Source organism: Notothenia rossii (assembly GCF_949606895.1).
Source record: "Notothenia rossii genome assembly, chromosome: 5".
Taxonomy (NCBI): domain Eukaryota; kingdom Metazoa; phylum Chordata; class Actinopteri; order Perciformes; family Nototheniidae; genus Notothenia; species Notothenia rossii.
In genome coordinates, this window is record NC_136903.1 from 23,409,799 (window position 1) to 23,481,887 (window position 72,089).

General features: G+C 41.7%; 3 protein-coding genes and 1 long non-coding RNA gene across 5 annotated transcripts; 1 reads left to right on the plus strand and 3 right to left on the minus strand.

Moving 5' to 3' along the window:
* Nucleotides 1–1,029: 1,029 nt before the first annotated feature.
* Nucleotides 1,030–9,072, minus strand: igf2b (insulin-like growth factor 2b). Its single transcript, XM_079684169.1, has 4 exons — nucleotides 8,867–9,072; nucleotides 7,817–7,971; nucleotides 6,034–6,211; nucleotides 1,030–4,587 (listed from the first exon to the last, which is right to left on the minus strand). The coding sequence occupies exons 1-4, from the start codon at nucleotides 8,939–8,941 to the stop codon at nucleotides 4,348–4,350; spliced, it is 648 nt and encodes a 215-aa protein (XP_079540295.1). The 5' UTR covers nucleotides 8,942–9,072; the 3' UTR covers nucleotides 1,030–4,347.
* Nucleotides 9,073–10,513: 1,441 nt separating this feature from the next.
* Nucleotides 10,514–18,770, minus strand: th (tyrosine hydroxylase). The gene is made up of 13 exons (XM_079683886.1): nucleotides 16,366–18,770; nucleotides 15,876–16,079; nucleotides 14,881–15,055; nucleotides 14,709–14,797; nucleotides 14,510–14,577; nucleotides 14,365–14,415; nucleotides 13,542–13,687; nucleotides 13,275–13,410; nucleotides 12,923–12,992; nucleotides 12,785–12,841; nucleotides 12,171–12,266; nucleotides 11,930–12,063; nucleotides 10,514–11,330 (listed from the first exon to the last, which is right to left on the minus strand). Exons 1-13 carry the CDS (start codon nucleotides 16,447–16,449, stop codon nucleotides 11,171–11,173), a joined length of 1,470 nt encoding a protein of 489 aa, XP_079540012.1. The 5' UTR covers nucleotides 16,450–18,770; the 3' UTR covers nucleotides 10,514–11,170.
* Nucleotides 18,771–23,165: 4,395 nt separating this feature from the next.
* On the minus strand, nucleotides 23,166–38,600 carry LOC307039254. 2 transcript variants are annotated; one of them, XR_013808187.1, is made up of 3 exons: nucleotides 38,299–38,600; nucleotides 24,906–30,973; nucleotides 23,166–24,761 (listed from the first exon to the last, which is right to left on the minus strand). It is a non-coding gene; the product is annotated as an uncharacterized lncRNA (long non-coding RNA). The 2 variants fall into 2 exon arrangements; XR_013808188.1 differs by lacking the exon at nucleotides 38,299–38,600 and adding an exon at nucleotides 37,199–37,945.
* On the plus strand, nucleotides 25,319–26,986 carry LOC307039253 (general transcription factor II-I repeat domain-containing protein 2A-like; the record flags this gene model as incomplete). The annotated part of the gene is made up of 2 exons (XM_079681132.1): nucleotides 25,319–26,512; nucleotides 26,682–26,986. One exon carries the CDS (start codon nucleotides 25,319–25,321, stop codon nucleotides 26,504–26,506), a length of 1,188 nt encoding a protein of 395 aa, XP_079537258.1. The 3' UTR covers nucleotides 26,507–26,512; nucleotides 26,682–26,986.
* Nucleotides 38,601–72,089: the final 33,489 nt, after the last annotated feature.

A 72,089-nucleotide genomic window follows, 5' to 3' on the forward strand; every position in this document is an offset into this window, starting at 1 on the left:
GTGCATGCATGATCAGTATGTCCATCAATTTGTGAGAACTTGTGCAGCCTCTAGCCATCCTTCAGAAATAAACAATTCCAACAGCATCCACTTCATGCTGAGTGTTTTCCCTCTTTTTGTAGGGGACCAACTTCTTGCACGGCCATAAGGTTTCATGAGACAGGCAAAGGTGACTTAATTGAGCTATTTATGAACACAAGCTCCTTTACTATGATAGCCGACCAGCTTTTCTACATTCCCAGAAGCAACACATGTGCATCTCATCATTGCAAATCAGAACGTTACACTAACTCCAGAGAAAAGGAGATTGCTGCTCTTTTGACGCCAACCTAAAACAGAACATAGAGCTACAGTTGCAACTCGGCTGCACCACGTTAAACCCAGTGCCTGAAAAACTGTTCCATTCTGGGAACAAAGCTCTTGCATCGTAAATCTGCCCGGTAACAGACATCACATGAGTGGCTATGCGCATGGATGTCAACAATGAAAGGTAGTTCCATTTTCAGAATATGCATGGGATAATTTGAGACATGTCGGTTACTAAACTTAGCCACTGAAGTGGATTTTGCTCCATTAGTTAGCAAGCCGCTGGAGGATGGTGGGATGGATGTACGGATGGGTGTGTCTGAGGCAGTGAGAACAGGTCAGGTTAAGTGTGGCATGCAGCAGAGGAAGGACTGAGGAGTTGTGGTGTGCCTGTTTGCCACTCGGTGAATGCTGATTTACCACTTTGGCACACTTTGCCCTATCACAGAGCAGGAGCAGACACACAGACGTGGACTCAGGCAGAGATGGAGAGAAAAAAAGATGGGAAAGAGGGAGGGTGGGAGAGAGTAAAGAGAGGGTGCTAAAAGCAGCTGGAGGTTCTCCGCAAGGCCTTAAGATCTAATCAATCATTTACAGGGTACATGTGGTTTAATTGATATAAAAATACTTCAGAAATCGCTCTCAAGCTCAACAAACGAGAAGTGTAAAGAATATGTCAAAGACCAGCAAGTAAACCAAACAAAGCAGTAACTATTTTAGACATTGTATGTTTGATAAAATGTTTTTTTATTGATATTAAAAATGAAAGTACATGAATTGTGCATTTCGGACATTCTAGCGTGCAGAGGTTAAATCAATAAAATACACACAGGCTGAGTGAGCTACTGACACAGAAAAGGTTGCCATCGCTCGGCAAGGTATCTCTTCATATTCAGCTAAAAGAAGTGGTTGTCTTCACGCCATTGAAAAGAACACTAGAGTAGCCTGTTTGAACATTACAATAGTGAATGGATGCAGTCCTAGCAGGAAAATATGAAATAAAATAGAAAATATAATAATTTTATCAATAATAATAACAATTTAATAATAATAATAATAATTGCACTACCTGCTTTGTTGCACAACTGAAGTAGAATATAATTAGAGACAGGACGCAGCCTTGATAGTTCAGATCTCTCGGACAGAAAGAAGATTTAAAGTATTGGCTTGACTCTTCACCATGATGCATGACACAATGGCGGAGGAAAACTATATTGTGCCACAGAGTGACTTTGTTTCTGACATGGGCTTCAGTGGTTTTTTCACAAAGAGTTAAATTATTGTGGCCGGGTAAGGGAAACAACCTCAGCTGCCCTTCCACAACACGATTATCACTGACACTCGGAAACTACTGCACTTCTCCCTCGGAGAACATAGACTGTTTAGTTTTTTTTCCTGAGTGCTTCAGAAATGGTTCAGTGTGATAGCCCTTCATCAAATGCATAATGGATGGGTTATTGGATGATTGTGGAGGGGTAAGTGGCAGGCTAACAACCCTGCTCCCCTCGCCATGCAATACATACTGTTGATGCGTACGATCAGGGGCATTGTCTTTTACAAACACAGAAGAAAGAAGACAGACAGACAGACAGTGAGGTTTAGAGCGGTGATATGCTCTCTCCTTAATAGACAATGACCTTTTGGTGACCTTTGATGACTACTAGCATCATAGCAACATCATTACCTCCAATTAAGGCATCAACACAATGACTCGTGTAAGTCACGTGTAAGCTAACCACTAAAATCTACAACTGACCGGACAGTTACAGCCTCGTGACCCAAACCAACACGCGAAAACATCAGTGGCACTGGCACGTAGGCAAGATGCTCTTTAGAAGATCATAAGACACCATGTACAATTACAAAGACATGATTTAATGAAGGACTGATCATTCTCACGCCATCAATACTAAAGTGGCTTCAAAACATAGTGGGTTTGAGTACAATCAATGTTGAACAGTTATTTTTCCAATAATAAAGTCATTCATTTATGCTTTCTTTTTCACAGATAAACCCTGACAGGCTTCTGGAAATCCATGCAGATCAATGTATTCAGAGTATGTGCCTATTCCTGTGACATAACACGCCTAAGCAATCCAGGCTATGCTGCTGTTAAAATATTAATTTAAAAGTAACTATGGCAAACGGAAAAGGAAAAAAAGACATTATTTTTGGTACAAAGCATCTACAAAAAAGCCTTACAACTCCAATTGGAAAACAGAGATCATACAAAATAAATCCGTCAGTTGAGCATCAGTGCTACGTATATTATTTGGACCAATTTTCAAATATATTTTATAACAAAATAAATAATGCCTTTATACAGTGCCCTTATTTGTATTTCAACAAACAAACAAAAAAGCTTGGCGGCTCATTACGCAAGATACAGCTCAGACTAAAGGAAAATAACACAACGTCCCTGGAAACTAATTATATATCTATATATCTATCTATATATATATGTATGTATATATATATAAATATATATAAATAAATATATATAGATATATAGATGTATATATACACATATAGATATATATGTTCAAGTATTTGTTTTCAGGCAAAAGCATGTGAATACTACTGATATACAATAAAAATAAAATGTTAGTTGACATTATTGCTGTTTTTTTCCCTTTGAATTGAAATGTTGTGCCTTTCTTTAGAACTGTAAAATAAAATTATAACATAACCATGGAAACAAAAGAAAAGCCTAACTTGGAAAAACAGGAATGTCACGGTACCAGAAACTGACGGGGTTTTCCTTTTTTTGTTCATTGAAACATTGATATGAAAAGAAAACAGATAAAAGACACAATCAAATATAATCATCATTATCCCACTTGTTCTTTGTCCATTCCAAGTTACTTCCTGTGAGAGCAGTCTGCAAAACCATGGCAAACAGGAAGTTCTGTCCTAGAACTGTAGTACTGTCCAAATCCAGGCGGTCCACGGTGTCCCATATGTCCCCCACTGCTCCCTGTGACAGGAGGAACAGGGACTGGGATAAGGCCCCCCTTGCCGCTTACGCTGGCGAGCTAGTGATGAGCAGCCGCGAGCACTCGCTGTGAGCCTAGATGCCGATACAGCCCATTTATTTTCTCAGTGACACTTCCCCCTTGACATTGCCACTGCCAGGAGCTCCACCATATCCTTTATCTTCCTTTTTTCAAAAGTCACACTTTCCTTAAAACGGAAAGTTTTAATATTCATTCAAAGAAAAAAAACGTGCTTTTCAACCTCTTCTTTGAGTCCATTCCCAAAGTTAGCACCATGTCATTTTTTTAAGCTACACGTTCATTGTTCATAAAAAAATAGTGCCATTTTTTTCTTTACTTTGACGTAATCCGTGGCAATGTGCAATTTTGCAGACTCTTTTCTGCTTTTTGTTTGTGATCAAAAGGTGCTGGAACAGGAATCTAATTTTACAAAATAATTCCTTACAGTGTGGAAGTCCCTTTATAGGTAGAGGTGCAAACTAATAAGAAAAAGAACTAACAGAGATTTTCTTTTTGCCTCAGGAAAAATGATGTGGAATGGATTCTTTCATGCAAGCTGCTCTTCACTTTCAGTTGTCTTCCACAAAGACAAAAAAACATTCCGCTGGGTGTCCTCTTGACACTTGCAAACCACAGATCTCTTTCATCTTCAGTTCTCCCTTCCCTTTTCTCTCTTGCTTAAGGATCCACCTGAATTGCATTCAGCCGAATTGTTAACTTTTTGTTCATCGTTTTTTGTTTGTGTCTTTTGTGTCAGTGACTGAAAGAGAGAGGGAGCGAAAGAGTTCAGACAGGAAGAATGTGAAGGCATGTTTGTGTGCCGGAGGAGGGTGGGTGGTTGGGGTTGAGGGGGGGGGTGCATTTGAAAAGGGTCAGGGGGTCAAGAAGTAGTGGATGAGAGCAGGGGGAGGGATTGGTGGGCTCGGACAGGGCAGGGGAGGTCAAAGAGGACTGCCACAGAAATGACGTCAGAGACAAAGCTATAATCCCCTAGTCTTTTTTTCTCCCTTGAAACTCTTGTCTGTGCAAAGGGCTGGCAGCGGGCTCATTTGTGGTTGACATAGTTCTCCGTGGTGAGCAAGACAGGCGGCAGTTTGCTGGGCAGGCTGATCAGGGACCTGTGGAAGACTGCCTGCTCCTCGGCCTTGATCTTCTCAGCCTGCCTCCGAGACTTTTTGGCCTTCAGGATGGCGGGGACGCCCCTCCGGAGCCGCTGGGCCGCCTTCCTCTGCCACACCTCGAATTTGGAATACCTGATGGTCCCATGCTGCTTCCTTGGGACTTCCTATTGTGGCGTGCAGGCGAAAAAAGGGAAAAGAGGGAGTTCATTAGTTGTGATAAGATACACTGCAAGTGCTTATTACAATGGAGGAAAGCCTTGTTTGTTTTGCAAAAACATTCAGTCATTGTTGGGCCAGTGAAATGGAAATCAAATGTCATTCTTATATTGCCCAGCGTCACAACAGACTCGCCTTGCCTCCGACTTGCCCTTGTTTTGGTTTCCTTGACTGAGAGAAGCTGTCAACAAGTGTTAGCTCAGCCTCTTTAACATACTGTCAAAGGAAGGGCGGTCACTCGCCTCATATACATATGAGGAGCACAGTGTCGTTCACACAACGACCCGCTGAACTGACTAACCCTGTTACGTGAAAAGCTATATAAACGCACCGTCATTCCACAACCTCTATTCAAACCCAGCAAACTCTTTTAAACAGCTCTAGGTGTTTTGCTGAGCACCCTAGATTGAGACAGAGTGGGAGTGGTAGCAGCAGGCCTAGAATTTATGCGCAAGTAGCCAGTGCTCTGTCTGAATGGCTTGTTTTGGTCCTGCCACTTGAGGAGTGTTTATCCCCCTTCATTCATTCCAAGCCTGCACAATAGCCTAAGAACAGCTGGCTCTCAGAGCAGGCTGTATCCATCAACTCTCCCTGCTCACACAAACTACGGACATGTCCCAACTAATTCCCTTGCAGTCTCTTTTTATTGTATTTTAGGCCGAGGATATTTTCCTCTGGTCATTCGCAGAAGTTCATTTTGGGTTTGTTTACATCACTAACAATCTCCAACCACTGATGCAGATTTTCAAACAAGTCAAAGCAGAAACCCTATACACATCTTTCCAGCCTTGTCTAAAAGGAGGGTGGAAAGGATTTGAAGAGTCCTGGAAAGCAGCCACAGCTCGGTCTTGTGATCACAAAGACCTGAAATGCTTTGATGCATGTTTGTGACAGATTCCGGAGAAGCTCTGCTGGCCAGGTCAGGTGTTTTTGACCGCACAGATCATAACGCATGCCAGTTTCGGCAGCTTGCTGTTCCGTGACCACACACACACACACACACACACACACACACACACACACACACACACACACACACACACACACACACACACACACACACACACACACACACACACACACACACACACACACACACACACACACACACACACACACACACACACACACACACACACACACACACACACACACACACACACACACACACACTTTTCCATGAGGCTCAGCACTTTACATGGAAGCTAACTGCTTACCAATGTCCATTTTAACCAGATAAACCTGTCTTTGTGTGGGTTTCAGTCTGTTCTTGGTGTCAGATATAGGGGTGAGGCTCAGAGGTGAATGGAGGCACAGGAGATGGATGGACAGATAAAACCAAGCTTTAGAACAGTTTCCCATACTGGCGTGTTGTTGTTGTTGTTAAGACATACCTGTTTTAGTGCGGGCATCACTGGTATGACCTGCAGAGAGGAGGCCGACACGTCCCTTTCGGACTTGGCGGGTTTGGCACAGTACTGCTCCAGCAGGTTGAGGTCACAGCTACGGAAACAACACTCCTCTACAATCCCACGGTTCTGGTTGCGCCGGTTGTTCCCCCTGCTGGTTGGCCTACCTGAAGATAAACACAACAAGGGATGAGTACAGAGCGTGAGGAGGGTGAGGTTAAGGCCTGGGAACACAACACTGGCATCAGTAAAGAATCTAGGTTGTTTTCGTAGGATTACTTCAACAATCATAGCAGTCCATGGAGCAAAGAGGATAAAAGGAAATCTATGAACAACTGCAACAAATCTTTTTGTTTGCAGAGGATAATCTGATTAGGGCTATCTGGAAGTCCCTTAATGAGTGAATACACAAGTAAACACCCTGTGCTGTAGACACCAAAAGAGACTGATGGAGACAGACAGTTAAGCTCTCAGACAGACCTTTGGGTGAGCAAATACATAAAATGGAAACTCTGCTGTGACCTTGTCCTTTGTCAAGTCAGCAAAGATAAAGAGGATGAGGAGGGGCGGAGAGGTAGAGAAAACAGGAGAAAAGGGATCAGTGAGGGAGAGAGGTTGTGTGACGTCGAAACAGAGGGAAAGAATGTGAAACAAAAGAGGAAGAGAGTAAAGACACAGGAGAGAAAGGTATAGAACAATAAGATGAGGGGGGTAAAGGGTGAGCATGTTGCAAAAGGGAACACTATCCTCGACCAATAAAGGCCTTGTTTGAAGTCCTGCTCCCAAATCTCATGAGAGGGACAGCGAGATGTGATTGCAGGAAGAGGAACATGAGAGCAAAAGAGAGGGTGATCCAGTGGGGGGGAAGGAGAAAAGGAGGAAGCACATCTATGTCAGCCTAAATTGGATAATGATCTTTCCGATTTTTGAGAAGCTTCTGTGGCGGGCAGCACAAAAATAAACTGTCAAAGGTGAAAAGCAGAGGGTGGGACTATATCTTAATGAAATGAAAAGAAAATGCAGATATACTGAATGAAGGGGAACTCATGTATGTCACAAACACTGCAGGCAGTGCAAACAGAAGCTTATCCTTGTGAGGATTAACAACCACCACAATACATTCTCATAATGCTTTACAGCTATACCCATCATCACTACAATGGAAGCAATAATCAGAATTGATGTTAATGATCCTTCCTCTTAACCTGACATCAAACCCCCCCCCTGAGGTGACTGGTATGCCTATTTGGGTGCAATTACTTTACTGGTAAACAAGCGGCCCATTGTGTCGCTCTGTGTCGTGTGTGCCTTCACAGCTCGCCGGCCTTTCATATGCAATGAGAGGTATGGGCTGTAGGCAGAATGCGCACACTCAGCCGAGCAGCCTGGACGAGGTCTTGAGACACACAGCTGGCTATAATCTCCTTCTCACTGTTTTCTGTCTGTCACTCAGTGTGTGTGTGTGTGTGTGTGTGTGTGTGTGTGTGTGTGTGTGTGTGTGTGTGTGTGTGTGTGTGTGTGTGTGTGTGTGTGTGTGTGTGTGTGTGTGTGTGTGTGTGTGTGTGTGTGTGTGTGTGTGTGTGTGTGTGTGTGTGTGTGTGTGTGTGTGTGTGTGTGTGTGTGAGAAAGAAAAATACCACACAGCCACAGACAGAGCGATAGCCTCAGCTATCCAAACAGATGTGTGCGAATGAAGAACAGAGGGACATAAAAAAGCTAAACGGCGTTGTGCAGCGCATTGTGCAAAACTTGTGCTGGGATTGAAAACCTACTGAAATAGAAGCCTCTGTCTTCACAGACAAACTGCAGCGCATCCACCAGCTCTCCCCCACACAGCGTCTCCGCCGAGGCTATTTCCACAGCGTAGAGCGCGAGGGCCAGTGCAAACAGCAGCACGCGACTGGACGAAGACATCTTCTTGACCTGCAGGCAACAGAAAAAAACACATTTTCACCGTGAAGCAACGGGTCATCAAATGCGAGCACACAATACAGAAGTCATCAACATATAATTCTCATATGACAGCCAGATGTTGCCTATACGTTTTGGTAAAAGAGGAGCCACTCTAAAAGAGGAGCCCCTCTTTTACATTGGCATGCTTGAACAAGACGTATAATTCCAGTGTATACCTTTTCTATATATTGACCTTCTAACTTAGAAAGAAGCCAATTGCGTGCAATCAAATGATGTCAAATGCACGTCCACCCCCCTTCAACTGTTATCACCCGCTGTCATTGTGTTGCACCTGAGAGAAGTGCTTATTCTTAGGGAAAAAGTAGACGGTATCTCTGCCGTTCACACTCTTACACAACTCCCCAGAAGTTGCAAGACCGGCTGCTCGATAGTTAACTATCTGAAAAGCCAGACTCAGCATATATTTTCCCCTTGCTCACCCTGTGGTGAGCTCACTGACCCTCAGACCTACCGCCCCCTATCTGCCGAATCAAAGACCAGCTGTTTGCTCCGAATCCAGTAAGCGGCGCACCGTCCAGATGGGAGAAGAATAAAAAATACTTCTCAACCCGTTTCTCGTTTTCTATCATATCAGGCAACCTGTTGCACAAATGCTTCAAAGCTTCAAGCACACTCCATGTCATTTGTGTATCTTGAACTTTCTCTTTTGCAGCATGCAAAATTAAAACATATGTCCAGTTCCCATATTGCACAAAAGAAAATGATGCGATCAATGCATCTGCTCAGCCCGAGGCGGTGTCCCACTTACAGAGCCAATCAAACATGGTTAAAACCCTGCCAGAGATCTATGAATACACGCACAGCACAACCGGAGAGTGTAAAACTATTTGTTCCCTCTGGTTACCTTCATTCTGCTGCTCTCCGTTCTCTGGCAGGTGTGGCAAATTGATTGGTGTCCGTGTCTTTGCTGGGTCTCCATGTCAGTTGGCAGTAGTCAAAATGTAGGGGTTATTTGGTTGGAAAGGTTGCAGGTGAGTTAGTTTCCCAGTTGGTGAAGCTAATGAGATGATGTGTGAGACGCTGTCCCAAAGACCAGGCGACAGGCAAAACTTCACTGTGAAAACTATTATATACCAAACACGCCCCTTACACCCACACCACACCCCTCGCTCCTCCTCTTCACTGCTGGTTTTAAAAAAAATGGTCCATGGACGTTTTATGGAAAAGTGCTTAAATGGGAGAAAAGGCAAAGAGAGAGTGAGAGTTACAAAATATGGAACAATTCCATAGGCATTTTCCACGTTTACGCACTGTAACCTACAATCACAATGTTTACACACAGGACGCAGACTGAACAAGAATAGACGTAATTCCTCAGACTCCAAGAAAAATGTCAAAGTGTCCGCCCTGCTGTAATTAAGATTAACATTCAGAGTGGAAGAAGTGTGGCCATGGTCTGCGGCTCACTGACTCAGGTATGGATGCAGTCACCGGGTGAGTGAATGTTGATTAGTTACCTGAAGGCAACAGGATGATGCAGCAGCAGCAGCAATGAGTGGCTGTTGCAGAGTAGTCAACTGTAAATGCTGCATATTTGGAGGAAGTGAAAAACTAAATATTAATAATAATTTATATATTTAAAACGGTCAATGCATCACTCATACTGTGGATGACTGAAAATACCAGCAGGAAAAAAACTCTTCCAGATGTTGCACAGGTTGTACAATAGACACAACAATATCCTGCATGCATCAAGCTCCAAAATGTCATTTTACATAAAGGTAAGCTTTTTCTTTTTTTCCCCTAACACTGTTTGAGGGTTCCCTTATATAAGTGGGGCTTCTGCAGAAGGTAGGGATGCGGACATGTCTTCAGACTTAGACTGACACCTAGTGGTCCTGGGAGTGAACCGTTTGTTTGTCTCGCAGCGTTCAGCAGGTTGGTTGCTCATCAGAGAGTACTGAACAGCTGCCCACTGATACCTGAACACCAGGACAGGAGCTCTGTCTGGACAAATCCCCCAAGGTTGGTTCGTTAAAAGCGTGTATTCATTTATTCTCCAATGAATATTCATAGACAGTACTAATGTGGGTCCAATTGGTGATGATGAGCTTGCATTCTTGTGGTTGTTTGTTGTCATTTAGATGGCGGTGATGCAACATTTTAATATAATAGAAAAACAAGTATTGTATTTGTTAGAATATCTGTTTCTTAAGCTATTTCCCTTAACTTTACAGAGGTGTATTTTTGTAATACAGATGCATATTAGCTTGTTTTTAACATTTAATAATATTGCAAAATTGTTCATTTACGTTTAAGGCAGGCAGATAGCATAAAGGAAATGTATTAATTGAAAGGCTTAAATAGAATTTGCTGTGAATTTAAGACTAAGCATAAACACCCTGCTGGACTGCCCCCTCTTGTGGCAGACAGATGTCCTAGCCAAGTATTATACAATGTTGGTCTGTAGTGTTTTGCAATATATGGACACACACAACATAAATAAATAAGAGATGACAGAATTTTTTTAATTTGACATCTTTAATGTTTGATAGATACGTTTTTGAAGCAGTAGTCAACAGTTCATTACATGGAAAGTATGTTGTATTATTTATTTTATTATGCGATACACTGTACGACAGAAACGCCAGATAAATCAATACATTTAGAGACAATACTCAAATACTGAATTCACATATCTGCAAAATAAAGAATTTAACACATGAGAGATATTAATTTCTAAATAATATAACTGTGATTTAATATATGTTTCATAAATATGTTTTATTTGTTAGACACTTTAATATTTTCATTTGTTTCTTTGATTTTAAAATAATTGTACTATACTCATTTAGTTTTCTTCTTATACATTCATTACCACAATTCCCTTTATTTTGGTTCCGATTTTGACACATTTCTCAAACAACAAATGTTTTATTTAGAAGCATGAATGGCCCAGTCAGTAAAACCCAATAATTTCACCCAGCGAGGTGTTAAACATCTTTGGAAAGCCTGCGCTGTGACTTGAGGTTTTAATGGTTGCAACATTGTCGGCTTACCAGCAAGCAACAACTCTTCAGAAACAGCATCATACTGGAAGTACAGCACAGAAAGATGAACACATTGGTCTTGATCACAGGTCGGACGTCTCTGAGCGCAGCAGAGAGGAAGCAGACAACAGCAGGGCGGTCGCAGAACCGGGACATCATCATGACAAAACACTGAGGGCGTCTGTTAGCATCTTGAGCTCGTCCTTCACTCCATCCAGGCCTGCTTGGATCTTCAGTGGGTTGTCAAGCACCTCCACACTGCTGGTGAATGGATCAAACCTCACGGAAAAGGGACGCTTGATTCCCGCCACGTAACCCCTTTGTCAAATATACAAAACAGTTAGAACCCTCAAAGAAGTCAAAGATGAGTATATGAGCTCTTCATAAATGCAGAGAATTTAAACCAAATATTTATTGTGGCCAGTGAAAACTTAATTAATTAGAAAAAGGTTCCCCCAGTTGTAGTTTATCCTATGCATTTTGCACTTAATAAAGAATGGATTATCCTGCTTGTGTCAGTACACACAGGAAATATATTCACTATGTGCCTATACTTCGACAAACATTCCCGGGCAGATCATTTTCTCTGAGTGTGTCAAGGATACCACATTTTATATTCTAATACAAAACAAATGTTGTGAAAACATTCACTAAAGCTACTTGTTTTGCAGGCTAACATTTGATCTGTTTGCCAGATAAAACTACAGCATTTTGCCTTGGTAAGAAACACTACATTAGTAACAGCTGTCTTCTGGCAGCTATGGCTGAAGTGTGTGGCCTCAGGGGCCGGCTGGCTGTTCTATGACCTTGTCCTTGCATAACCCCCTCTTTTTGTTTTTCTCTACTTCTCTTTGTCTCTCTATGTTCTTGTGTATTTGTGCTTGGGTTTGAACAAAAATGCATGTATGATTCAGTACCTGAATTTTTCCTTGGCATCTGTAAAACTTTCAGAAATGAAGTAGACTGGCTGGTACGTCTGGTCTTGGTAGGGCTGCCTCGCTGCAGCCTCTGGTTCAAACTGCCTTGTCTCTGGTTCATCAGACAGCGAGTGCTGGATTTACATAAAAGAAAAAGATTGAGAGTTACCTGACAGCTCAGGTGGGGGAGAAAACGATCATATTTTAAAGCAGATAACAGAGAGAACATGCTTGAACGTACCACCAGTTCTCCGTAAGAGGAGAGCAGTCCAGCTCCGTAAGCCCTCACCTCACCATTCTGTTTACAGAGGCCGTACTCAACAGTGAACCAGTATAGCTGATGGGAAATAAAATAGATTTACTGAGAGAAAGAAGGATACTGGGGTGGACTATTAAATCATTTTTTCACACATCTTAGGTTAGGGACTGTACAAAAGGGACCAGAGCTGGTTGTGAGTCAAAAAAGGGGGGGTGAAGTTTTTTAAAGTTTTTTGAAGTCTTTGAAGCGGTTTCTACACGTTGATAACATTATAAATCAAAACAAAACCATGTGGTTACGTTGAGGAAAATATCAAAGTTTGTTGTTTTGGTTTAGTACGTGTGTTGCATAACTTTAGTAAGGCATGAAAGTTAAGAACATCACGTATGTGATGTATATGTAAATTAAGTTGTGGAAGTTAAAATGAGTTAATGTTGACCTTTGTTTGTTTGACCCTTACATGCAGTTCAGCCCCTCCCTAGTAGTCTCTTACGTCACCTCACTTATTTATTTTTCTCCTGTCATAATTGCTACAGCCACTGGAGGTCACCACTTAACAATGAACGTAAATATGTGTTGGAGGACTGAAGTCTTACTGAGGACAGTTTCTCAATATCTTCATCCGAAGCCCCAAGTGATGCCAGACCAAGGTTCTGAAGCACATAATAAAAAGGTTAGTAAAATAAATAACACAGCATGCATTATAAGACTGCTCAGGACCTCCACCCTCTTACCTGTGAAAACTGGGCAAAAGTGCGATCAGCCAGCATTGGGACGTGGCCCAGCAGTTCATGTACACAGTCACTAAAGGGAAAGAAAGAGAGATTCAACTGGCACCATATTATATCTAGATGGAAAAACCCTATACAGATATGTTTAACTATATACAGACTTTAAGGTACAAATTGTGTTAACAAGAGAAGTGAAGACAGAAGTGTGTTTTTCTTGCAGACTAAACAGGAATTTGAGAGATAACTTTAAGTTCCTTGTATATGTTTGCTTTACTATTATTTTAATGGCAATGGCCATATGTTGGATGAGGTTTAATGCAAAGAGCAAAGCAAGAGAAGTCACACTCATACTCACGGCTCTGGGGAGTGCATAGGGGACGAGGCGTGTCGGATATATTGGGTGCACTGGAACACCCTGAATGCCAAACTGGCCAAGAAATCTCTGGCGGAGAGCAGACCTGCCACTGGACGGAGCAGGAACCCTGTTCGCTCTGTTTGAGTGTGTGTTAGGAAAACAATAGATAAAGAGACAAAGAGAAAGAATATAGGTAAATGGAAAGTGTATTATATAGACAACATAGATAGATAAACACTTCGGCTTGGTTTCTTAACCTGTCTTTACCTTTGAGGAAGCATGACACATCTTCCAACTGGGGAATGTTGTCAGGACCGTACCCAGAATGCCTTTCCAGCAGATGGAGGGCATCGAGGTATTCACTGCAGGCATGTGTGATATACAATTCCCTCAGAGTTGAGTAGACTTCCCTCCTAATTCGGGATTAAATGACATTCAGGTTTTCTTCTTTAACAAAAGACTTTCAAGCATTGAGGTGTAACCATTGATAAGGATAACATTTGCTGTAAATATAATTAAAAACACTTTTGGGACTGTTTAGTTGTACCATTCTCTGCATTGCAATTTCCCAACATTTTCTATCTTATATTTCTATTTTAAACTACTGCTTGATCATTTATCTTAATAGCTTTTTAAGTACAATGCAAAACCATTCTTTTCAAATAACTGTCTAACTGGCACGTCATAGACTCAGACATCTTCTTTTGGCAAAACTGTGCACATTAAATCAATCATACAAGTATAAATTCACTTAATTGTAAACTATCCCATAAAATCCCGTTTCCATCTCCCTGATAAAATGATGTGCTGAAGCTGGCACACCTAGAATGCTTTGAAATTATTGAAGCCTTTGATCTGAAACGAATTCATCAAAAATACAAAACAAATGTTATCTGTCTTTAAAGACAATATAAAAAGGGACTCAGTGGGTTGTGAATTGACACATCAAAGCTCTCATAATCAAACGGCAAGAAAGTCAAACTGATCATAAGAAAAACAGGCAAGGAGTTGTTTTCAGCGTATATTTTGGTATCATGCTTTTTGGTGTAAGTGTTCATATCAACTGTATTTTAAATGAGCATGCCCTTACCATGTGGCAATCTCCATCTCTGTGTATTCCACTCTGGGAATTGTCTGCCCACTGAGAAAAAACACAAATACACATGCATAAGGGATAATCAAGTTTTCTAAAGAATAATGTCTGTGCAGCATTCAGGCAAAAGACTGTATCTCACTGTCTGTATCTGAAGGCGATGTCTCCGATCATCTTCCTCCTCTGCCTGTAAGCAGGGTCTGTGTAGCCCTGTCAAATAAAATATAGGCCTATCAAACACTGATCACATTTTCTGTTTTATGACATATTGCTCCAACAACATACTCAGCAGAATATTGAGAATTCTCCGAATGCACGATATTGGAAAAGTCATTACTTACAGGATGGTCTTGATCCAAGTCTGGATCGAATTTTGTGACCAGATGATGACATTTATCCAAATCTGCTATTTTCTTTGGGAACCAATGAACTAGAATAGAAAGTCAAATACAAATTTAGTTTGATCAAATACGTTTCAAATGGTTTATAATAAAAATAAGTAAATGATGTTACATTTGACTTCTTTGGTGGTTTTAACGTCCTCTGCATTTCTCTTGATGGAGCTGATGAGAGTACTGACGTCTGAGAGGTGCACCTCACAGCGGACAAAGTACTCCAGGCCTTCCCCGCTGTCCTTCAGCTTCCGGCATGGGCGCGTCTCCAAATGTTGAATCTTAGCTTCAAATGTCTGAAATAAAGTCAAGACACCTTAATGTAACTACTACATCAATAGGTTAAATGCACAGTAAGACAAAGGTAGGATGCATTTATGCAGCACAGTATTTGAGAAAGCATGACAATATATTGTGGAACAGTCTCTTAAAAATACCAGTGAGAACAGAGAAGACTTGGATGAATGACGAGGAAAAAAGAATGCAGAATTTCTTTATAAAATCAAGCTAAACAAAATATGCAAAAACTAGTTTTAATACATTCAACAGTGTAACATAAAATGTAAGAGGAGTTGGATTTTTTAAATTCAGTTATGCCTGCTTAGGTACTGTCCTCACCAAGAGGCTATATTACTTATTTGTTTGTATTCTCTCCAAGCAATATAGACCACATTGCCATCTATGTTAAATATAATTGATCATTTAGAAGTCATAACCTCTAATAGATTATCAAGATCTCACTGTGTGGACAAATAGATTTTATCCCTCCGACTACTCACCTCTCACTAAACTTAACATTAATAACAGTTTTTTAGAGGGTGAGAAACCCATGCACATACAAATATATATGAATATTGGCTAGATTTAAACTGCATTAATTGCAGTTCAAGGGATAAAACACCAACCAGTTGCATTTTTGAAAATAAAACACAAAGAAATTGTCTAATAAATGATGCCTTTTTTTAAAGTGTAACGTAAATGCTTTAATAGTCCTTAATCAATTGCATCGTATAAACTCGTTATAAAGCGTGACCTGAGTGGTACACCACACCCTTTCGTCAGAATTCTGCTTACAAATACACAAAAAACCTATTTGCAACCTCACAAGAGTTATACCTCGAAAACTTTGAGTGTCCTCGACAGTGCAGGAGTCTTGGAGTTTCTTAAAGTGAAGAAGAGGTTGAGCAGCGCTTTCCCATTGTCCTCCTCAAACACTATCTGCTCGCTTGCCTCTGCAGCTTCTGCGGCTGCAGCGGCGGCTTCCCTCTCCTTGCGCGCGTCCTCGATCAAGCTTTGCCGTCTACCGAGGAACCTTTGAGACTGTCCCAAAAGAGAAACCAAAGTCTTGCGTACTGTATATGTTTTGATTGTCAATCAAGTCAAACCTAGGACACGGCTACATTGAGTAGCTGACATAAGGTGTTTTGCTAAATGCTTTTAATACAGCGGCCATCGTGCGTAATTGTCACCTTGTCAAGCACTCTGCGCGCAATAACTGTTTTAGGTGGTATTCTGGATATTATTCAGACACATCACTGGTAACACTATGCCAAATTGTTGAAATCTAAAATAACAGAAAACTTAAACTTAATTATATATTTCTTACCGTGATGGAGTCAGACCTCTCCAGCTCGGATGCTGCTCTGCGGATGGTCTTTGTAGAGGACGTGGAGCTGCTTGACAGGGTCATCTTCAGACGCAAAAGTCTTCTGTGGTCTTTGGCGTGTCGAAGTACTAGTAAAGTGGCAGTGCAGTTGTTTCGCTCTCTAGATCTATCCGGCGTTGTCTTGCGCTCAAAGCTTTCCCCTTTTTTCACAGGTTCGCTGTTTTTATAGGGTCATTTGTTTGCGGTTTCTGACGTCAAACCTGCTAATGCTGCTGTAATAAATCAAAGCGCAGTACCTATCAGACTCATCCCAACCCAGAGCCGTATAGTAGCCATCTTTTGTAAAGCCTACACTCGAGCATTTTTCTCATAATTGGTCGTTTTTTAGTGGTCTTCAAACAATTCAAAAGATTGATGAATTTACATTTGCAATTAAAAACTTTAAATACATGTGAAGTTATCAGTTATGGTTTATTTATTTTTATGCTTTTATACAGTTAACATTCACAAGTTATTGATGCATGTTTAGTGTCTAAATAAAACAATATGTCTATATTTTCTTAATTCATACTTATTTGATTAACATTTACACCAGATAGGTGAATTTGTATGGTAACAGCCAACCATTTGCCATATTAGTCATTTTTAGACAATAATTAAAGCTTTTGACCTCTGGGCTTTACATAAAGAGAAAAGTCAACTTTCGAAAATTAAGTCACTTTATCAGTTCAATCCAATCTCCACAGCTCTTCACAAATTAGATTAGATTGTGAAACACACACACATACACACACACACACACACACACACACACACGGACAGACAGACAGACAGACAGACAGACAGACAGACAGACAGACAGACAGACAGACAGACAGACAGACAGACAGACAGACAGACAGACAGACAGACAGACAGACAGACAGACAGACAGACAGACAGACAGACAGACAGACAGACACACACACACACACACACACACACACACACACACACACACACAAACGGACATAGAGAGAGAGAGCAACACCTTGTTTTGCTGTTTGGGCCACTCAGTCAGTTTTTTTTTTACCTCAGCAACAACAACATCAAGTGCATTTGTTGCACTCTTGGCTGGGGAGTTTGGTGGTTAACATGATTGTGAAGTGATGTACGGTACCCGCAGGCGAGCAGAGGTAAAATCATTATCTGTGGATCTCTGGCCACATGCTGCCACAGCTGCAAACCTTGGGTGCAGAAAAGACAAATGGACCCCAGTGTGACTCTTCCCCCCAACCTGAACATAAGGTCTGAAAATGCTAAAGAGCACTGCTGTGGCCCCGGGGCCAGACAACGGCAGTTCTGTCCTTTATTGGAGGAAGACAGAGTGAGTATGAAGAAATTAAGATAAAGCAAACAGACAGTAGAAACCACCTTTCCACTTTCTTTAAGCCTATGTTCTGCATGGAAACAGAGTGATCTGGTATATCTTTAGAAATTATGCTTTTTTTATGTGCTTTTTTATCTTGACCTTTTTACAAAATTGGTATGACATATAGAAGAACAACGGGCAAACGCTTGACATTTATTCAGAGATAGCAATAATTATCAATGCTAAGGTTTGTATCTATGCCTTTCAAGCAGCTTAAAATATGTGTAAGGCAATTAGAAATTATACAAATGATTGATGTAGAGGATAAAAACATTTCATTACTTGCTGCTCTAGTTGTTAATACATTTGTGAGGCGCTGTCACGGAAATTGTGGTATTTAAAGGTTTTTGAAAGGTAACCTTTAAGAAGAGTAATAATTATTTTAATTTTTGAGAAAACGTTTGCTTTGATAGGATGAAATGTGCGCTGCACTAAGACAGAGGGAATACCAACAAACTGATGTTACTGGATTGACCTCATGCAGAATTCCGCAGCAGTCAATCTGTCCAGGGTTTTGTGTTTTTAGCAGGTGCCTGGCCCATGTGGGGTTTTACGACATGTATGTGTTTTGCTTTCTTACTCATTGTACAGTGCTCAATCATGCATTGTTTTGGGGGCATTTGTTGCCTCACTCATCACTCTATAAGCAACTGATGTTAAGTAACAACAACACAAGGAAGACACATTCAAATATTTCAGCATTTAACAGTATATCTGTGTCAAAAAACAACATACATTTGTCACAGAACTGAAGATCTTTATGGAGTGAGTCAGAAAACAGTATTTCCAACTACAAGAGACTTTATGATTGTGAAGCAGAACAGGTTTATTTAACTGCGCCCTTGTGTGTTTTGTGAGGAAGGACAGCAGAGCTACAGGCTGAATTAAGATCAAGATCAACTACACCATCCAATTGTCTGCTCTCTCAGCCTTGTTTATCAACTGGTTAGTGGAAATCGCCCAGAGAAAAAGCTTCCTCAATGTACACTTGTATACTTAGTTCAGCACTTAGTTCCCAGCACTTAGTTCCCCTATGGAACTAAGAGCCGATTGCGTTCACACCGGAATAAGTTCCCTGAGGGAAGATTAAGCAAATGAGCCACTGATGTCACTTCGTCTTCTTCTGCTTTGTATTTACTGGCAGGCCGCAAACAACTTCACGGCGTATACTACCGCCGGAAGTCCCCGGCCGGAAGTCCCCGGAGTTGGGGACTGGCTGTCGCTACCCGATCTGCCCGGTTATGGCTAGAAAGGATCCGTCTAGTGTAAATATGACATCACGTTCTCGTTGTAACTCTCGTTGTAATCGGAGCGGCTCGGAAACACATCTACAGATGTAACATGATGCAACATACACATTAATGCAGCAGCAATATTAATAGAGAAAAATCAGAAATAATAGTAAAACACTGCAAGGGAACATTTTATTGCACCAGGAACTATCTTGGGACTTTTACTGTGACAACGTTGATTTGCCTATGAATAAAAAATAAACCATAGTGTTGGTGATCTACAGTGTTGTCATTCTTCTTTGAACACCAGCAAGACCGCTAACACCCTATTTCAACAATCACACTCCCTGTAATTGACATAATTAATAGATAGTTTAGCTTCTCATTATCATTTGCTGGGGCCCACTGATGTTAACGATCGTAACTGAAAGGCTGCCTGCCAAACGTAAACATTCAGCCACGTGACATTCAGCCAAACTCTCGCGAGAGTTTTACATAAGACGGATCCTTTCTAGCCATAACCGATCTGCCCCCCTGCCCGATCTGTACTGCGCATGTGCGAGATGGTCTGCCATATTGGACAACTACATACGGCAACTCCAATAGGACACTTGACACAGTGGCTTTTTGCAAAGCAGAAAAAGTGCCGAGAGAGATTAGTTATTACAACGTGACTTCACTATTATTTAACAACTCTTTTTATTGGGTTCTTTTATTTGGGGTTAGTCAGAAATGTCAGAATAAGTGAGAAATGGATTTAACTTCTGCCATACATTTTTGCATACATTCACAGTAAATATTTATTCAGTATGATAGCTGTCTAACAGAAGTTAAATCCATTTCTCACTTATTCTGACAATGTATTTAACCCCAAATTAAAGGACCCAATAAAAAGAGTTGTTAAATAATAGTGAAGTCACGTTGTAATAACAATAACTAATCTCTCTCGAGTTTTATTTTTGAGCTTTGCCAAAAGCCACTGTGTCAAGTGTCCTACTTGGGTTGCCGTCCGGAGTTGTCCAATATGGCGGACCATCTCGCACATGTGCAGTACAGATCGGGCAGAGCTGCAGATCGGGTAGTAGGCTTGTTTGAGACGCGTTGCGGCTCGCCTCGAAAGTAGACGAGAATAGCCGATCGCAGCCGGGGGAGGTCTCAAAAAGCTCGCCTGAAGTCGGACAGCTTCGAGTCAGCAGGCTTGTTTGAGACAAGCGAGACCTGCGCAGACCTGCGCAATTTCGATCAACGTCTTGCTAGTGGGTTGCATGATGGTTAGTCATTTTGTCCGACTTGCTCTGGAGGCTCGCCTACATGAGACGTTGAAATCTCGCGGGACAAAGACGCCCGCAGCCTTGAGAGCGAGGCGCGGCGAGGCAGCGCAGTTCCTCTCCACGGGCTGCGGAAGCTAAATGCTTGATGGGAAACGACTTGATGGTATCTCGAGCTGAGCGCTCATTGGTGGGTTTTACCACGTGCTGGTGATGAAACTCTCCAATTGGCTCAGCAAAAGTTTGTTGTTGTTTTGTGAAGATGAGAGTAACAAATGCGTCACTTCCGGGCAAAAATAACGGCTCTGCCCACTTTTGGGGGAAAACAATGCTGTCAGTTGAACGGCGGTCAATACAAATTATGAAGTTTTTGCCAATCCGATCAGAAATGTAAGAAAACCGGAGATTTTTGGATCTTCAAAGAGCCCGATTCCAATAGCCAGACAGGCAAACAATTGCATTAAGCCATTAGAAATCGACGATCGGGCTCGATATATGGTTAAATATAGCAGTATGCTATTTATTTTCATAGATGAGAGTAACATCTACGTCACTTTACGGCCCCGCCCACTTTTGGGGGAAACAACGGCTGTCATTTGAATGGCGATCGAGCCTGAAGCCACAGAGATCTTCTGTTACTGTCCTTTCTTCTTAGAGGAAGTACAAACACACGTAACTCTGGATTTGTTTTAATGTTCGAGGTGCAATAAATGACACAGCAGCTTTTTGGCATGATAAAACTGTTATGTTCCGCCTCACTCATGAGAGTAACAGCTGGAGAAATTACAGCCTCGCCTACTGATTTTAATTTAACCATATATCAAGACCGATTGTCGATTACCAATGATCGAATTACAGAATTTGTATTGACCGCCATTCAAATGACAGCGTTGTTTTCCCCCAAAAGTGGGCGGGGCCGTATTTTTTGCCCGGAAGTGACGTAGGTGTTACTCTAATGTAGAATTTTTAAGCATTGTACACAATTTAAACCAATCAATGTTGTGTAATTAACAAGGATAATTTGGTGTTTTTGAGTTGATGAGTAGTGCAGATATCACTGTAAAATAAATCGACAGTAAGGAGAATACTTACTACTGGCTGTAAAATTCTCCGTTATCCAATGGGAATGTACGCTCGTAATACAATAAAGGGGACATGATCATTATCTTTTAAATAACGTTAAATAAAGGGAACAATCTATTTGACACAGCTGAAGCTCTGGCCTTCCTTAAAAACTAACTAATTTAATAAAAATCACAGTTCTATTACACACAATGCACTGTGTTTTGAGAACAACAATTCGTAACTAATGTAATTTTTACATTCTGACGAAAAATACAAATTATTATGAATACAAATAAAATAAAAGAAGCCTCCCGTGAGTTACTACAAGCTATAAAGTAGATTTAAAAAACGTTTTATAGAATAAAAGCTCACTGTGGGACGTTGTAGAAATGCGTGTGTGCACCACGACAAAAGAGCCTCATTCAGTTTACATTGGGGTTTTTTGCGTGGTGCCGACACGTAAATGTAGCAGAATGCGTGACTCCACCACGCAATGCGGTGTTAAGGAGTCGTGGTGTCACGCATTCTGGTCAGATCAGGTTGGTAAAATCAGTAGGTTTCGGTGTGCAACACTCCGTGTCATTTCACTTCTAAATTCACCTCTATAGGAAAAGCAATATTAGCCACACGCTAAATGCTAACCGGAGATGAAGGATTTTCAGAATAAAAGCTTGACATCAGTCTCAGGCTCTCAGGTCGACTATTTTCATTTCCTCTGTCCTCGGTCCTCTGTCTCACCGGAAGTTGATTTGTCTGCGCCATCTTGAGTACCGTCCCATGGCTCTTTGCCCAATCCCAAACCACTCCCTCGACCCTACCCCTCCGTGACGGAGTGAACTCTGTCTGTAGCCACACTCGCAGCTCAACGAGGCTCCCTCCTGTCAGATGGAGGGAGTAAATACAGCAGCAAGCTTTGGGACGGACTCCCCTCTCTCCGGCAGAAACAGGAAATGCCGTAACTGTATGTAACAACGGTTTCAAATCAGCATCTCTTAGACAAAAAATGTAAATTAATAACTCAAATAAAACTCCAAACATATTTCATTGTGTTACTTTTTTGTAAAGCTCTTTTAGTTTTAAACCTGATGTTTATAAACTTCTTAGTTTTTGCAACAGTCTATAAATATACACAACTTATAAACACAATTTACCTTTTTCTAGACTAAACACAGGTATGATCCTAAGTTAAAACATATGAGGTTATGTTAAATATGTTCTTTATTCTCGCGTCCAGGAGAGAAGCTTTAAAATGAGACTAAATGGAGTCTCTGAAAAGATTCAAATGGGATACTTTAATTAAAAAAGGCGCGGTAGTGTTACAGACAGAATATTGTTCCGGCAGAAAACAGCTGGGATCTGGCTCTCCTGAGCAAGAAGAGAAGGCCCATCCCCCGTTCGGTGCCCTTATATATCCTCTGCTGGCTCCTCCCCGCCAGCCGGCTCGCCTCGCCTCTAATGTCCGTTGTTGCATTTAAACAGAGGATTGGTACTTTTCACCTTCAACATATGCTTAACACGCCTTTTCTCCTCATATTCTCTTTCATCACTTTTCATGTAACACATTCTAAACGCTGTAATCAATACTCTAAAAAAGGGGTTCTCAAAGTGCGGCCCGCGGGACAATGGCGGCCCTCGGAAATGTTTCTGGCGGCCCGCGATAGTTAACCTGTTAAACCCCAAGTACAGTAAAATTATTATTATTTTATTTTATTTTATTTTTTTATTTTTTATTTTTTTTAACAGACATTGCTCCAGATAACAAACCGTACATCAAAACATGTAACAACAAACAACTAAACAAAACGTAACGGGGGAGGGGGGTGGATGCAAGGATGACTTCCTAAGACAGCTGATTGTGACATACACAGGACATTACATACACAATACATTATACATTACACAGGAGATGCCATATTGACAGGGTTAGATAGGAGAGCTGCGGACAGTGAACCGCAATCCTCCTGTCTCCCCTCAAAATCCCCCAGCAGAGAAGCTGCACGCTCCATGTTCAGTAGGTCCAGATACTCCCTCAGCCATGAGTCCCTAGTAAAGCAGGCTGGTTTGCGTTCCTTCCAGTTTAATAGGATGAGTCTTTTTGTGGCTAAACAGGCCAATGTCCAGAGCCGATCGGTAGTCCTTGCAGGATTGCCATCTGGCTTGAGACCCAGTAAACATGCAATGGGACATGTAGGGAAATTAACTTTTAAAGATTCAGACAATAAGGATATTACTTCTGAGTTTTTTTACCGCTGGGCATTCCCAGAGTAGGTGCAACAATGTACCTCGGTTGCCACATTCATGCCAGCATCAATCTCTGTGTTTATTGTCCATCTTGGATTTTGTAACAGGGGTGATGTAAGCTCTATTGAGCATTTTGAACTGTATGATCCTGAATCTTACACATTTAGAAGAGAACATAGCTGACTGCCAAATGGAGTTCCATTGCAAAGCAGACAGAGAGATATTCAAGGTATGCTCCAAGGACAGTTGGACAGGAGAATAGGTATTCGGGGCAGCCCTAGATAATAATTTATAAATGTTAGAGACCACACCTGATGATATGATTGCTTTCTTGAGGCGCTGGTCCTCTTCCATACATGAAGCAGGCATGGCTTATTTATTGATGGTCCATCAATCCATTTTTGTGCAAAAATCGGAGAAACTAAATGATAGCATTATGGTAGCCACCGGAGGCTAGCGCAGCTTCCGGTTCCTCTACGCGTCACTCTCACTCCTTATTTGGTAACCTGAATCTCGCAAATCTCGCAAATCTCGCGAGTTGCAGTTAAGCGGAAAATCTGTTGTAAGTTATCAGAAACGGGAGTTAGCTAGCGATTTTAGCTAGTCACTGTCTGTAGATAACCCAACTTTGTGTCCTCTGAGACTGAAGGAGATGTTGCATTGTTTTTGTTGCCTTCGTTGTAGTTTTATGTGTATTTTGGATTTAATTTAGGTTAACTTCCAGTTCCGTTTGCATGCTTTTATTTTGAAGGCGAGATAACGTGTTTAACAGGAAGTTGTGGTGGCATCGGAGACAACTTGACATATAAAGTAGTGTCTGCTATGTAACGGCAGAGAAAGAGTGTGTGTGTTTGCGTGTGTGGTTAAGTATATGAACGCACACAAAAGTCCGGTTATACCATAATAAAACAACAAGCTGTCTCTCCCAACGTCCACACTCAGGCACACTGTTATTTCCACTGAATACCCCCAGCGCGAGCATCCCCAAACTCACTCCCTGATTGGATGCACGTCCCAAAGGCGGCAAAGTGTTCACGTGAACAGCGGAAACAAAATTTGTTGGAAGTTTTCGTTGTGTAAGCGAGATGGAGGAGCCAGGGCCGTCGCGTAAAAAACGTTTTGTCAGTGAGGAGAAAAGGAAGTTCCAGGAGAAATGGAGCAACGCTTACTTCGTTTTACCTCAGGGGTCGGATAAAGTGATATGCCTCATCTGCAAGCAGGTGAATGCAATGCTCAAGGAGTATAACATAAAACGCCATTATGATACCAATCATAAAATGTATGACAAGTTCATGGGCAAGGAGCACAGAACTAAACTTGAACAACTTCAAAGAGGTTTAACTGCCCAGCAGTCAGTTTTCACAAATCTTGCAAAATCCGGTGAAGCTGTAACACAGGCTAGCTATGTGGTAGCTCACGAAATTGCCAGGCGGAGCAAGCCGTTCAGTGATGGAGAATTCGTGCGAGACTGCATTTTGAAAGTGGCTGACATTGTATGCCCTGAACAAAAGTCAAAGTTCCGTGACATAAGTTTATCGAATGACACAGTGACACGACGAATCGAAGATCTGGCCAATAATCTCAAAGAGCAATTGGGACTACGTGTGGAAGGCCTAGGCAATGGGTCCTTTTCTATAGCACTGGATGAGAGTACAGACATTTCTGATACTGCACAACTGCTGATTTTCATTCGAACGGTCACGGAGGACTTTGAAATAGGCGAGGAACTGCTAAGCATGGAGAGTATCAAAGACAGAACAAGGGGAATCGACATTTGTGATGCTGTGTGTCGTAGTCTCGATGCATACAATGTGGAGCTGACATCCATGGTCGGTGTCACAACAGATGGAGCGCCAGCCATGGTCGGGAGAAAGGCGGGCGCTGTCTCTTTGCTCAGCGACAAAGTGGCCAATAACGGAGGTGAGAACCTAATCAAATATCACTGCATAATTCACCAAGAAGCCCTTGCTGCTCATACGCTTGAAATGAAACATGTCATGGACATTGTTGTCAAGACAGTGAATTTCATAAAGTCCAGAGGTCTGAATCACCGTCAATTCAAAACTTTTTTGGTGCAATCAGAGGCTGAATTTGGTGACGTCATATACTTCACTGCTGTCAGGTGGCTGAGCAGAGGTGCCACACTGAAGCGTTTTTTTAATTTGAGGAAAGAAATCGCTGAGTTCATGCAATCAAAAGGACAAGATCTGCCACAGTTAAGTGACACTGAATGGCTTTGTGACCTAGCGTTCCTTGTTGACCTGAACACCTTTCTCAGCGATCTCAATGTGAAGCTGCAGGGCCATGGGAAGCTCATTTCCACATTGTTTGAAAGCGTCAAAGCTTTCCAGCGAAAACTTCAACTAGTGCAGGGACAGCTCAGAGAGGGGGATCTAACCCATTTCCCCGCCTGCAAGGTGCTCGCAGGTGAATGTGACGTTTTACATCACCTGTGTTCAGACAAGAACCACAACCTCATGGAAAAACTCCAAGAGGAATTCCACCACCGCTTCTCGGACTTCAGTGATCACGAGAAGTCATTCAACCTATTCCAAGATCCCTTCACATGTGCACCCGAAGAAGAGCCTGCAGAAATGCAGTTCGAGCTCATCGACCTGCAGGAGAGCTCTGAGGCCAGAGCAGCATATCGAGACAAGAATGTCATCGAGTTCTACAAAGGACTTTCCCCATCTACGTACCCTGCACTTCGCCAACATGCCATCAGAATGGCCTCTCTGTTCGGAAGCACATATATTTGTGAGAAAACCTTCTCCACCATGGCCATCAACAAATCCCAGCTGAGATCCAGGCTGACGGATGCCCATCTACATGCTGTCCTTCGTATAGCAACAACGGAGATGGAACCGGACATCAAAGGAATAGTAGCCAACAGACGACAGCACCATAAATCCCATTCAAAGTAGGAAAAGGTATGTTGATGACAGGCAATAATAGCCGATTTGTGTTACAAATACAACAACAATAATAATAACAATGATGATGATGAATACTGTGTTATTGTGGTCTTTGGTAAGCTTCTATTTTAAAAGTCTCTTTCTCTCCCTCCCCCCTCTCTGTCTCTCTGTATTTGTCTTGCAGAGACTATCCTGTGGTGCTTGAGTAGCTGGAATTGGTTCTGAAACAGGGCCCTGCTGATAAGACAGGAAATCCACAGCATATCACTAACTCCAGCGCAATACTCTCTGTGTGTGTGTGTGTGTGTGTGTGTGTGTGTGTGTGTGTGTGTGTGTGTGTGTGTGTGTGTGTGTGTGTGTGTGTGTGTGTGTGTGTGTGTGTGTGTGTGTGTGTGTGTGTGTGTGTGTGTGTGTGTGTGTGTGTGTGTGTGTGTGTGTGTGTGTGTGTGTGTGTGTGTGTGTGCAATAAAGAAAAGATTTGTTTTGGAATTTTGTGTTCCGTTTTTTCTTGGGCGGCCCTCAATCCAATATTGGGTACCTAAATTGGCCCTCACTCATCAAAACTTTGAGAACCCTTGCTCTAAAACATACAGAAAATACTTCACGGCTGGTTTGGTTTCCGGATGTTGTCACATGCTACTCTCGTCTGTAAACAATGTATTCAAATAAATTTTACTTTCATTTAATATTCAGCATGGTAGTATCTCGACATCTATAGTTGTAGTGTTAAATCAGTAGGTTTCGGTTTGCACCACTCCATGTCATTTCGCTACTCAATTCACCTCTTTAGGAAATCGTATATTAGCCACATGCTAAATGCTAACCGTAGATGAAGGATTTTCAGAATAAAAGCTTAACTGCTTGTGCACAAGAATTTCTGGTTTTTCAGTATAAAAGAGCGTTTAAACTGACGGTATGTTTAAGCTACATTATACCATCAAAACATTGATTTTAAATTTCTAACAGTTATCATGAGGTTGTTAACATCGCAGTTTATCAGTGAATGTTTGCTGGAACTACTTGTAAACAGCGTGTTTCCTGACGGACACACACAGCGTGACTCCGGTCAGGTAGAGACCGGTCTCAAGTCAGCACCGCTGCAGACTCGCTGTTTGAGGGCTTGAGAGCCCACTCCCCCTCAACACCGCTCCACACTCGTTGGTCTGGAACAGCCCTCAATATGGCGGACCCTCCGCGTGAACGCGCAAACGGAGGGGTAGGGTGTAGGGGTAGGGTGTAGGGGGCGGTTTGGGAATGGGCCTTATTTCTGCCGGAGGACCGAGGATCGAGGATCGAGGAGCGAGGAGCCATAATGGAGTTAATGGAGATAACCGAGGAACCACCAGACCATCCTCCGATGAAATCCTCAGATACTCGCCCCGCCCCCTTACTGTGTATCGCTCACTGATTGGACGAAGCAGCGCATGCACTGATCTGATGCTTCTTGACATGAGAGCCGTTTCCCAGCGGAGTGAAGAAAATACATGAAACTCACGAGAGTCACTCCTCAGTTTATACTTTGTTTTGTTTCAATTCATGTATCATTTAGTTACAAATGTGATATATCTGAACAACAAAGTGGTCAAAAATCATTTTATTCATTTATTGGAAACATTTTCATGATCGCTTTTTCCGTTTTACATTTTCATTTATTGTCATTTCCATTCAGTCAGTCATTAAGTGCTATTAAAATGTTAATGTGCTACATATCCACACAAACAAACAAAGTGTGCAATCCAATGAATGTTAATCTAACTGGGTTTTGATAGATAATATATCTCTTTTTTTTTCTCAATTACTTTATTTCTATTGTGCACTCTAATCAATATTAATCAAACTATTGTTAGTTTATATTATTTTAAGAATGGCGTTTATCTTTTTTGAGAATGAGTTCTTATTTTTATTTATTGGGGTCTACAACAGATGATACAAATGTTTGTGTCAGTAAATGTGTGGCAGGGGTGTTTGTGAAAACAACGGGGACAGAGCTGGCTGCTGTCAGCTGTGCGGCGTCATCACAAACAGACGTCGCTTCACGTGACGCTCCGGAGTAAAGGACATCCCATAGCTCTTAAAACTCATTTCCCTGCTTCTCGTGGTTTCCTTAGCCGCGTTCACACCGCAGTACTTTTCCCACTTTAGTTATATAGTTCCGAAATGTCGCGTTCACACCAAAAAGAGCCGGAACTAAAATGAGTTAATGAGAACCTTTTTACCCCCTTTTCCGTCCCTGCTAGAGAGCAGGGACTTTCGTGGGAGAAAAAGGTTTCTATTTTTGATTGGCTGGGCGGATAGCAAACCACGCCCCGTAAAACTCAAAAAAGTTTTGTGAAGCCGTCATTTTATTATCCTAGCATTAGCATTATTAGCATTAGCCCAGCGCAGAAACGCAGAGAGACTAACTTATGGCAACACAAAATAAAACATGGGAGCGGTGGAGATGAGGAGGTATCGGCATTCTGGCGATTTACTCGGAAGGCTTCAGTAGAAGCTGCTGGGAGTCCCAGCAGCTTCTACTGAAGCCAGTCCCCAACTCCGGGGACTTCCGGCAGGGGACTTCGGGTGGCAGTATACGGCGTGAAGTTGTTTGCGGCCTGCCAGTAAACCCAAAGCAGAAGAAGAAGAAGTGATGTCAGCGGCTTCATTTGCCTAATCCATCCCCAGGGACTTATTCCGGTGTGAACGCGATCTTTACTAAGTTCTCATGAACCTTTGTGGGAAAAGAACTGCAGTGTGAAAGTGCCTCTTGCGTCCCTCATGCTTCCCTGGTTGGAGGGACTAGACGCAGGGAAGCGACGCAAGTGAGGGAAGCAAGGATGTAATTTAACCGACCTGGATTATATGACGTTATTTCAACGTATTATTATTATATGACGTTTTATTTTGGTTCCCAGAATGTTCTTCTGAAAGCTAGGATAACGTTCTTTAAAAACATTCTTGAAACGTTTGGTGATAACCTTCTTAAGTTGTTTTTGATAACCTTCTTAAGATGTTTTTGATAACATTGTTAGAACATTATGCCCTACTGTTCTTAAAACGTTTTCAGCGAGACGGTTTATTTTGGTTCCCAGAATGTTGTTCTGAAAGGTAGGATAACTTTCTCTAAAAACATTCTTAACATTTTTGGTGATAACTTTCTTAAGATGTATGAGCGCATTGAGACAATGAATAGGACGTATAAAAACGAATGTGCATGTCAATATTCACTCACATGCACTTATAATCACACAAGGTATGTAGGCCCACAGTATTCATAATATCAGAAAATAATCACACTTTTTTCTGACTATAAAGGTTGTGTCTCGTATGTAGGTTCTAACTGTTAGATAAGCCCTCACAAACCCGTGTGTGGTTTGTGAGGACTGCGTATAAACAGTGTCCGCTGTTTATGCATATTGGATAAAAATTGTTATTGCACCCTTTAGATTTGTGACCGACAGACATATAGAAGAACGGACCGACTGTCACTGCCCGTCCCTGAAACCCCTGTTAGTGTTTGTATGTGTTTGTTTCTACTGTGTGTCTCTCTCTCTCCCAGCCCAGGCCAGCAGCCCCAGCCAGCCCCCCCGGAAGAGGGCGAGGGCGCTCTCGCGGCCGCGGGGGCAAAAGGTCTAAAAAAGCAAGTCCTTCAGGAGCTAGCTCGGCCAAGAAATCCTCCACTCCTCAGGCTCGCTCCAGCGGCGCTCAGCAGCCCAGCGCCGCCCAGCCCAGCGCCGCTCAGCCCGGGAGCTCCGGCACTCAGCCTCTCTTCGATGGCAGCCCAGTCAACACACTGCAATCTCTGGCAAGTTCTATGCTCCTAATCGACGCTCGCCTCCAGTCCATGGAGAGAGGCCAGGCCGGAGCTTCAACCTCTGCGGCGGCCCCGCCGGGTCAGGATTTTGCATTAGGCACGGTAGTTCCTTCTCACTCTCTGGCTTCCGCCCTCCCGGCTCCTCCCTCAGGTAGGCCCTACATTCCCCGGGCCGCTAACTCCTCACGGCTCAGAGCTAAGATCCTCGACGGGAAAGACATTAATTTAGTCAGCCTTATTCTGCCGTCCCCGGAGTGCGACAAAGCCATCGCCTCGGGAGGAAGCATTACTGCGGTATTTAAATCTGCAGACCCCCGGCTCCTCAAAGACCTTTCTATAGGGCAATTTCTGGTAGCTTTTAGCATCTTTAGCGATGCCCTCTGCGCAGTTTACCCTGAAAGGAGAGTGGAGTTAGATGCTTATCTGGCCATGATCGGCAATCTTCACATCAAATACGCAAAATCCGTGTTTTACCAATACCATAAAAGCTTCTCTAGCAAAGCAGCGCTGCACTTAGCTCATTGTAACATCCGCCTGGTCCATGCTGGATACCGAGCTGCTCGTTATGGCTACCGGCGGGCAACAAGTCGTCTCGTGCATCAGTTGCGGAGCGCAGGGCCACACCTCTCCGCTCTGCCCTTCAGTGCCTCTCTCCGGGTCTAGCGTTTTCCCCACGCAGTATTCTGGGAACAATAAACCAAACCGTCAGGTGATCAAACAAGGGGATAATAAGATTTGCGTTTCTTTTAATGAGAACGTGTGTTCCTACCCTCATTGTACTTTTCTTCATATTTGCATTGAAAGCCGAAGGTCGTCAGCTGAAGAGGCTTTTCAGCAAAACCGGACTCACCATACACAAACAAATGTACCATACCCACATCCTCATATACAAAGATACCCTCTCCTCAGCCAAATCCCAATATTTTACAGCAAAAATTACTGCTGGTGCTGGAAACACCAGGGCCCTGCACTCAGTGGTCAACAAATCACTCCGCCCCCCTGATTCCCTCCCCCCACACTTTTACTCCACTGACCACTGCAACTCCCTGATGTCATTTTTTAACACAAAAATAGACACCATTCACCAGCAACTGACCCCTCACACGTCCAGTTGTCCACCTCCTTTTGTCCCCCACCCCCCCCTCTCTCTACCTCTCTCCTGCTTCGAACTCCCCTCTGCTGCGGATTTATCCAAAATCATCCGGAATTCCAAGCCATCCACCTGCCAACTTGACCCCCTCCCATCCTCCCTGGTTATAGCCTCCCTCCCCTCACTGCTGCCCCTGATAACTGCCATTATTCACTCCTCCCTCACCTCTGGTTCTGTCCCCTCAGCCCTCAAAACTGCAGCTGTCACACCGTTATTAAAGAAACCTGGTCTAGATCCCAACATCTTCAACAACCTCCGCCCCATCTCCAACCTACCTTTTCTCGCTAAAATACTAGAAAAAGCAGTGGCATCACAGATTCAGACACACCTCACCAACAATAACCTTTATGAACAGTTCCAGTCCGGTTTTCGCCCCCGTCACAGTACAGAAACAGCCCTCATTAAAATCACAAACGACCTCCTGATAGCAGCTGACTCTGGACAATTATCCATCCTCATCCTCCTTGATTTAAGTGCAGCCTTTGACACCATTTCCCACTCCACCCTCCTTGACCGACTTACATCCATTGGCTTATCTGACACACCCCTAGACTGGTTTCACTCATATCTCTCCGGCCGTACTCAGTTCATTCAGTTAAAATCATTCACATCCCATCCCTCCCTCATCTCCTCCGGTGTCCCCCAGGGCTCTGTCCTTGGCCCCATCCTCTTCATCATCTACCTCCTCCCCCTTGGACAGATTTTCCGTAAACATAACATCAATTTCCACTGCTATGCGGACGACACCCAGCTATACGTCTCCTCCAAACCCTCTTCCACCTTCCCACCCCCCTCCCTCTGTACCTGTTTACAGGAAATCAAATCCTGGTTCACCTCAAATTTCCTAAAACTCAACAGTGATAAAACTGAGGTAGTCCTCATTGGTTCAAAACTCACACTCACCAAGCAACCCAGTTTTACTCTCACCATCGACAACTCCCCGGTTTCCCCCTCCCCTCAGGTCAAGAGTCTGGGTGTCGTCCTCGACAGCACCCTCTCCTTCCACACCCATATCAACAACACCATCCGGTCTGCCTATTTTCATCTCAGAAACATCAACCGCCTCCGCCCCTCACTCACTCCCCACAGTGCCGCTATCCTGGTCCACTCTCTCGTCACCTCCCGCTTGGACTATTGCAATTCCCTTCTCTATGGTCTCCCCCACAAACACCTACACAAACTCCAACTGGTCCAAAACGCTGCTGCCCGTATCATCACCAGAACCCCTGTCATCAGTCACATCACCCCTGTACTACACCAACTCCACTGGCTTCCCATTAAACACCGCATTGACTACAAGATCCTCTTTCATACTTTCAAAGCCATTCATAACCTCGCCCCCCCATACCTGTCTGACCTTGTCCATGTCAACATTCCCACCCGGTCTCTTAGGTCTGCCTCCTCCATCACTCTCAAAGTTTTCCCAGCCCGTCTCTCCACCATGGGGTCAAGAGCCTTCAGCCGCTCTGCCCCTCACCTCTGGAACTCCCTCCCCCCTGATATTAGAAACATGGACACTATCACCACTTTCCAAACTCACCTCAAAACCCACCTGTTCAGGCAAGCGTATGGCTGACCTGTGCTGCAAGCTGTATGTTTTTAGTAGTTATGTTTTTAAACTGTGTTTTGCTTTTAACTATGTTTGTAAAAATTGTTTTTAACCTTGTTGTACGGCGACCTTGAGTGCCTTGAAAGGCGCCTTATAAAATAAATGCATTATTATTCATTATTATTATTATTACCTGCAGGGATGCTCACCCGAGTTCAGTTTGCCCAAGGTGCCGGCCCCCCTTCCCGCGCCAGAATCAACGTGGTGCAAAAACCTCTTAAAACATCACCCCTCAACTTCCATTAACACCACACATTTAGCAGCTGCGCTTTCGACTCACCCAAATCCCGTGTTTGTTGATTATCTTTTGTCAGGGCTCTCTCAAGGGTTCAGGGTAGGGGTCCTTTCCCCCCCCTCAGTGACTTTAGTGGCAAAAAACCTGCAGTCAGCCACCAAAGAACCCACCATAGTCTCTCAGCTCATTCAAAAAGAGCTCAACAAAGGATATTTAATCGGTCCTTTCCATTCCTCTCCGTTCCCAGTGTTCCGGACAAGCCCAATAGGGGTCGCTACACGCAAATACTCTGAGAAGAAAAGGCTCATCTTCGATCTGTCCGCTCCTCGCGCTGGCCCGTTTTGCAGCATCAATAGCCTTATTCCCCCAGAGTATTTTTCTCTTCATTACGCTTCAGTTGATAATGCCATCAAGCTCATCAAATTCGCAGGGCAAGGAGCGTGGCTCTCCAAAGCAGACATTACTAACGCGTTCAAAATAATTCCCATTCACCCATCTCAGTGGCATATGTTCGGTATCAGATGGGAGTCCAAATTCTACTTCGCTGTCCGTTTAACCTTCGGGTGCAGAAGTAGCCCTTGCATCTTTAATTCTTTTTCCGAAGCCCTCTGCTGGATCCTCCTGAACATCGTCAGAATCCCCTCCGTCCTGCATCTATTGGATGATTTCCTTCTCATAGATCCCCCTCGGGACAACTCAGGCGCCTCTCTAGCAAAACTCAAACTATGCTTTCAGGAGTTAGGTGTTCCCCTCTCAGGAGAGAAAACGCTAGGTCCCACCACACGCCTGGAGTTTTTGGGCATTACGCTCGACTCCGTAGACATGGAAGCGTCTCTCCCCACGGACAAACTGCAGCGCATTCACGACATTACAAAGTCCTTCTGTGAGCAACAAGTTATCACCAAGCAGCAGCTGCTCTCCCTGCTCGGGCACCTCAACTTCGCCATGCGTATTATCCCTCAGGGGTGCTCTTTTATTTCCCGGCTCCTGGATACAGCGTCGTCTGTAGAAAACCTCCATGACCACGTCTTCTTAGATGAAGGCTGCCGCTCTGACCTGCGGTTCTGGTCCCTCCTGCTCGCACACTGGAATGGCGTCACCTTCTTCTACGACGACCTTGTGTACTCCTCCGACTCCATGAGATTCTTCATGGACGCTGCCCCATCCGTGGGCTTTGGGGGTTTCTTTCAGGGAGAGTGGTTCGCAGGCTCATGGCCTCCGGCATTCCCCAGCCATGCCTCTTCCTCCGCTCTGCATGAGATCTTTCCGATCGCTGTTGCCTGCCACGTGTGGGGTCACCTCTGGCCCCGGCAGCGGATCTCAGTACTCTGTGACAACCACCATCAGTGGTCGGAATTATTAATAAAGCGCGCTCCCCGTGCCGTGACATCATGCCGTTCATGAGAAGTATCACGTGGTCTTCCATCACCCACAACTTTCTCATCTCCGCTCGTCACGTTCCCGGCCACCTCAACTCAGTGGCTGATTCCCTCTCTCGTTTCCACTTCCAGAAATTCCGGAACCTGTGCCCAGAAGCCAGCACTCAACCCGTCAGGATTCCTCCCCTGCATGTTCTCTCTCTCTTCTAAATAGAAGCCCCCTAGCAAGGCACATAGAATCCGCCAGGTTTTTCATGAGGAAGGGCTTAGCCGTTTCCACCCTTAAAACATATGATTTCGCTTAGAGAACGTTCGCTTTATTTTGCTTTTCCGTAGGCATTACACTTAAACCTGTTCTCATCTCCACCGTGTGCGCCTTCATGTGCTACTGCGCCACTGATCGCCACCTCAAACCCCAATACATCCGGGGCCTCTTAGCAGGAGTTCAGTTTAACATTCGCTGTTTCGATCCCGGCTTTCCCAGCCTGTTCGCAAACCAGTCAGTCAAACTCATTCTCAAAGGTCTTATTAAAACATTTCCCCCTGCCTTAGACCGGAGACGTCCTATTACACTCTCCACTTTACGCCTTATGCTCTCCAAACTTAGAAGTGGGTTATTCTCCCCTTATATTGATGCACTACTTGATGCTTTATTTCTCCTAGCTTTTTATGCTTTCCTCAGACCAGGTGAATTTACCACAGCTTCTCTAACGTTCGATTCCAATAGAGACGTCTGCTTGTCTGACATATCCTTTCACGCCAGCCATTTTAGCTTACATCTTAAGCACTCCAAATGCGGCAGCGCCTGCTCCGTCATCGCCGCCCGTAACGACTCCCAGTTCTGCACTTATAAATCCATAATCAAATTCCTACAGCTTAGACCTACCTCTAATCCCCTCTCTCCATTATTTCTTATCTCAGGGAATTTTCCCTTGACTCAACGACAGTTCAACCACTATTTAAAGCAAGTTCTCATGAAATCCGGGTTATCACCCCTCCTATACACGGGGCATTCATTTAGAATAGGTGCAGCTACTTCCGCTGCTAATCAAGGCGTCTCATCCTCATCCCTGCAACAACTCGGACGGTGGCCCTCCTCCGCTTTCTCATCCTACATTCGTCCGGACCTCAGTGCCGTGCTGGCTATCCAAAGGTCTCTCCAACCTTAAATTGGTCCGTATGCACATAACTGGTGGTGGTTCTTTAGCATGTCAGCATGTATATTCGCCCCGCGGCTCATGCTTATCTTGACATGTCTAACCCTGTACGTCCAGGTTGTAACCTTCGGGTCCGTATTAAATGTGTCCCTGCTAAGTCAGGTTGCCCCGTATGTCCAGGACGCTCTGTACGTCCGGGATGCCCCGTATGTCCGGGATGCCCCGTATGTCCGGGATGCCCTGTACGTCCGGGAAGCCCTGTATGTCCAGGATGCCCCGTACGCCCGGGAAGCCCTGAATGTCCAGGACGCCCTGTACGTCCAGGGCCCCGTATGTCCGGGATGCCCTGTATGTCCAGGACGCCCTGTATGTCCGGGAAGCCCTGTACGTCCAGGAAAGATGCCTAGGAGGCATTAGTATGTCTAAAATCCCCACATGCACTAACCTCTCATTTCATCCATATATCTCCACTGCATACCACAAGGTAAGATTTCATCACGTTCAGTACTCCATACTTTCACTTCTTTTGGGGGTTCATCGGAAACGGCTCTTTCCCTTCCCGAATGATATCCTACAAAACCTGGGCCTAATCGCCAAACACCATTTTATTCACTGTTATAATCTGTCATCATTATGTTTCATTTATATAATGTGACCCGATAATAAACATGTATTCCATACATCACGTCTCTCCTGATTGAAATGAAGCTCAGCGCAAGTTCAGGCAGGAAGACCTATCACTTCGTATTGCACGTCATGGCAATACTCGCTCCCTTCACTAATTGATAGGGAGCGCCACTCCTCAAGCTAACCTATCACTTCCCTCCATCCACAAGCCTAATTATCGCACCTGTTAATCCCTTTATATATGCTCTCCCCTTTTCCATCAGCTGTCTTCCAGGTGTCAACGCGCAACCCTCCTCCACCCCTTGGCCTCCTGCTTCCAACTCAGGGCCAAGCTTAACCTTCTCCCTTCCAACCGGACCTAACCACTTATCACCACCACCAGTGTCTAGACCCAGGGGGTTCATCGGAAACGGTTCTTTCCCTTCCCGAATGATATCCTACAAAACCTGGGCCTAATCGCCAAACACCATTTTATTCACTGTTATAATCTGTCATCATTATGCAGGGCTCGACATTAAGGGCTGCCCGATGGCCCGGGGCCATCTAGTATTTAGCTCGGGCCATGAAGCCTCACCTGCTGGTTGCCCGATCGGGCAATCTATTATACCAGTATCATGCAGCTCGCGGATCCAGTAATGAGTGACCCGACAGTAAAACTAAACATATCTATAACTAGTTTAGGTAGTTTGAGAGGTGATTAAAATAGCTACGTGTGATATTCTAACCTGAAGTGTGTGTTTTGTCCGCTCACCGCTGCATGTGATCATGCAGAGCTGCGTGTCGACTCGTCAGCAGCAGCTGATCTCTCTCTCCCGTCAGATTAGACTTCACTCGCGTTTATGTCCATATCGATCAGATCCAGCTAGTTCTAGCTAATGATATGACTACCTGCTTATTAAAAGACACCGTGACCTAAACAATAAGTGTCGCTATGCAACCGGGTGAGGCCACAAAGTATAGCGCAGCATTATGCATTTGTTTACATGCCTACCGGAACCCCGAGGCATTACCAACAGATCAACGCACAATCAACCCACACAGCACATCTCTTTCTCCCCATTAAGTGTTACACATTAGAATGGACTACTCTTGTCTGTCACATACTCTTCTTGTCTGTCACATAAGTGGCGCAACTGAAGCGGTATTGCGCTAAAGGGAAATTATTTTGACCGGACATTTTGACCGAAGAGATTTAGATTTGCTTGCTAACGGGAACTCTGACGTCGCCATTGTGTGTGCTTCGCGGATGCACTCGGCTGCTCGGGTCTGCTCGGTCAGCTTCTGGATGAGGAGGCATTCCTTCGACCAACTTACAGAAGATAACATTACAAACATTTTTAACAGGGGCCATAATAGCGTAAATAATGTTTGTTTTGGCAGTTATAGCTGCATGTAATGTTTTCTACTTTTTTACATCTGGGAAGGCATTTGCCTTCATCAGATGGAAAGTGTCTTGACAAACAACTTAAGTATTTATTATAGCTATGCAGGGCATGCAAGCGAGCAAACACAAACAAGTGAAATGAAGAATACCATTGAAATTGTAATATTGTGGTGGTTCATCTTATAATTCAGTCTAGAGAATGCACCGGACAGCATCTAAGACCTGCAAAAATCCAAATGTTCGAGGGGGAGGCCCCCCAAACCCTTCGTGCGTCATTTCGTCCGCGCGCATTTTTCAGGGCAATCTCTATTGGGCTCAGGGCCATCTGTAAATTAGCTTAGATGGCCCACAGGGCCATCTAAGCTAATTTACAGTAGGGCATAATGTTCGAACAATGTTATCAAAAACATTTGAAGAACGTCATCACAAAACATTTTAAGAAAGTTTTTAAGAGAACGTTATCCTACCTTTCAGAAGAACATTCTGGGAACCAAAATAAAACGTGCAGCTAAAAACGTTAACATTCTCAGAATGTTTTTAGAACCAAAAAGGTCTAGCTGGGTAGCTGCCTCGATGAGCACGTTCTCTCTGAGAGCTGCTATCTTCATGCCATCTCGATCAAATCTTCTTTTCAGCTCAGCGGTGATCAAATCCACAGCCTCGAAAAGCTCCACATTTTCTCGGTCGCTCGTGCTTCTCCCAGTTCCTGACTCCGGTGCTCACAAGTGGAAGGAGTTGTAGAGGTGGTGGGCTGAGGAGTAGCTGGTGGTCCACTGTTTTTATTGGGTTGTTTGTTGGGAAAAAAATCAAAAATCCTTTTTTGCGCCATTCTATAGAAAGTCTGATAGTTCACATTCATTCAGCAGTGTTCATTCTGATAGTTCACATTCATTACAGTCATTGCTTTCTGACGGACTTGACCCTTTACTCTTCAGGTTGCAAAGGGAAAATTAGCAGTCTACTCATGGATGTCTACTGTCATGCTATTCAGTTAACTTTCTCCTACTTCCTGTACCCGGTTTCCTGTCTAACCTTCAGTACACATTTTCCAAATATATAAATGTGCAAATATGAAACATACAGGTCAATATCACCTTGCTATTGGTAGCTGAACTGTCAATACCCCAAAACATATTCTTAGATATAAATACCTAATTTTGAATTATTTAGACACAATTAACACCTATAGTTTGATGTCTTGTTACCTAAGAATAGATCATATTTGTTAAGTGTTATTATGATAGAATTACTATTCTTGTGGTACTACTGCCTTATTAGGCCCATATTGAGCAGCGCAAGACCAAAACTCATGTACAACAACTTCCTTACATGCAATAAATAAGCACTAATTAGAGGGTTATTGAGGAAAAACTCTCAACTAATGGCTTATTACTTATAGAATATGGTCATGCAGAATACGGCATTAATAAGTGTTTTATAATGACTAATAGCCAATATACTGCTAATATGCATGTTAATTAAAAACTAGTTGATGGTTAATATGTACCTTAATATAAAGTGTTACCTAATTTTGTTGTAAAATCTGCTTAGTTTTTGCAACAGTCACTGTAATATACAGCACTTTTACAGTTTTCTAGACTAAACATGGGTAAAATATTTATAAATAGCGTGTTTCATGACGGACACAACAAAGCTTTGGGTCCGGTCAGGTAGTGTAGCAGGTGAAGTCAGGTGTGATGCAGACTCGCTGTTGGAGGGCTTGATAACCCACTCCCCCTCCACACTCGTTGGTTTGAAACAGCACTTAATGTGGCGGACCCTCCGCACGAACGTGCAAACGGAGGAGTAGTGTGTAGGGGTAGGGTGTAGGCAGTGGCGGCTGGTGGAAATTATTTTAGGTGGGGATATTGTAATGGTGAATAAACCACACGGGGAACATTTTGAGAAATTATCCCTTAAATTAAATTGGCTACACTATTTCATCGTTGCTGTTGTATGATTGGTGTTTAGCTACGGTATTTAGCGTCTACAGCACCTCCGCTTTTAGGGTTGACGTAGACCCAAACGTCGCCTGGAGGTTCCCCGGTGTTGTTGCGGGAGCTGCTGCACTAGCTAACGCTCCACTAGCTAACGCTGCAATAGCAAAACAAACGCTTATTTCTTTTGCAAATGGTGCGGCGGGCTTCAAACACGTTCCCCTCCACTGGTTTCAACCAAGCATTAAATTAGATGTTTTCCAACCAAATACGGTTGAACTGACACTTCCCCATATTAATTTGTAAGTAGATTCGAAGATAAATCAGTTTCTGACTGCCGCAAGTTCAAGCTTGGTTGCTAGGTTACTAGCTGGTAGGGGTGGGCGGATCGATCCCAAAATATCGATACTTCCGATATCATGTTACGTTTCAAAATATCGATACTACAGCCAATAGGATCGATACTTTTATACTTTTTTTCCCGTCTCCTCCACTCGTCAATTTCTTCAAAAAGCTATGTGCAGACGAACACAAGTATATGCTCTTTTCTTCTCTCTCCACTGCTGCCCTCCTCTCCTCGAGGCTCGCGCACGCGCAGCGCGCTCCCTGCCTGAACGCCGATTATCAAGCTGACTGACAGCAGCCAGCAGGGCAGGACAGCAGCAGCCAGCGACTCGCGAGTGCAACACACACACGCGCATGATGGCTGAGAGAAAGAGCAGCGTTGTGTGGAGCAATTTCAAAACTGGCAATTAAAACTTAGCGAACTGTGATGTGTGCAAGAAGACAGTCCGCTACTCTGGCCACTTTATATTGGTATTTTTCAGGTTTGCACTTTAAATTTGCAAAAGTAAAACGTTTATTTGTCTATAAAAACTGTCCTGTCTGTATTCATGAAAATTAATTCAGATTTAGTCTATTTATGATGATTTCAGCAAAAAAATCATGTCATGCAGCTCCCCCCTATATGAAAGTACATAAGACGCTTTTCATTTTAAAAAGTATCGGTATCGATATCGGTAGTGGCAATACTGGCCCTGAAATACTTGGTATCGGATCGAATCCAGATTTTGTGGTATCGCTCACCCCTACTAGCTGGGTGTTCTCCAATAAGGGGCCGGGGAAAACAAAGTTGTGATTACTGGTTCCATATTGATTTAATTCAATACAAATTGTTGGGGGGAACTGAAAGGCTATTACCGTACTGGTTACTTTGCAGCCCGGACATTTCCCCAAAAACACATTTAGACGCTATCGCAACACAGAAGTACCTTTCAAATCCGATCATTTTTAAGACCTTCTAATTAGGTAGGGGGTGGTTTGGAATTGGGTCTGTGTTGGTAGCTTCCTCACTAGGTCACATGGTACATATGTTTACACATTTCAACTACTGCCAGCAGGGGGAAACAAAACCAACGAAGGAACAACAATGTCCTGACGAGGACAAAACAAAAGGTATTGTGTGTGAACGGTAATATTGTGTATGGTGAATGAGAAAATTAAGAAACTTAAATGGAAACCAGTGAAAAGGAAATAAATGGACTGTATTTAACTGGAAACCTTGTATCAGACTTGTATTCACCTGGCAAACTTTGTGTGCGTCAATTACGCCAACACCACTGCAATACACTCGCTGCTATATATATATAACTATGTGCAATATTATATCATATTATTATTATTATTAGTATTATTAATAATACTATGATAACGTGCAATTACGTAACTGCCACTACGTTTTAATTTTTGCACTATAACTACTAAATACTGCTAATAATAATTGCATTGATTGTGTGACTTTCTATGTTTCTACGTTTCATGTTGTCTGTGGATGTTTAATTGCTCTTTTTGCTGCTGTGTTTATTGTGTTTATTGTATTTTGTTACTCTGGCACAACAATTTCCTTCGGGATAAATAAAGTCTTATCTTATCTTATCTTATCTTATAGCGGATCCTCAGAGGCTTAAAGCGTTGGCTTAACCTCTACACGAGGTATCGAGGTCCCCTTTTGTTGGAAATGTTACACTTGAAGAGGTGATATCTCTCAGCACCCATCCCTCTGTGTTTATCCAATTCCATCTTCTTTTCTGCAAGTGTCAGACGTTTCCAGAAATGACACCAGGATGATAATTATAACAATTATGTATTGATTCAGCGGTTCCATTGCGGCATTGTAAGTGTCAGCTTTTTCCTGCATAATTGTGGGACTTCAGAAGGGCTAATTGCTGCTAATGCGACCAGCTGGGCTATTATTCATCATCCTCCACATTCTTTTCTCTCTCCCGCTGTTCAACAATGCTGGTCACCTTTGTGGGGGTCATTAGACTCATCCAGTTGATGAAGAGAAGAGGAAACAGAAAATAAATGTCCTATTAATTGCAATAATGTTGGGTAAACAGAGTAAAAATTAGCATATCAGCTTGTGCTTGGTGTGTGTCCAGTATGAGGTTAGTGAATGCTATAAAGGAAAATCTCAATGAGCAGAGTAAGAAAAGGAGCTTGCAGTAGATCTATGTTTCAGTAGTTCTAGTCTGTGTATGATCGTCATCGCAGCACCTCTACCCTCACCATCTGATGTTTCTCTGAATACGGCCCTATCTCCTAGACCTAGATCGTTACCCGGCTGAGGAGCCTAACCCAGTATGTTTTATCCTGCAGCTGTAGTCCGTCAGCTCTGAGACACAACCAGGAAGAGCTTTGTGTTCTACGAGGATTACCTGAGGTATTCAATCATTAATTGTTTTTTAATTTGGAAAGGAAAGGAAATATCAAAATATATATAGGTTTTAAAGGATGAGCATATTTGAAAGTACATGATAGTAGTAATATTCATCCCGCTTCAATCACATTAGGATGCATACAAAGTGACAGGTGCTGTGACAGGTCACACCTCTCCCTACTTATGCTAATGAGCTAAGTCCCGCCTCCCCTTTGATCGAGGTGTGAGATCTCAAGTAGGTGTGATATCCCAAGTAGGTGTGAGATCCGTCGATAGGAGGGGGGTGATGTGTATTCACAGGTGTGAAAAGCCCCCACTGTTGCGCCTTATGGTGTATAATAAAAAATGTTTCAATCACATTAGTATGCATAAAAAGTGACAGGTGGGCCCGCCCCCAAGTCTAATAAAACAAAATGCCGATTCCATCACATTAGTATGCATAAAAGTGACAGAAGGATCCGCCCCAATTATGTGATGTCAGAAGACCGAGGGGGTGGAGTGAGATAAAAAAAAAAGAACCCCGTGCAGATAAAAAGCCAGTCATTTCCAATCATCAAGTCATTTTTCCAAAAAGAAAAAATGGCCAAGAGACGCCTCGATATGGGTTTAATCAGCGAGACGCCTGTGAAAACTTACCGCCATCCGTCCGGAGCGGCAATCAAGAAACGGATGCAGTATCTGTTCAAACACCTCCGGTCGAAGATCTTGAACAGAAATGGCTTCTGGAAAATGAACATGTTTGGGGATACATATTCAACTATATGGCGAATGAACTGCATTTCTACAATCTGAAGAATGGAGAAACGTATGGACCCCACAGTGTTAAAGCGACGTTGACCTCAACAGATTGGGCTGTGTTAACTCTGGTGTCTTCCAGAGATCTCCACGCAACCATTGTATCGGAAGAAGTAGTGCATCAAGAAAACACTGTGGAACCAGCGGTATACAAGATATGTGCAACAAAAAGCAAAGAAACGCAAACAAAAAGCGAGATCAAAGAAGAGTTTTCACCGTTACCCATCAATGTGGAGGAAGAAGAAGGAAATATCCCCCCGCCGCCAGAAGTGAAAAGAGTCCTGACAAACACCGTCTGGGAAACTAAAAGCGGACCATCTGGGCGATGGTATTACCGCGCAAGCTGTTTGCTGACACAAGGGGGAGGGGTTCTCTCTAAAACACAGTGTCTGTAAAGGTGGGGGAGACTGTCTCCCCCCTTCCTGCCATCTCTCTCTGTTTCTGCTGATGTGTAAAATCATCCACAGAAAACACACTGGACGCAGCACTAGGTCAGAAACCAGAGGAGACTGTGAAGTCCACCACAGACGGACCACCTTTGGACAAAATGTCCTCTCCATTAAAGGCAGCTCATTGTGGAATAGCCCCCCCAACTGAGATACGGGATTGTCCCACTCTCAATAGTTTTAAAGGTCAAGTTAAAGAATGGTTGAGCAACAAACAGACGTGTAATCACCGCTAAATAAATGCACTTTAACACAGGGGTATCTCCTCTTGCACTTTATGTAACGCTTTTATCTTATCTTGCACTTTATATAGCTGCTACATTGTACTGCCATGTGGTAAATGCTTGTCAATCAATCAATCAATCAATCAATGTTTATTTATATAGCCCAATATCACAAATGTTACATTTGTCTCAGTGGACTTCACAGTTTGTACAGAATATCAGTATGACAATACGACACCCTCTGTCCTTAGACCCTCACATCGTACAAGGAAAAACTTCCAGAGAAAACCCCACAGTTTAAAGTGAAAAATGGGAGAAACCTCAGGGAGAGCAACAGAGGAGGGATCCCTCTCCTAGGACGGACAGACGTGCAATAGATGCCGTGTATAAATTGAAAAGATAATACATTTGCAACATAGGTAGTCCAAATGTTTGGAAATGCATGTGTGTATAATAGGAAGATGAATCCACGAGGATATCCATCCAGGACTTATGATCCAGGACCACAGCCACGACTCAAGATCCAGGACTCGCAATCCATGACACAGGACCGCAGGATCATCCATGACTCCGGATCCCGGCGTATATAGACACCAAAAAGAAAGAAATTTGGGGAAGCTGGGTTAATCGGAACATGAGAGTACACAGGTATAGACAGAGAGAAGGAAGAAGTAAGATGTCCCCCGACAAACTAAGCCTATATCAGCAAAACTAGGGGCTGAATCTAATCAGCCCTAACTATAAGCTTTATCAAAAAGGAAGGTCTTAAGCGCACTCTTAAAAACGGATAGGGTGTCTGCCGTCCGAACACAAACTGGAAGCTGATTCCACAAAAGTGGAGCTTGATAAGAAAAGGCTCTGGCTCCCATTGTACTTTTAGAGACTCTAGGAACAACCAACAACCCTGCATTCTTGGAACGCAATGCCCTAGTAGGACAATAGGGTATAATGAGTTCTTTAAGGTAAGATGGCGCATGCCCATTAAGGGCTTTGTAGGCGAGAAGAAGAATTTTAAATTCTATCCTGTGTTCTATAGGGAGCCAGTGTAAGGCAGCCAGAACAGGAGTAATGTGGTCCCTTTTCCTAACTCTGGTTAGTACACGAGCTGCAGCATTTTGAATCAGCTGAAGCGACTTGACTGACTTCTTGGTACACCCTGATAATAAGGAGTTACAATAATCCAGCCTTGAAGTAACAAAGGCATGGACTAGCTTCTCTGCATCGTTTTGAGGCAAGATATGCCTGATTTTTGCAATGTTAATTAGATGGAAGTAGGCGGTCCTTGAAATTGATTTTATGTGGGTGTTAAAGGATAAATCCTGATCAAATATAACACCAAGATTCCTTACAGTCTCACTGAAGGCCAAATTAATGCCATCCATAGTTAATATATCTTTAGATAATTTGTTTCGTAGATTCTTCGGGCCAAGTACAATAACTTTTTTTTTTTACAGTTTTGGTCGTGTTTAACATCAAAAAGTTTAAGGTCATCCACGTTTTTAAGTCCTTGAGGCAGTCTTGAATTTTATTTAGATGATTAATTTCATCAGGCTTGATTGATAAATATAGTTGAGTATCATCCGCATAACAATGAAAGTTTACAGAATGATTCCTTATAATATTGCCTAACGGAAGCATATATAGGGTGAACAAAATAGGTCCAAGCACTGAGTCCTGTGGCACTCCATGGCTAACTTTGGTTTGCATGGAAGATTCATCGTTGACACGTACAAACTGAGAGCGTTCAGATAGATAGGACCTAAACCAGCCTAAAGCAGTTCCCTGTATGCCAACTAAGTGCTCTAGTCTTTGCAATAGGATATCATGGTCGATAGTATCAAATGCAGCACTAAGATCGAGCAAGACAAGAATAGAGACAAGTCCCTTGTCAGAGGCTATTAGAATGTCATTTGTGACTTTAACCAGAGCTGTCTCTGTGCTATGTTGTATTCTAAAGCCAGACTGAAAATCTTCAAATAAATCATAGTTTTTTAAGTAATCACACAGCTGTTTTGCGACTGCTTTCTCAATAATTTTTGAGAGGAACGGAAGATTAGAAATAGGTCTATAGTTGGCTAAAACCTCTGGATCGAGGTTGTGCTTTTTAAGAAGCGGTTTTATCACTGCTACTTTGAATGATTGTGGAACATAGCCTGATAATAAAGACATATTCATAATATTTAATAAAGAAGTGCTAATTAATGGAAAAACTTATTTTAACAGCTTAGTTGGAATCGGGTCTAAGATACACGTTGATGGTTTAGAAGAGAGAATCATTGAATTTAATTGTTCAAGGTTTATGGCTGAAAAGCATTCTAGTTTACTATCTAGTGTAATATTAGAACTTACGTTTCCGGGAGTTGTTGATAACACTGTACTGGTCAAAGGCAAGAGGTCATTGATTTTTTTTCTAAGAGTAACAATTTTATCGTTAAAAAAGCACATAAAATCATTACTACTGAGTGCTATGGGAATAGAAGGCTCAGTCGAGCTGTGGCTCTCTGTCAGCCTGGCTACAGTGCTGAAAAGAAATCTTGCATTATTCTTATTCTCATCTATTAATGAAGAGTAGTAGGCTGCTCTCGCTTTACGCAGTGCTTTCTTATATTCATTGAGAGTAATATGCCAAATTAAACGAGATTCTTCAAGTTTAGTGGAACGCCATATCCTTTCAAGTTGTCTCGACTTTTGCTTTATTTTGCGGGTTTCGGCATTATGCCATGGAGCTAATCTATGTTGTTTTATTTTCTTCTTTTTCAAAGGAGCAACAGAGTCTAATTTTATTCGCAGCGCATCTGTAGCACTATCAACAACATGATCAATTTGGGGTGCAGACATGCTATCGAGTTAAGTATTGGTGGAATCTCTTCCTTAAATTTGGCTATAGCACTAACAGATAGGTTTCTGCTGCAGGAGCTTTTGGCTAATGCTTTGTAGTCTAGTAACAGTACTTCAAAAGTTACTAAGAAATGGTCGGATAAAGCAGGATTATGCGGTTCGACTAATAGTTGCTCAATTTCAATACCATAAGTCAGAACAAGGTCAAGAGTGTGATTATAGCAGTGGGTTGGTTTATTTACACTCTGACAGAAACCAACAGAATCTAATACAGAGTTAAATGCAACAGTAAGGCTATTTTTATCATCGTCAACATGAATATTAAAGTCACCTACGATAATTACTTTATCTGTTTTAAGTACCAAAGCTGATAAAAACTCAGAGAATTCTGATAAGAATTCTGAATAAGGAGCTGGTGCACGGTACACTGTAACAAATAAGATTGGCTGCGAAGTTTTCCAGGTCGGATGCGTAAGACTGAAAATGAGGCTTTCAAAGGAGGTATAATTTAATTTTTGTTTAGTATTGATAAGTAAACTTGAGTCAAAGATTGCTGCAACTCCACCTCCTCGGCCCGTGCCTCGGGCAATATGAGTATTGATATGGCTGGGTGGAGTGGCCTCATTTATGCTGACATATTCTTCATGTCTCAACCAAGTTTCAGTGAGACAGCATATATCAATATTATAATCTGATATTAAATCATTTACCAGTATTGCTTTAGATGCTAGAGATCTTATGTTTAAGAGACCACATTTAATCTTCCTGTTTTGTTGCACTGTAGTAGTTGTTACATTTACTTTTATTAGGTTATTATGTATGACACCTCTATTAGGTTTTACCTTAAATTGTCCTTGGGCAGACACACACACCGTTAATATTGGGTATTTTATTGGGGTCGGGATTCCTATGGATGACTGCCTAGGAGAGAGCGCAGAGAAGCGTGTAAGACTGCGACTCTGCCTCCTGGTCTCAACTCCAGTTTGTCATGGATTAAGTCCACAGAGCCCTGAAATGTTTGCCGAAATGAGATTTGCACCTTCCAAAGTAGGATGAATGCCGTTTCTCTTAATCAGACCAGGTTTTCCCCAGAAGGCTGTCCAATTATTCACGAAGCCCACATTGTTTGCTGGGCACCACCAAGACAACCAGCGCTGAAATGATGACATGCGGCTATACATGTCATCATTGATCAGATTGGGGAGGGGACCAGAGAAGATTACAGTGTCCGACATTGTTTTAGCATAACTACACACCGACGCCACATTAAGTTTGGTGCATTCTGATTGGCGTAAACGAACATCATTACCACCGACGTGAATAACAATCCTACTGTATTTAAGTTTATTTTTAGCCAGCAGTCTAAGATGCGCCTCAACGTCGCCCGCTCTGGCCCCCGGAATGCATGTGATTGTGGACGCTTCGGTTTCTAAATTCACGTGTCTCATAATAGAGCTACCAATAACCAGAGTTGGCTTCTCAGCGGGCGTCTCGCTGAGTGGGGAATATCTGTTAGATACGTGAACGGGTTGGTGGGGACCTGCGGGTTTCGCGTTATGCCCCTTCTGAACAGTCACCCATTCTCCCTGCTGCTCGGGAGTTGCTGGGGGACGGCTAAGAGGAGCTACCTTTTGCCGGTCCGCACCGGCTAACATGGGCTTTACTGTAGCTGAGTTATTTTCTAAGATGCGGAGCCGGGCTTCTATGGCTATGATTCCCGCCTCCAACCTAACAACTATACTACATTTAACACATGTATCGGTACCAGTAAAGGAGGTAGGGGAGTAACCAAACATGAGACAGTTAGAGCAGGAAATAGCACCCGAGGGTGGGGAAAGAGCCATGGCTAGCTATCAAGCTAAAGTAGCTACCGTTAGCAAACCCGAAAAGAGTGTAGGCAACTGTGGAGTTACAGTCGCTAAGAGAAGGAGAGTTTGTGAGTGTTTAAGCTGTAGTAACGTGTGATTACAACGTCAGGCAGTTGCCGTGATCAAGAGTTTTAAAACGATCGATTAAGTTAAGATAATAAGCTATCAGCAACAGAACAGGCACACGGGATACCCGGAGATGACAACAACAACAACCGGAAGTTACAATATGCTTACCGCAATAGTGGTAGTCAGTGTCTTCATGCTTCATGCTTGTATGCTGCTCATGCTCTTTCTGCATATCATGTATTTATTTTTGCTGTATATATATATATATATATATATAAATGTCATGTTCTTATATGCTGTATGTGACGGGACTGTAGATGGAAATTAGCTCAAAGCTAAAATCTGGCTCATTTACACTTGTAAGCATTATTTTTGTTTTAAAGTGTTCATCAATGTGCACTATGGTAGCCCTGAAGAAAATTAAACATTAAAATATGTTATCGATGTCCCCATTCCCAGTTTGTTTTGGGAATAATTGCGATGTTTACTATGTTTTGGTAGCTCTTAACAAAACAGAATTTTTGTAAAAGACTGCAACTCTAAAAGGCAAGTTTGTGATTTTAACACTGTTTCGATGAAACAATACATTATACAATATTACGACTTTTTGCCATATTTTTAACACAATCTTTTTTTTTGGTTGTAGGGCTTCAAGATATTTTGCATGTCATGCATAAACAGGGTGTCATCTTTTCCTTGAAACTGACGTGCTGCCCGTTTTACAAAACAAGTTATTTTTCTGCTTCTTCATCCTCTGAATTTTCCTCCCCCGTCCCTCTTCCTTCAGCCAGCACAACAAGAATCAAGGTGGATCTGTGAAATGAAACACCTCTTCCCAAAGCGTGACTTCCCTATTGAGAGCATGCGTCTAGGGCAGTAGGGTCTAAACCAGGCATCCTCAAAGTCCGGACTCCGATCCGGATCCGGACCGAACCACAACTGTCTCTGGACTCTGAGCAAATTATACTTTTCATATGTGTTATCTGCGAGACATCGCCACAACGCAACGAGTCAAAATGTTCCGCTATGTCCACTACAAACAGCGCTCTGCATGTCCGACTGTTCCACTGTCTGTGTGTGTCTGTCAACGCATTGGTCCAATCACATTCAGCATCCCGTCAGCGTTTTTTCCCCCCACCAACAGTCTGCGAATCAGAGGCACAGTAGGGCGGGTCTTCACGGAATGCGGGTGGGAAAAATGCGTTTGTTTAAAAAAAAAAAGTCAGAGCGAGAGTTAACAGCTCATCTAGTTGCATCTGTACTGTAGCTAGTAGCCTAGTTTGGCATGGGGGGGCAACTGCTACCCTCAAAATAGGCCTTGCCACCCCAGTTGGCAGCTTTGTTTTGAAAGAAAAGTTGTGGCTCATCGGACATTTATGAGAGAAAGTCTCTAATGTCCGAGTGCAAGTAAATGCAGCACAAGACGAACGCCTTGTAACCCGGTTATGGCTAGAAAGGATCCGTCTAGTTTAAATATGAGGTCACGTTCTCGTTGTAACTCTCGTTGTAATCGGAGCAGCTCGGAAACACATTACAGCAGTTACATGATGCAACATACACATTAATGCAGCAGCAATATTAATAGAGAAACATCAGACTTAATAGTAAAACACTGCAAGGGAACATTTTATTGCACCAGGAGCTATCTTGGGACTCTTACTGCGACAACGTTGACTTGCCTGTGAATAAAAAATAAACCATAGTGTTGGTGATCTACAGTGTTGTCATTCTTCTTTGAACACCAACAAGACCGCTAACACCCTATTTCAACAATCACACTCCCTGTCATTGACATAATTAATAGATAGTTTGGCTTCTCACCATCATTTGCTGTGGCCAACTGATGTTAACGATCGTAACTGAAAGGCTGCCTGCCAAAAGTAAACATTCAGCCACGTGACGTTCAGCCAAACTCTCGCGAGAGTTTTACACAAGACGGATCCTTTCTAGCCATAACCTTGTAACCCTCCCCCGGACCTGGTGCGAGCTTTGACATATGATTGTCGGCGATTTCATTTGAACGGTACGGCGCAAAACGAGAAGCATTCGGACCCAATTACTGAAAGAATTAGGTATTTGCGGTCTACAATGACAGCGAAGAGACTGTCAGTGTATCAAAATCAAAACTTACTAAAGCTTTGGATCTTAATACGTTTGTGAGGTGTTTTGCTGAACAACATGGTAATCGCGGCATTCAGCTGTAATAGACTGACATGTCAACTTGATGCTCCGCTCACGGATGAGCATACAAAACTGTTAAGATGATGACCTTATGTGTGTACATTTTTTTTTTCTTTGTGGGGGTCTGCCCCCAAAAAACTGTTTTAAGTCCTGAGAAAGTCAAATAAGACGGTGTGTAAAACTACACTTCCCACAGAAAGTAACCACTTTGATTGAAACAGGCCAGTAGACGACTTTCCACTGGATAATAACTGAAGTATAAAAGAATGCATGAAGTGATGGAGACCATGTTTGAAGGCAAACAAAAAGAGGAAATAACAGGTAAAGCAAATCCCCCTCTCAGATTCCACAGCAACCAGAAGAACATAAATACTGGCTGGTGATTTGATTAATCAGCTTTGTGTTGGGCTACAAAATGCACAGTGCATTTCCTTAGCTGTGGATGAGTCCACTGACACCACTGCCAATGCTCAGTTGCTGGTGTTTGTGAGTTGTTATGATGAGGCAAAGGGGGAGTTTGTTGAAGATGTGTTGGGCCTGACGAACCTCAGTGGACACACAAGGGGGCAAGTCATTTATAAAGCAGTAATGGGAATGCTGAATGAAAGAGGGTGCAGCTGCCTTTATTCATAACTGCAGCTCTTACACTGCGACCCTGAGGGATCAAGCCCAGACACAATAACAATGAAAACGGCTGCATACAGATTATTTTTGTTTTTGCAACCTCGTGTTAAGAATCTTGTTGTAATTGTTTAAAAGTTTGAATGGCCGTAATAAACGGACCTTTGTCTTATTGAAAAAAAAATGTTGGACCTTTAAGATTTGTATTTGAGTACCCCTGGTCTAAACCAATTGGCCAGATATACTAACATGCAGAACGTACGGTATGTTTGAAGACTAACCATTTATCCAGTTCAAGCTGTCTTTAAGATGTGACATTGCGCTCTGACTATTCCCCGTAAAATCGTAACAAACTATTACTTATTCTTAAATTTGACCTCTTGCTGCTTGGTTGAAAATGATAGATGAAAAATAACTTTTAAAAAAAAGACTCAAACAGCGAGGGACATTATACTGGTGAAAAAAACTCTCAATTCTACAGATGACTCCCCCCACTCAACGCAATAAGTCCCTCCATCCACTCAGCAAAGCATCTAAAACTAAGGACCCCACTGAGACGACAGTTTGAAAACTAGCTATGGATCTGAGAAAAACCAAGTCTCCCCCCGTGAGTTGCAGCCAGGAACAAACTCCTGGACTACCATCATCACCAACATTCTGGACACCCGAATCTTGCAGTACTACTGCTGCTTATTTTGCTCCTTGGGCCAAGACGTCTCTGTTTATGGACACAGTGAAATCAGTGTTGGTTGATATTGTGGAGAGGGTGATACATCGGTACAGAGAAGAAATATGCAACGGATGCCGAGTCAGTCACCCCGGCCAGAGGCAACACGATTGTCTGAATGACATGCCCGATTTTTTATTCAGAAACAATTACAACGCGTTAATGAAAAGACTCTGGCTCACCGACTTCATTACTGAGATCGACCAGACTCTTATTGATAAAGACATTTTCACGGATGATTGGAGGATCCAAGGCGCTTCGGGGGCTTTTCTGCACAATCTCAAAAATTGTAGACGCCTCAAGGAGAGACTTGAAAAGATCCATGCCGAGTTGGATGGAGAAGAAGAAGACTAATAACCTGCGGTTGGTTGAAGCCAGGGATTTTTTCTTTTTCGATACATTGCTTTTTCTTTAAAGTAAAATAAAAATGGGGAACTACTATGCAAAACGCTCTGTATATATTGATCAGAATGTAGTCAATACCCTTTTAATAAGTGTGGTGATGAGGACGATTGAAAACAGAGTGAATAGTGATCCCTGTGTAAACAGAAAGGCTGAAGTTTGTAAACTAGAAGACATTTTGGATATCGTTTGTTCTGGCAGTACTATTCCTGGTCATTGGGAAACGATTGTAAACGAAACATTTAAAGTGGTCCTGGAATCTTCCTTTTCCGAAACATTCTGTAACATTACCGAAGAAATGAAACAAACATCAAACGTGTATCATGTGCTCTCATTGTATGCTCTGTTTGTAGATGTAATGCATCTTTGTGTCAAAAACAGCATACACATGAATATTTTGACTGAAGTGAAAAAACTCCATCATGATATTTCCAGTAATCTGGGGAATTCTAAGCTGGAGACGGTCCTGGGGATGTTACAATCAGTATAACTATTGATTTTGTGTGTGAAAAAATTTAAATGTAAATAGGCCATTTTTAAAAAATAAATTTAAAAAAGTGTTTTTTACATTTGAAAAACTGTTGTCTTCATTATAGCAAGGGGAGCATGTCTGATAAATGTGTATTACAGTCCTTCACATGCACTGTTGTCTTCATTATAACAAGGGGAGGGTAACAGTGAAGATGTATGATACATGTGTATTGAAACGTGCGTATTATACCCCCACAGAAACACAGAAACATGGAAACACAGAAACACAGAAACACAGAAAACACTGAAACCACTGAAACACTGAAAAATCACAGAAACACTGAAACACCGACACACAGAAACACCGAAACACAGAGACACAGAACCACAGAAACACAGAAACACAGAGACACAGAACCACAGAAACACAGAAACACAGAAACACAAAAACACAGAAACACAGAAAACACAGAAACACAAAAACACAAAAACACAAAAACACTGAAACACTGACACACCGAGACACAGAACCACAGAAACACAAAAACACAGAAAAACACAGAGAAACAAAGAAACACAGAAACACAAAAACACAGAAAAACACAGAGAAACACAGAAACACAGAAACACAAAAACACAAAAACACAGAAACACAAATAAAAACAAAGAAGTCGATGGGAGGCTGATACTATTTGACTTTTTAAAATACTAATGTGTTTATTCAAAAACCATACTAGCACACAAGCCTGTTTTTTGTGTTTTCGGTGTTTCTGTGTGTCGGTGTTTCAGTGTTTTTGTGTTTTTGTGTTTCTGTGTTTTCTGTGTTTTCTGTGTTTCTGTGGTTCTGTGTTTCTGTGTTTTCTGTGTTTCTGTTTGTGTCGGTGTTTCTGTGTTTTTGTGTTTTCTTTGTTTCTGTGTTTTCTTTGTTTCTGTGTTTTTGTGTTTCTGTGTTTCTGTGTTTCTGTGTTTTTGTGTTTCTGTGGTTCTGTGGTTCTGTGTCTCGGTGTGTCGGTGTTTCTGTGTTTTTGTGTTTTTGTGTTTTTGTGTTTCTGTGTTTTTGTGTTTCTGTGTTTCTCTGTGTTTTTCTGTGTTTTTGTGTTTCTGTGTTTCTGTGGTTCTGTGTCTCGGTGTGTCAGTGTTTCAGTGTTTTTGTGTTTTTGTGTTTTTGTGTTTCTGTGTTTTCTGTGTTTTTGTGTTTCTGTGTTTCTGTGTTTCTGTGTCTTTGTGGTTCTGTGTCTCGGTGTTTCGGTGTTTCTGTGTTTCTGTGGTTCTGTGTCTCTGTGTTTCGGTGTTTCTGTGTGTCGGTGTTTCAGTGTTTCTGTGTTTTTTCAGTGGTTTCAGTGTTTTCTGTGTTTCTGTGTTTCCATGTTTCTGTGTTTCTGTGGGGGTATAATACGCACGTTTCAATACACATGTATCATACATCTTCACTGTTACCCTCCCCTTGTTATAATGAAGACAACAGTGCATGTGAAGGACTGTAATATACATGTATCAGACACGCTCCCCTTGCTATAATGAAGACAACAGTTTTTAAAAATGGCCTATTTACATTTAAATTTTTTCACACACAAAATCAATAGTTATACTGATTGTAACATCCCCAGGACCGTCTCCAGCTTAGAATTCCCCAGATTACTGGAAATATCATGATGGAGTTTGTTCACTTCAGTCAAAATATTCATGTGTATGCTGTTTTTGACATACAGATGCATTACATCTACAAACAGAGCATACAATAAGAGCACATGATACACTTTTGATGTTTGTTTCATTTCTTCGGTAATGTTACAGAATGTTTCGGAAAATGAAGATTCCAGGACAACTTTAAATGTTTAGTTTACAATCGTTTCCCAATGACCAGGAATAGTACTGCCAGAACAAACGATATCCAAAATGTCTTCGAGTTTACAAACTTCAGCCATTCTGTTTACACAGGGATCACTATTCACTCTGTTTTCAATCGTCCTCATCACCACACTTATTAAAAGGGTATTGACTACATTCTGATCAATATATACCGAGCGTTTTGCATAGTAGTTCCCCATTTTTATTTTACTTTAAAGAAAAAATCAATGTATCGAAAAAGAAAAAATCCCTGGCTTCAACCAACCGCAGGTTATTAGTCTTCTTCTTCTCCATCCAACTCGGCATGGATCTTTTCAAGTCTCTCCTTGAGGCGTCTACAATTTTTGAGATTGTGCAGAAAAGCCCCCGAAGCGCCTTGGATCCTCCAATCATCCGTGAAAATGTATTTATCAATAAGAGTCTGGTCGATCTCAGTAATGAAGTCGTTGAGCCAGAGTCTTTTCATTAACGTGTTGTAATTGTTTCTGAAGAAAAAATCGGGCATGTCATTCAGACAATCGTGTTGCCTCTGGCCGGGGTGACTGACTCGGCATCCGTTGCATATTTCTTCTCTGTACCGATGTATCACCCTCTCCACAATATCAACCAACACTGATTTCACTGTGTCCATAAACAGAGACGTCTTGGCCCAAGGAGCAAAATAAGCAGCAGTAGTACTGCAAGATTCGGGTGTCCAGAATGGTGGTGATGATGGTAGTCCAGGAGTTTGTTCCTGGCTCCAACACACGGGGGGAGACTTGGTTTTTCTCAGATCCATAGCTAGTTTTCAAACTGTCGTCTTAGTGGGGTCCTTAGTTTTAGATGTTTTGCTGAGTGGATGGAGGGACTTATTGCGTTGAGTGGGGGGAGTCATCTGTAGAATTGAGAGTTTTTTTCACCAGTATAATGTCCCTCGCTGTTTGAGTCTTTTTTTTTAAAGTTATTTTTCATCTATCATTTTCAACCAGCAGCAAGAGGTCAAATTTAAGAATAAGTAAAAGTTTGTCACGATTTTACGGGGAATAGTCAGAGCGCAATGTCACATCTTAAAGACAGCTTGAACTGGATAAATGGTTAGTCTTCAAACATACCGTACGTTCTGCATGTTAGAATATCTGGCCAATTGGTTTAGACCAGTGGTCGCCAACCGGTCGATCGCGTCGATCGCGAGTGTGGTGCGGGTAGATCGCGGACCGTTAAAAAAAAAAGTAACAAAAGAAAAATTAAATTAAAATAATGTTTGAAAAATATTTTTTTAGATGTAAACCTATCATCCAGCACCCCGTTAGCAGGTGCCACTTGATTAACGTATATTTGAGACACCTCAATAATATAATACATTAACCGTGCTTTACGTGAACCTCATCATGACACAAGAGACAACGGCAGGGCTGTAATTTCCTGTGTTCACTGAACGCAACAGAGGCAAGACAATCAGAGAGTTGCATGGAAATACACGTGTGCTTGTGTCATTCAAGCTCGGCTCTGTGTGTGTGTGGCAATAGCGCATTTAGTGTGATAGAGAGAGGGAGAGAGGGACGGAGAGAGGGAGAGAGAGGGACCGGTGCTAGCGGGGACCGTGATGTTAGCATCTGGTTAGCTAGCTGCACTAACTAACTAACGGACATAAGGAGCTGTTACCACAACAAGCTGGAGGAGAGTCCTCTCCTGTCAGACTGAGGGGCTCAGGTGAGCTAAAGGACTCTCTGAGTGTTTAGAACGGTTTTGTCACAAATTATTCAAAAGATTATTTCCGCGGCACACCTTCATATGATCATTGTAGTTATACAAACAATAAGAGAATAAATGAAAAACAGGTATGAAATAGCCTACTATACAGTATGTCAGTAAAACAAGAATACAGTTTAAAAGGGGAGTGATTTGTAAAATATCCATAAAGAAAAAGAAAATCTGTTTACAGTTCCGTTTCATATGGGTGCTGAGAGAGGTATCCATAGAACTCTTCATGTTGCTCTCAAAGTGCACCAGATTGATGCTTTCAACTTCAATATTTAAAAAAAAATCTTCCCGTGGGAGCATCCTCCCGGACCCCCCTAGAGGAGGTGAGGACCCCCCTAGAGGAGGTGAGGTCCGCCCCCCAATAGCACTTTACCCCTGCCTATATGCCGTGAGCTGATTATGGAGCTTTCATTGTAACAGTAATTCAGATGCAATTAGCCTATATAAAAGGCCTCAAATTGGAAGCATTGCCTGGGCCGTCTTTTTCACTCAATTCTGCAATAGGTAGATCTCGCCTTTCACCTAGGCCGAGGTCTGCGATCTTGGGCTTATAAAGGTTGGTGACCACTGGTTTAGACCCTACTGCCCTAGACGCATGCTCTCAATAGGGAAGTCACGCTTTGGGAAGAGGTGTTTCATTTCACAGATCCACCTTGATTCTTGTTGTGCTGGCTGAAGGAAGAGGGACGGGGGAGGAAAATTCAGAGGATGAAGAAGCAGAAAAATAACTTGTTTTGTAAAACGGGCAGCACGTCAGTTTCAAGGAAAAGATGACACCGTGTTTATGCATGACATGCAAAATATCTTGAAGCCCTACAACCAAAAAAAAAAAATGGTGTTAAAAATATGGCAAAAAGTCGTAATATTGTATAATGTATTGTTTCATCGAAACAGTGTTAAAATCACAAACTTGCCTTTTAGAGTCGCAGTCTTTTACAAAAATTCTGTTTTGTTAAGAGCTACCAAAACATAGTAAACATCGCAATTATTCCCAAAACAAACTGGGAATGGGGACATCGATAACATATTTTAATGTTTAATTTTCTTCAGGGCTACCGTAGTGCACATTGATGAACAATTTAAAACTAAAATAATGCTTACAAGTGTAAATGAGCCGGATTTTTGCTTTGAAGTAATTTCCATCTATAGTCCCGTCACATACAGCATATAAGAACATGACATTTATATATATATATACAGCAAAAATAAATACATGATATGCAGAAAGAGCATGAGCAGCATACAAGCATTTACCACATGGCAGTACAATGTAGCAGCTATATAAAGTGCAAGATAAGATAAAAGCGCTACATAAAGTGCAAGAGTAGATACCCCTGTGTTAAAGTGCATTTATTTAGTGGTGATTACACGTCTGTTTGTTGCTCAACCATTCTTTAAGTTGACCTTTAAAACTATTGAGAGTGGGACAATCCCGTATCTCAGTTGGGGGGGGCTATTCCACAATGAGCTGCCTTTAATGGAGAGGACATTTTGTCCAAAGGTGGTCCGTCTGTGGTGGACTTCACAGTCTCCTCTGGTTTCTGACCTAGTGCTGCGTCCAGTGTGTTTTCTGTGGATGAATTCCCCCAAGGGGAGGGGGGCCAGCCCATGTAAATATTTTTTTTTTTAAAACACATACTTTTAAAAGACATACAATTGTCAAAAACTCAAGAATTGTGATTTTCAAGGATGGTACAGTGGTGGTATGACTGTGGCTTTCTGTCAAACACCTGGATAGCTCTTTTGAACAGCTGTTCTATGGGTTTCAGGTGTGTGGCACAAACAAACGACCAGTTTGTAAAACAGTATTCAATGTGGGATAGAATCATACAGTGGAGGTATGACTTTGCAGCATTGACAGTTAAGAAAAAGGTCTAATTTGTTTAAAATGTTGCAAGTTGAATTTAATGGTATTGAATACTTTCTGGATATGTTTCTTAAAAAGTCAAGTGCGAGTCCAATATGACACTCCCTGTTCAAGATACTTGCACTGGGAGACTAGTTCTATTTCTGCTCCATTTAAAAATACATTGGATACTTCGATTTTGATTGATCGTTTACTGAACATCGTCGTTGAGAGTTTTTTTCACCAGTATAATGTCCCTCGCTGTTTGAGTCTTTTTTTTAAAAGTTATTTTTCATCTATCATTTTCAACCAAGCAGCAAGAGGTCAAATTTAAGAATAAGTAATAGTTTGTCACGATTTTACGGAGAATAGTCAGAGCGCAATGTCACATCTTAAAGACAGCTTGAACTGGATAAATGGTTAGTCTTCAAACATACCGTACGTTCTGCATGTTAGTATATCTGGCCAATTGGTTTAGACCCTACTGCCCTAGACGCATGCTCTCAATAGGGAAGTCACGCTTTGGGAAGAGGTGTTTCATTTCACAGATCCACCTTGATTCTTGTTGTGCTGGCTGAAGGAAGAGGGACGGGGGAGGAAAATTCAGAGGATGAAGAAGCAGAAAATTAACTTGTTTTGTAAAACGGGCAGCACGTCAGTTTCAAGGAAAAGATGACACCGTGTTTATGCATGACATGCAAAATATCTTGAAGCCCTACAACCAAAAAAAAAGATTGTGTTAAAAATATGGCAAAAAGTTGTAATATTGTATAATGTATTGTTTCATCGAAACAGTGTTAAAATCACAAACTTGCCTTTTAGAGTTGCAGTCTTTTACAACATTTCTGTTTTGTTAAGAGCTACCAAAAACATAGTAAACATCGCAATTATTCCCAAAACAAACTGGGAATGGGGACATCGATAACATATTTTAATGTTTAATTTTCTTCAGGGCTACCGTAGTGCACATTGATGAACACTTTAAAACAAAAATAATGCTTACAAGTGTAAATGAGCCGGATTTTAGCTTTGAGCTAATTTCCATCTATAGTCCCGTCACATACAGCATATAAGAACATGACATTTATATATATATATACAGCAAAAATAAATACATGATATGCAGAAAGAGCATGAGCAGCATAAAAGCATTTACCACATGGCAGTACAATGTAGCAGCTATGATATATAAAGTGCAAGATAAGATAAAAGCGCTACATAAAGTGCAAAAGGAGATACCCCTGTGTTAAAGTGCATTTATTTAGCGGTGATTACACGTCTGTTTGTTGCTCAACCATTCTTTAAGTTGACCTTTAAAACTATTGAGAGTGGGACAATCCCGTATCTCAGTTAATGGAGAGGACATTTTGTCCAAAGGTGGTCCGTCTGTGGTGGACTTCACAGTCTCCTCTGGTTTCTGACCTAGTGCTGCGTCCAGTGTGTTTTCTGTAGATGAATTCCCCCAAGGGGAGGGGGGCCAGCCCATGTAAATATTATTTTTCTAAAAACACATACTTTTAAAAGATATAAAATTGTCAAAAACTCAAGAATTGTGATTTTCAAGGATGGTACAGTGGTGGTATGACTGTGGCTTTCTGTCAAACACCTGGATAGCTCTCTTGAACAGCTGTTCTATGGGTTTCAGGTGTGTGGCACAAGCAAACGACCAGTTTGTAAAACAGTATTCAATGTGGGATAGAATCATACCGTGGAGGTATGACTTTGCAGCATTGACAGTTAAGAAAAAGGTCTAATTTGTTTAAAATGTTGCAAGTTGAATTTAATGGTATTGAATACTTTCTGGATATGTTTCTTAAAAAGTCAAGTACGAGTCCAATATGACACTCCCTGTTCAAGATACTTGCACTGGGAGACTAGTTGTATTTCTGCTCCATTTAAAAATACATTGGATCCTTCGATCCTTAAAACTAGAACACTGATGGCTGGCTTACGCTACAAACTTCATCACCTTTTAACAAGAGAGTAAGTATATAAAACGTTATTTTGTATATTTTACACATCAGCAGAAACAGAGAGAGATGGCAGGAAGGGGGGAGACAGTCTCCCCCACCTTTACAGACACTGTGTTTTAGAGAGAACCCCTCCCCCCTGCGTCAGCAAACGGCTTGCGCGGTAATACCATCGCCCAGATGGTCATCTTTTAGTTTCCCAGACGGTGCTTGTCAGGACTCTTTTCACTTCTGGCGGCGGGGGGATATTTCCTTCTTCTTCCTCCACATTGATGGGTAACGGTGAAAACTCTTCTTTGGTCTCGCTTTTTGTTTGCGTTTCTTTGCTTTTTGTTGCACATATCTTGTATACCGCTGGTTCCACAGTGTTTTCTTGATGCACTACTTCTTCCGATACAATGGTTGCGTGGAGATCTCTGGAAGACACCAGAGTTAACACAGCCCAATCTGTTGAGGTCAACGTCGCTTTAACACTGTGTGGTCCATACGTTTCTCCATTCTTCAGATTGTAGAAATGCAGTTCATTCGCCATATAGTTGAATACGTATCCCCAAACATGTTCATTTTCCAGAAGCCATTTCTGTTCAAGATCTTCGACCGGAGGTGTTTGAACAGATACTGCATCCGTTTCTTGATTGCCGCTCCGGACGGATGGCGGTAAGTTTTCACAGGCGTCTCGCTGATTAAACCCATATCGAGGTGTCTCTTGGCCATTTTTTCTTTTTGGAAAGATGACTTGATGATTGGAAATGACTGGCTTTTTATCTGCACAAGGTTCTTTTTTTTTATCTCACTCCACCCCCTCGGTCTTCTGACATCACATAATTGGGGCGGACCCTTCTGTCACTTTTATGCATACTAATGTGATGGAAGCGGCATTTTGTTTTATTAGACTTGGGGGCGGGCCCACCTGTCACTTTTTATGCATACTAATGTGATTGAAACATTTTTTATGATACACCATAAGGCGCAACAGTGGGGGCTTTTCACACCTATGAATACACATCAACCCCCTCCTATCGACGGATCTCACACCTACTTGGGATATCACACCTACTTGAGATCTCACACCTCGATCAAAGGGGAGGCGGGACTTAGCTCATTAGCATAAGTAGGGAGAGGTGTGACCTGTCACAGCACCTGTCACTTTTTATGCATACTAATGTGATTGAAGCGGGATGAATATTACTACTCATGATATTAAATATAGGAATACAATAAAAATTGCTTCACAGATGTTTGAGTCTGTTACATGGTGTAAAATCAACACGATATCATGGCAAGACGTGAACATGTGACGATTTACCATGCTGGGAGGCGTGAAGATGTCACGATTTCGTCCCTTCAAACGTGACAGTTACACTGTATTGTTAACCCATGTTAACCAGTGGAGAAATAACCAGAAATACCAAGCAAATGCTACCCCAACGTAATGATTTATGTTTTAATAGTCACACTCGATTACGCCGATTTTCTTGTTGCCCCAGCTGGTCGACACCTCTTTTAGCAGAAACAAAGGCTACATTAATGTATTAAAGCGATGTTAATCCATGCGTGTGGATGTGGAATTAACGGACGTGACGTTGTGCGATTGAGTTGACAGGCAACAGCTTCGGTTCATGTTAATTTACAAACTCTTCAACTACAACCGTAGTTATATTTAAAAACATGTTAGAAGGCCTCGCGAAATAGTTTAATGCAAATTAAAATGTAAATGTGAAGGAATGTGTGTATAACAAAATACATCGGTGATAAACGAAACCAGAAACAGACGTAGGCAAGATCCTCAGGTCGATGATTTGGATGGTTAGCCGCAATGCATGCTGGGATTTGGTGTTTATGTGATGTGAAATCTTAAAACGTCTTTTAAAAATAAAATAATACTTTATTCCGAGTGTGCTTGCATTTCTCTTTGAAAGTCATCATATAACGGCATTTTAATACACGGTTCGGCTGCATTAAATATTACATATCTGCCGTAGTTCTCTATAGAGCCCTGCTGAGAAGACTTATAGACAAACAGGAGAACTGCCGCCAAAACTGAAAACGTGACGGGGATCATAAATATATAAGCAATTAAAAATCATCTTACATTTCTTTTCACACAATACATCTCCTTGCAGTATCAACACTAATTCGGCTGACTTTTATATTTGATCCAATTGGTAGATAGGCTGTATTTACACCATAACGGTGCAGAGCCGATAGAAAGGGACACCTGGTGGTTAAACCACGTTTTTGAATTGTATTATTTTATTATTAGATATTAATAGGAGGATGTGCAAAACAGACAAACAAATAAGGCTTAATAAAAAAATTAAAGAGTACTTTAGGTTAAGGTCTTCTTTTGAATAAGAAAAAAGCTTTAAGAAGAATATTGAGGGATGAAACCCTCTTGAAACCGCAGGTCCTTCATTCCTGCAGCGGTCAGACTTTACAACCAGCACTGCCCCTCGTAGACCCTCCTACACACACCACAACACAGACTATAACACCCCTTGCTGCTAAATACAAACCAACTTTGTGCAATATGTGCTATATCCCAGCTAGAAATGTTTGGTTCTAAAAACATTCTGAGAATGTTACAGTCATGGTTCTAGGAAGGTTTTCAGCGGGAAGTTTTTGTTTGGTTCCCAGAACGTTGTTCTGAAAGGTAGGATAACGTTCTATAAAAACATTCTTAAAATGTTTGGTGATAACATTGTTAGAACATTATGCCTTCCTATTCTTAAAACGTTTTCAGCGGGAAGTTTTTGTTTGGTTCCCAGAATGTTCTTCTGAAAGGTAGGATAACGCTCTCTAAAAACATTCTTAAAATGTTTGGTGATAACCTTCCTAAAATGTTTTTGAAAACATTGTTAGAACATTATGCCCTACTATTCTTAAAACGTTTTCAGCAGAAGCTTTTATTTTGGTTCCCAAAATGTTCTTCTGAAAGGTAGGATAAAGTTCTCTAAAAACATTCTTAAAATGTTTTTGATAACATTGTTAGAACATTATGCCCTACTGTTCTTAAAACGTTTTCACCAGAAGCTTTTATTTTGGTTCCTAGAATGTTCTTCTGAAAGGTAGGATAACGTTTTCTTAAAACATTCTTTAAATGTTTTTGAGATCATTGTTAGAAAATTATGCCCTACTGTTCTTAAAACATTTTCAGCTGCAAGTTAGAATTTTTATGTTGCCAGAATGTTATTATTTTAGAGAAGGATAACATGGTTTATGTTAAAGAAAGTATACAAATGTTCTATGGTAACAATTTACTAAAATATGTTTACATTATTTGAACATAAAGACATAATATTCCTGTAATTGTTCAACTCAAAATTCCTGGGTAAGTGGACCGACCACTGTGGTCATTAGGATGATTATGATAGTTTACTTAACTATTGGAATTTGACTATTAACACTTGTAAAAGGATGACACGGAATCAGCTGGTGAAAGTAACATTTGTTTATTAGAAAAGGGGAGCTGGGAGTGGAGGTTGGTTATGGCGGCAGTGGGAAACCGGTGTTCCAGGGTGGGTAGAGAGGCCTGGCTGGTCTTGGGAGTGTGGAAGGCCTTGGATTCCTCCTGGGAGAGAGAAAAAATCAGTGTAAGGCAAAAGCAGGCAAAGTTGTCAAAGAATACGCTCATAGCCGTGGGAACATGTTTCAAATGGGGGGTGCTGTGGGGATCACACCAGGGCTGGTTCTGACTAATGTGCTGCCCTATAAGGCAATATTTTAGCTGGCAATGAAAAACCTCTACAAAAGACCACTACACTGCAAAAAGAGAAATATATTGACATGTTGGACAGCTTATATAACAAGGCTTCAAATTTATTATATATTATAACATGTTTTAATTGGAGGGGTGGACTTCACATCCTCTAGGGGGGTCCGGGGGTACCCCCCCAGGAAGATTTTTTAAACATTTTAAAGTAAAATGCTTCAATTTGGTGCACTTTGAGCGCCCAATTAGAGACTGATCTAGGGGGTACAACTCTAAACACCCATATGAAAAAGATCGGTTTGCATTTTATCAATCAAATAAACAGGTATGTGAACATTTCCAATAACCTACCATAGCCAATAACAAATACATGTAACTTATTTTATTTGCGTTGTTCATTCATATCTTATTTTACAAGTTAACATTTATTTATTTATGTATATTTTAAAATCTCTCCAGTTTTAAACGATATTTTTGGTTTACTGTCCTATAGTATACATTGGAATGATTTCAAACCTGTTTTTATTTATCCTAATAATTATAAAGGTGTGCCTTGGAAATATTTGTTTACATAAATTGTGATCAAAACGTTTGAGACCCACTGAGATAACTTCGACTAAAGTGAACTATCTAAGCCCTCAGAGTCCTTTACCTCACTGAGCCTCTCAGTCTGACAGGAGAGGACTCTCCCTCCACATTATTGTAGAAACAGCTTCTTATATCCCTTAGCGCAGCAGAAGCTAACAACAATCCCCGCGGTATCCCCTCTCTCTATCTCTCTCACTTTGGCTGTGAGCTGCGGGCGCCTGCTAAGCCAACATCCCCCACTTCATCACTCACAGCGCCCATCGTACAGGGCAAATGGAAAATGTAACCGGGGAAAAGGGTGTTATCTTTACTTAATTATGAATGTTGTTACATCAAGGCTGAAAATTCGTTTTTTTTAAATTATATCTTGTGGAAGTGCAGATCCCCTGTCCTCCACCAGGGGGTGCTGCAGCACCCTCAGCACCCCTACTTCCCACGGCCCTGAATACGCTGGTAAAAAGCTAGAGCGGCACGCAACAAACCGTTCACGGCAACAATCCGGCAGGGAATGAGTGCAGGCTGCAGGTTTTCATAGTGTGGCTGACGAGCAGGTTGCAGGTGTGGTTGATTGGAGATTGCTCCTAGCCGTGTAGAGCAGACCAGCAGGCAGAGAGAGAGACACACAGTAGAAAGAAACACATACAAACACTAACAGGGGTTTCAGGGACGGGCAGTGATAGTCGGTCCGTTCTTCTATATGTCTGTCTTTGGTTTTCTAAGTGTTATTCGATCCATATGACAATAGAGATATGTGCATAAACAACAAAAACACTTGGGGTATAATGTTCGAACAATGTTATCACCAAACATTTTAAGAATGTTTTTAGAGAACGTTATCCTACCTTTCAGAAGTACATTCTAGGAACCAAAATAAAACTTCTCTATGAAACCATTCCTAGAACAATGAATGGTAACATTCTCAAAATGTTTTTAGAACCAACTCAGACATGCCTACGCAAACATGCAATATCATGAATTACGTGCTTGTTTTTTTCTAAAAAGGATAATGTGGTGACATCAGATTTCTTTGAAACATCCTTTTCAAACAAATGCAACAAGTTTGTTTTTTAAAGCGCACTAAAAATAAATCTGATGTTGACCATGACCCTGTTAATATTTTGCAAAAAATCCAGAAAATCACATTGTCTGATTTTTAAATAATTTATTTGCAAATTATGGTGTAAAATAAGTATTTGGTCAATAACAAAAGTTCATCTCAATACTTTGTTTTATACCCTTTGTTGGCAATGACAGAGGTCAAATGTTCTCTGTAAGTCTTCACAAGGTGTTCACACACTGTTTCTGGTATTTTTTTCTCATTCCTCCATGCAGATCTCCTCTAGAGCAGTGATGTTTTGGTGCTGTCGCTGGGCAACACAGACTTTCAACTCCCTCCAAAGATTTTCTATGGGGTTGAGATCTGGAGACTGGCTAGGCCACTCCAGGACCTTAAAATGTCTCTTACAAAGCCACTCCTTCGTTGCCCGGGCGGTGTGTTTGGGATCATTGTCATGCTGAAAGACCCAGCCACGTTTCATCTTCAATGCCCTTGCTGATGGAAGGAGGTTGTCACTCAAAATCTCACGATACATGGCCCCATTCATTCTTTCCTTTACACGAATCAGTCGCCCTGGTCCCTTTGCAGAAAAACAGCCCCAAAGCATGATGTTTCCACCCCCATGTTTCACAGTAGGTATGGTGTTCTTTCTCCTCCAAACACGTCTAGTGGAGTTTTTACCAACAAGTTCTATTTTGGTTTCATCTGACCATATGACATTCTCCCAATCCTCTTCTGGATCATCTAAATGCCCTCTAGCAAACTTCAGACGGGCCTGGACATGTACTGGCTTAAGCAGGGGGACACGTCTGGCCCTGCAGGATTTTAGTCCCTGGCGGCGTAGTGTGTTACTGATGGTAGCCTTTGTTACTTTGGTCCCAGCTCTCTGCAGGTCATTGACTAGGTCCCCCCGCCCCGTGTGGTTCTGGGATTTTTGCTCACCGTTCTTGTGATCATTTTGACCCCACGGGGTGAGATCTTGCGTGGAGCCCCAGATCGAGGGAGATTATCAGTGGTCTTGTATGTCTTCCATTTTCTAATAATTGCTCCCACAGTTGATTTCTTCACACCAAGCTGCTTACCTATTGCAGATTCAGTCTTCCCAGCCTGGTGCAGGTCTACAATTTTGTTTCTGGTGTCCTTGGACAGCTCTTTGGTCTTGGCCATAGTGGAGTTTGGAGTGTGACTGTTTGAGGTTGTGAACAGGTGTCTTTTATAGTGATAACGAGTTCAAACAGTTGCCATTAATACAGTTAACAAGTGGAGGACAGAGGAGGCTCTTAAAGAAGAAGTTACAGGTCTGTGAGAGCCAGAAATCTTATTTGTTTGTAGGTGACCAAATACTTATTTTACCGAGGAATTTACCAATTAATTCATTAAAAATCAGACAATGTGATTTTCAGGGAAAAAAAATCTAATTTTTTCTCTCATTGAGGTGTACCTAGGATGAAAATTACAGGCCTCTCTCATCTTTTTAAGTGGGAGAACTTGCACAATTGGTGGCTGACAAAAAATTTTTTTGCCCCACTGTATATGCCGTTAATAACTGTGTAATTTATACCTGGCCACTAAATCAATATTTCATTAATAACTGTGTAATTTATACCTGGCTGCTAAACCCTTGTTACTGTTACAAGGTATGTATCTTGTATTTTGTAAATTGTGTAACTTGCTGCTGTTAAATACCGTCAAACTATGTGCAATATGTGCTTTATGTGCAATATATACTTTATATACATATGCCATCTTTAATAACTGTAATATATACCGGGCTGCTAAATCCTAAGAAATGCTACAGGATTTGATTTGTAGATTTGATTTGTTTTTTATCTCTATTTTTGAAATGTATGTAACTTTTAATCTTTTTATTTTAGCATATTGTTTATTATATTATAACTTAGTACTTTTTTAGCATATTGTTTATTATATTATAACTTAGTACTTTTTTAACGCATGTAAGATATGCAACGCTAAGCTGTCTGTGGCTTTTTCCTGCTGTAACGCTGCAAATTTTCCCTCTGTGGGACTAATAAAGGTATTCGGATTCGGATTCTTTAATGGTCACACAGAGCACAAAGCACACACAGTGACATTTGTATCTACAGATAAATATTAAACCTGACAAAGTACTTAACGTCTAATATATTGCTTTCCTGCAATGTTAACTATGTTTAAGCACTTATTTGTTTATTATTAAACTGATATTATACATATGTATTATATTCTTATAAGATGTATGTAGATAGTATAAGAAATGTGCAGAATGACAGTTTAATGGTGGAGTATACACACATATTGATAGATGTCTTGTAATTCACTGTTGAGGACTACGACCCAAGTTTTTCATTCATTGCATAACTACACCGTAGTTGTGTATAATATGATATGTCAATAAACCTTAGCTTAAAAAATCTTGATCTTGAAAGGGATGTGCAAACTAGTCATTATATTATACAGTCTTTAATTAACTATTAGTAGAGAATAACGAGTAATGAATATACTTTATAGGGATCCTATTATTATCTAATAATAAAATAATAAAATTCAATAACGTTCTTCAACCACCAGGTGTCCCTTTCTATCAGCTCTGCACCGTTATGGTGTAAATACAGCCTATCTACCAATTGGATCAAATATAAAAGTCAGCCGAATTAGTGTTGATACTGCAAGGAGATGTATTGTGTGAAAAGAAATGTAAGATGTTGTTTAATTGCTTATATATTTATGATCCACGTCACGTTTTCAGTTTTGGCGGCAGTTCTCCTGTTTGTCTAGAAGTCTTCTCAGCAGGGCTCTATAAATAGAGAATTACGGCAGATATGTAATATTTAATGCAGCCGAACCGTGTATTACAATGCCGTTATGTGATGACTTTCAAAGAGAAAAGCAAGCACACTCGGAATAAAGTATTATTGTATTTTTAAAAGACGTTTTCAGATTTCACATCAGATAAACACCAAATCCCAGCATGCATTGCGGCTAAACCATCCAAATCATCGAGCTGAGGATCTTGCCTACGTCTGTTTCCGGTTTCGTTATCTTGCCTATGTCTGTTTCCGGTTTTCGTTTACATATGACCGATGTATTTTGTTATACACACATTCCTTCACATTTACATTTTAATTTGCATTAAAGTGTTTTTGTGAGGCCTTTTAACATGTTTTTAAATATAACTACGGTTGTAGTTGAAGAGTTTGTAAATTAACGTGAACCGAAGCTGTTGCCTGTCAACTCAATCGCACAACGTCACGTCCGTTAATTCCACATCCACACGCATGGATTAACATCGATTTAATACATTAATGTAGCCTTTGTTTCTGCTAAAAGAGATGTCGACCAGCTGGGGTAACAAGAAAATCGGCGTAATCGAGTGTGACTATTAAAAAATAAATCATTACGTCGGGGTAGCATTTGCTTGGCATTTCCGGGTATTTCTCCACTGGTCATCATGGGTTAACAATACCGTGTAACTGTCACGTTTGAAGGAACGAAATCGTGACATCAACACGCATGGGCGTAATTTCCACTGGGGACAGGGGGGACATGTCCCCCCCACTTTTCAAAATCTCGTTTGTGTCCCCCCCACTTTTCAAATGTGTTTTTTTTTTTACGCAAATGGTCATCGTCACGGAGGAGCGTCTGTTTGTGTGTGTGGCAGGAGCGCAGTTTGTGTGAGAGAGAGAGAGAGAGAGAGAGACAGAGAGAGACAAAGCGAGAGAGACAGAGAGAGACAGAGAGAGTTAGAGAGAGACAGAGAGAGTTACAGGGGTTGTTGTATCTGGTGCTAGCTCGGAGCTAACGGAGATTAGAAGCTTTTTCAACAATAAGGAGAGGGAGAGTCCTCTCCTGTCGGACTGAGAGGCTGAGATAACGTCAGCTCAGGGAGGTAAAAGACTCGCTGAGTGATTGTAAACTTTAGTTATCTCAGTGGGTCTCAAACGGTTTGGTCTAAACAAATATTTCCATCTATTTAATATAGTTGTTCAAAATAAATAATAAATAATTCCAATGTCAGTAAAAAAATTAAAAACACAGTTTGAAAGGGAAGTGATTAGTAAAATATGCATAATTAAAAAGAAAGAATGCAGACTAGGTAAGATAAAGATAGGAGAGAGGAGTATATCAATGATGTGTTATTGGTTGTGAGCATATTCTAATGGTTTTCGGAGTATTGAAATATATACAGTTCTGTTTCATATGATTGTTGAGAGTTGTATCCATAAATCTCTTAATTTGTGCACCAGATTGATGCTTTAACTTCAATTTAAAGAAACAAATCTTACCGGAGGTGCATGCCCCCGGACCCCCCTATAGGATGTGAGGTAATCACAAATAAAACTGGTTCATGGATAGATAAGTTTGCACACTCATTATATACACTACACATTTTTCTTAGATTAGTTAACACCATAGTCCCTAATATATATTTGTAGAAAGGCAGGAAATGGAATTAAATCGAGAACAATGTTTCATTGCGGAGGGCCCCCTGTTTTGTGTCCCCCCCACTTCTCAAACCAAAGTTACACCCTTGTCTACAGGTCTCCCAGCATGGTAAATCGTCACATGTTCACGTCTTGCCGTGATACCGGGTTGTGTAAAATGCAATTCTTAGAGAAAAGGCAAATTGATGATGCCATCCATACTATGTCTGATTAAGTGTGATTGATTGTCTCTTATGATTAAGATCATGTAATTGTACGTCTAGATTTTGATTATAGTTAACAAACACACAAACACACATCTAGAGCAAGACTGGGAGAGTTCTTCCTTGCTTTGCAAGTCAGACATTCGATAACTGGTATATGTAAAGTCTTAAAACATATTTTTTAGGATTAACACTTAATCAGATTGAAACATAGAAACTCTGTTGCTGCTCAATGTTTGTCACATTAAAAATCATGTTGCATTTCTTATTTGAATGTAAACCTGAAAATAAAGTGTGATTATTTGTTCAAGCAGAAAAGTCAACATATTATTCCATGAATATTTGAAATGTATAGAGCTCAAACTGAGAAAAACCTCATTGTTTTAGGTATATTCCATGTAAGTCTTTCTCCCTACCTTTCTCTCTTTGTTACAATGCATCTGTGACCGCTGATGACTGTGATTGTTTTTGCATGTGTCAAAATACAGCTGCCAAGTGGAATGACTAATCACACAGAGTGCTCCTCCAATGCCTCTGTCTACATGTGTAATTTGACAGCGACGAAGTGTTCCCGGGGTGGGCGAGTGGTTGAGGGACTGATGCTCAATGGTCCGTCTCTGCTGCCGTCATTACACCACTGCCACGGTGGTATGGAAATACAGCTGTGGCTATGAAACAAAGGCAACACATTACCAACATTACCAACAGGCTGCTGTGACCCCATCATGGCTCAGACTGTCAAAACTGGATCTCAAAATAGTCTTCCCATTCATAAACCAAACTGGTTTTTAATGGTCTGGGCTTTGGGATGAGTATCCTCACACCTAGAGGTACACAATGTGCAAATGTAATTTTACTTTATGCCATTTTGACCGATCAGGGTAAAGTTGATTAAAGATTTCTAAATCGAGGGCTGTGACTAAACAGATCTTCATTTCCTCCTGCAAAAAATAAATCATGCATGGCAAGTACTGCACTGCACTTGTTTAGAAATGAGCATCTGGTTAGGATGATAAAATAATATGGCTGTTCATAAAAAGCATAGTTGAGTCATGAAAAATGAAATGGGATGATAAATTCAACATTTACCATCAGTTCAACATTAGTAAAGAAAGGCAGCTGTTTTAACTTTTTGCTTCATGCTTCCCATCTAGCAATTGTATCTGCTTTAGGCTAAATGTGTTAAACGTCTCTTTAGCTCTTTGTTTCTCAAGCAGTCTGTGCTTTTCTAAATGTCATATCTGATAAGGTCCGGATGCATCCACATAATACTCTGGTTGTCATGTTGAATTTTGCCTGCAGGATAACAATTCACATTAGGAGTTATTCAAAAAGGATTTCCATCAATCACTATAAGTGGACTGAGAACAAACTAGTCACAAATGTGTTTATTTCTGGCTACAAGGAAAAACAGAATAGATTAGATTTTCAGATTTAATGTCAGGATCTATTGAAAAGTGAAACTTGCACACATGACATGGACCTGTATCTCGACTCATCTTTGACCTTCTATAAAGTCCAAGCATCATGTTAAAGCATTATCAACCATTTGCT

Coding starts and splice junctions, on each gene's coding strand:
- igf2b (XM_079684169.1), bottom strand. CDS start 8,941: ATGGAGACCCAGCAAAGACACGGACACCAATCAATTTGCCACACCTGC. Junction 7,972..8,866: donor CGGAGAGCAGCAGAATGAAG/GTAACCAGAGGG, acceptor TGTTGCCTGCAG/GTCAAGAAGATGTCTTCGTC. Junction 4,588..6,033: donor TGATGCCCGCACTAAAACAG/GTATGTCTTAAC, acceptor ACGCCACAATAG/GAAGTCCCAAGGAAGCAGCA.
- th (XM_079683886.1), bottom strand. CDS start 16,449: ATGACCCTGTCAAGCAGCTCCACGTCCTCTACAAAGACCATCCGCAGA. Junction 14,798..14,880: donor AACCACCAAAGAAGTCAAAT/GTAACATCATTT, acceptor TTTCTATTCTAG/TTCATTGGTTCCCAAAGAAA. Junction 12,267..12,784: donor ATATTGAGAAACTGTCCTCA/GTAAGACTTCAG, acceptor ATTTCCCATCAG/CTATACTGGTTCACTGTTGA.